The sequence below is a fragment of the Vigna unguiculata genome, chromosome 11 (assembly GCF_004118075.2).
Source record: "Vigna unguiculata cultivar IT97K-499-35 chromosome 11, ASM411807v1, whole genome shotgun sequence".
NCBI classification, from domain to species: domain Eukaryota; kingdom Viridiplantae; phylum Streptophyta; class Magnoliopsida; order Fabales; family Fabaceae; genus Vigna; species Vigna unguiculata.
The window spans coordinates 11,091,976-11,164,064 of record NC_040289.1 but is presented as its reverse complement, the minus strand read 5'-3'; the positions used below and the strand labels follow the sequence as shown (position 1 = coordinate 11,164,064).

The 72,089-nt window shown below is 32.4% G+C and overlaps 2 protein-coding genes across 2 annotated transcripts in view; one reads left to right on the top strand and one right to left on the bottom strand.

Annotated features, from left to right (window-relative positions):
- LOC114169701 (TPR repeat-containing thioredoxin TTL1-like) overlaps positions 1-2,207 on the top strand; it is a 4,128-nt gene extending 1,921 nt beyond the window's left edge. The window contains exons 2-7 of the mRNA XM_028054967.1: positions 1-149; positions 234-418; positions 508-841; positions 931-1,135; positions 1,215-1,321; positions 1,418-2,207. The exon at positions 1-149 is cut by the window's left edge and continues 47 nt beyond it. Coding sequence (XP_027910768.1) covers positions 1-149; positions 234-418; positions 508-841; positions 931-1,135; positions 1,215-1,321; positions 1,418-1,570 — 1,133 coding nt within the window. The 3' untranslated portion in view covers positions 1,571-2,207. The remainder of the gene's footprint in view (positions 150-233; positions 419-507; positions 842-930; positions 1,136-1,214; positions 1,322-1,417) is intronic.
- A 37,524-nt stretch (positions 2,208-39,731) lies between these two features.
- Positions 39,732-47,655, bottom strand: LOC114168181 (ubiquitin-conjugating enzyme E2 35-like). The gene is made up of 8 exons (XM_028052920.1): positions 47,401-47,655; positions 46,994-47,021; positions 46,621-46,707; positions 41,572-41,630; positions 41,028-41,069; positions 40,883-40,956; positions 40,189-40,286; positions 39,732-40,090 (listed from the first exon to the last, which is right to left on the bottom strand). Exons 1-8 carry the CDS (start codon positions 47,434-47,436, stop codon positions 40,053-40,055), a joined length of 462 nt encoding a protein of 153 aa, XP_027908721.1. The 5' UTR covers positions 47,437-47,655; the 3' UTR covers positions 39,732-40,052.
- Between the last annotated feature and the right edge of the window lie 24,434 nt (positions 47,656-72,089).

The following is a 72,089-nucleotide window of genomic DNA, read 5'->3' as shown; positions in this document are numbered from 1 at the left end:
TGCACCCGGATCCTGCTGAGTTGCAGAAGTTGCAAATTGTGGAAAAGCATATTAACAAATGTGGAGATGTTAGGAGGATAAGAGATTGGAACAGCGTACTGAGGGAGGTTGATGCTGCTATTGCTGCCGGGGCAGACTCTTGTGTTCAGGTACTTTTTGATTATATGTTGTTGAAGTTAACTTGTTATTGTGGTGTGAAAAATGTCTGAACTGGTTGGAAATTGAATTTACAGCTCTTTATGTGTAGAGCTGAAGCCCTTCTGAAGCTACACCAGATGGATGGTGCTGAATCGTGTTTATCAGGGATTCCCAAAAGCGAGCCGCGTCCCAGTTCCTTATCACAGGCAAGATTTTTTGGGATGTTTTCTGAGGCTTACTGCTACTTTGTTAGAGCTCAGATTGAGATGGCTTTTGGAAGGTGAGTTCAGAAACTGTAAGCTTCATCAGAAATGTAAGCTGGCAAAGCTATGTGTTGCAGAGTGAGAATGGATGATGGATGTGTTGCAGGTTTGAGAATGCAGTTACAGCTGCTGAGAAAGCTAGTCAGATAGACCCCAGAAATGTTGAAGTTGCTGTTTTGCTCAAGAATGTGAGGATGGTGGCTCGAGCTAGACTGCGTGGCAATGATCTTTTCAAATCAGAAAGGTTCACCGAGGCGTGCTCGGCATATGGAGAAGGTCTGAGGCTAGACCCTTCAAACTCTGTTCTCTATTGCAATAGAGCAGCATGTTGGTTTAAGCTTGGGCAATGGGAAAGATCAATTGAGGATTGCAATCAAGCTTTACGCATCCAACCAAATTACACAAAAGCCATTCTTCGAAGGGCTGCCTCAAATAGCAAGGTAAACCTGTCTACTATTTTGATGCACTGCATTCTCATACACTCATTCTCAAAAGGTAATATGGTCTTATCTATTTCCTCATTATGCAGTTAGAAAGATGGGAAGAAGCAGTGAAGGATTATGAACTTTTGCGGAGAGAATTGCCAGATGACAATGATGTTGCCGAAAATCTGTTTCATGCACAAGTAGCATTAAAGAAATCTCGTGGGGAAGAAGTACGTAATTTAAAGTTTGGTGGTGAAGTGGAGGACATATCAGGTCTTGAGCAGTTTAGAGCTGCAATATCTTTACCAGGTAATCAAAATGGCTAAGAAAAAGCTTCTGCAACTCATTCTATTTTTCAAATCTCCTGATGTTAACTCTAATTTCACAGGTGTTTCTGTTGTCCATTTTGAAACTGCATCAAACTTGCAATGTAAGCAGATATCTCCTTTTGTGGTTACACTGTGCAGTCGCTATCCGTCTATCAACTTTCTTAAGGTAGCTTCCTTCACTGTTTTTCACCTGCCTCTATAATATTCTGGAAATTAGATGTAAAATAAAGTCTTATTTTTTGAATTTTGTGTTTGATGAAAGGTGGATATTCAAGCAAGCCCTGCAGTTGCCACTGCTGAGAATGTGAGAGTTGTACCAACCTTCAAGATCTACAAAAATGGCAGTCGAGTGAAGGAAATTGTATGTCCTAGTCATGATATGTTGGAACACTCTATTAGGCATTACAGCTTGTAGAACTCCTGACCTTGTACTGCTTTTGATGATGATGATGATGATGATGATGTATACCGCTCGACCATGCTGCAAAACTCTCCACAGTTCATCCAGCCTTATGATCCCCTCACAAAAAGTGTCTCTTGATACCTGTGACATATTCAGAAACCACGAAATAATCTTGTTAGCAGACAGTGCCAGTGGAACCAGGACATAATCTAGTTCCTTTTGCAGTTGTTATTTATTCATTCATTCCTAATTGCTTTCTGGTTCCATGTTCCATGTTCCATGTTCCTCCCACTTTCCCTTTTTCTTCTCCTTTTCAGTTCATGTAGACCATCTGTTGTTTTATCCCCAGTTTCCTTATGGGTGAACAAAAGGGAGGTTTTATGTCTTTACAATTGATTAAATTGTGAGTTTATATTTTCCTTTACAAAAAGGGAGAGGAGGTTGGTCTGCTGCTAGAGGGGAGGATTGTGTACATGTATATATGTGTTCATTATATACCAAACACCGGAAGAAGCCTTGGAGAGGGAAATAGGATGAGTGGTGGGTTTAATGGGATTGGTGAAATGAGGATGAATATGTTGTTAGCTACTCTTATTTTTCTGTCTTAGCCATTTAATCAATAAAATTTCCCATTTTTTCTGCTGTTCCATTACCTTTGAATGAATAAGTTGATGTGTTTGTGTGACTATGTCAGATGATTTTACCTTTTGATTACCTACTCTTACAAGTATTGGTTGAGAAGTTTAAACAGAATCTCACAGAAGAATGATAAATGGTGTTGAAAATGAATTGCCATTTATTTAATTGGACAGTGGGACTTGGTCTTGAGATTGGGAAGCAGGATATGGTTGCATTTAAGTTCATAGCTGGCTTTTTGTGTTAAGTTTGACACTAAATGGCAAGGTGCATGTGTTTTAACTGTTATAGGGTGGTTGATTCATTTCAGAGTCAACCTTGAATTTATGATATACATTTAAGTTGAAGATGATCTGAGTAATTTCCATTTTTTACATTCCAAACAAGGATTGTAAGTGCTAAATGATGAAAGATAGGAAGTAATGTGTGTGTGAGAGAGAGAGAGAGAGAGAGAAGAAGTTGGGAAGAGGGGTTATGTTCACGTGGGCATTTAAGATGGTGCTCTCAAATGGAGCACTCAACACTTCCAAAAGACAGCAAAATTTCGTTTCATGTGCTGATCTGTATGTTACCTGTTGTTTATTGGAGGCAATGACAACTCATCAACCCCACCTTATTGGACCTTCACAACACAATTCATCTTCATGCATCAATGCTTCCAATTTCTTAATATAATTGCCAATATACAAAAAATTCTGTCCCTTACATATATCTTGCTTTAAGTTTCATCTCTTTCAAAACTTTTACATTGTTGGTTAATGCATTTTTAAACTTCCAATTTCATATTTCAACTAGGTGGTGTCAAACTGGACCAATTTAGTTTGTACAGCTTGACTTATTTACTTTCCAATAATTTCCTTCTTGGCATGTAAGAAAATTTGTAGCTTGTAACAATTTATCACGAGTTGATAGATTGATTTATTTAAAAATGTTATTTTGTCAAATTGTTTTATGTATTTATCCTAGATTAATCAGAGTAGATTTACTTCATTTTTTTTTATAATAGGATAATCAAAATATTTACATATTTTACCAAATATTATTATAAAAAATATTAGTTAAAAAATACAGTATCAAACTACATAATTTTGATAAACAAATAAATTAAATATTTAAAACATTTAAATATTAAAATTAAATTGTCAATATATACATGGTTAAAAATAATAAATAATTATAAGAAATTTTTTTATCAAAAACTGATAAAAAAATAATAAAGGACTGTTGGTATATTCTCGTTCAGTCCACATTCAAGAAATCTTGATAAATGAATTTATACTTATTCAATATGTTATCACATGAGAGTTTTTTGATCATGAAATTTATTGAAATAAGCTTCATCACATATGATTGAATAAGTTTTGTTCAATAAGATTTTACAACTTGAAATAAGTTCTGTAGAATGTTCTTTCAAACATTTCTTAAGATGATTTCATTTAAAGGAATTTCAAGAGAGACAAAAAATAATAATAATAATAATATAGAAAAGGCTTCGATGTTATTATGTTAGACACACTGCTGCATAACTCTTAAATGACAGAAGATATACAGTTTACATAGGAAACCACAAATATAAAAGTCAAGGTATGCACTTTCCATAGTATGAGTTATGGACCATGTTTAATGTGGAAAGAGTAGTTAGAAAAATAAAAAAAAGAGAAAATTGAAAAGATGACTTGGTTGGTCACATGAGAATTGTGTTTCAACTTACAAAATATAAAGCTCAAAAATACATATGAAACTTTGAAACACAATCACTAAGGCTTGGATTAAGAATGATCACATCACAAATCACTTATTTAAGAATTAATTAAAACATAAAGTCACCAACATGTGTCATTATCATCTCCCACGTTATGGATTTTTGATACGTTATGAATAAAAGTTGATGCATGAGATGACTTACCTTATGAAAAGTGCACCAAGTTTCAAACATAGTAAAAGTTAAAACAAAAAAGTTTTCAAATTACTTACCAAATAGTGTTCTTTATGAGAAAAGAAATTATAGATTTCAGAGATGTGTGGCTCTGAGGAAAGGAAGAAGGGTTAAGTTAAGTGGTTGAATTGATTAAAGCACAAAGTTAAGTGTTGTTGCAGCATTTGTTATCCACATAAAGATTTGAATAAAATTAATGTTTAAAAAGAGGAAAGATACCCTTTTTGATTGAAAATCGAAAATGAGGAATATTGAAGGAAGCAGATGCTAAAGCCAGAAACTTTTTGTACACATTGGTGCTTTGGTGATGCGATGGATTTGATATTTGATTGGGTCCAAATCCAACACTAAAGGCACAGTCTTCTGAATCCCATTTTTTTCTTATATAACTTATTCTTCTGTGTGGTCATAGCTACAACAATTTTTACCAGATATATATTTGTAATTCTTACAATTATGTATAAAATTGGAATTTGGTTTTTTTGTTAAATTTTTACATATTTTAATTCTTAATATTTAAAAAAATATATAGTATTCTTAATCCAAAAACATTGAAGGTATGTTTTTTAGAGAATGAATTTAGGAGAGAGTTAATGAATTTAGAAGAATTTGGAGACGAAATTTTATTGTTTTTTTAAAGGATTTTGAGATAAATATAAATAAATTTGAAAGTGAAATTTGTGAGATTTTATAAATAATTTGTTTGTGATAAATTATAAAAAAAAGTTTTAATAAATAGAAGACGAAGATTACAAAATTGTTCTTGTTATTCCTATTATTTATTTATTATTATTACTATTATTATTTATTATCATTAATTATTATTATTATTATTATTATTATTATTAATTACAATACACAAAAGGGGGCACAGTAACATCTAGAGCACAATCAATATGATTAGAGTCGGTTCTAATCAAAGCTATAACAAATACTAAGTATTGGTACAACAAAAGGTCTCCATGGAATTTGCACATGAAAAATTAAGATTTACAAGTGAAGGACAATATAGTAAATTCATTGAGAACACCTTAAAATCCCTTCTCATGTTGAAGATGAGATTTTGAGCTCATCCCACAAATCCATTGTCGCTCCTCCATGCAAATCCTTGAAGGCGAAAATGATAGTTACTAGCAAATCCTTCCTTGACTACAATATATCTACTGAAGCGAACATAAAGTTAATTTTTGTACGTGTTAAACAACATTCTAGACTTATATTTAAGTTGGAATATATCAAACAAAAACGTTAATCTGAAACGTTGTTTGACGCATAAGAAAGATTTAACGCATTTGAGGATTATATATATACATTTTTTAAATTTAATAATCAAATTATATTAAATTTTGGAAGAAAAATAAATTACAATTTTGTATCAAATAACTAAACAAACTTTTATTGATAAGTAAATGTATATGAGATTTTGGTTGATTATCTTTAACGAATTTTTTCTTAATTAGTTTTTTATCTACAAAATTTGAAAAAAGTGTTTGAGAATGTGTTTATAGTATATCTTGTTAAATTAATGATAACATTATACTAAATTTCACCTATAGACCTAATATTTTAAGAATTCGTCTTAAACGTTTCTGAGTAGATTGAGAGATAAATAAACTATAATTAACATTGTTTTTCTTGAAAATCAAACATCAATAGTATCCTAATGATTCAAGACACTAAAACATCTATCACTTTTAACTCCTTTCATATATACTACCTTATTTACAGTACTATTTATATAAAATTAAAAAAAAAACTGAACCAATACTTTTATAATTTTCTAAAAATAAAGACAATATTTATACGAGAATGACTATAAATATCAACTATTGAACTTTATTATAAATGATCAAGGTTAAATACATTAACTCAGGATTTTTTAGAAGTTAACTTAATTTTTAAGTAAGCATGTAATAAAGAACTATGCAATAATAAAGTAAAATAGTTTTATACTATCATTCAATCATGAAATTTGTTTACTTTTTATAATAATCATTTAGAAAAAAAAAACACATCATTTAAAAGGTCTTTAACATTTATGTTGTGTAGCTGGAGTTAAAATGAAAAAGGAAAAATAAACAAAAAATACAATTATAATCGGTTAATTTTAATGAGAATAGATGTTCCAAAATGGTTGGATCTTGTAGAAGTATTCATTAACCAAATGTTTTTCTCTTCTTTAACTTTTTTTTAAGGGTTGATGAATTAAAACTTACAATTGATTGTGAGAATGTAACTCTTTATATTTAAGAGTCAAATAAAACAAGATTAATTTAAGGATTATAAACAAACATTACAAAATTTGCATAAAAAAGTAATTAATAGTTTGAAAAAAAAAAAAGATCGTTAGGTTCGATTAACTGTAACAAGAAAAACACAAGAATAAGAATAAAAAAAAAAACTACATTACTAAAAGGTTTTGTGTATAGAATATGCTCTAAATTGAGCATATCTAAAATCTAAAAGAAATGATAGACGTTAGATCGTTTTTTGAGCATATCTAAAATCTAAAAGAAATGATAGACGTTAGATCGTTTAAATAATCTTAAAACTATTAGATGTTTTATAGGAGACAATCTTTTGTGATCTTCATCAGATGTCATGATTGTTTTGTAAAACGAAACAAGTAAATGTGAACTATCATAATTTATCAACCTCAAACACAGGATTCCATTATTTTATTTTGTTCAACAAAGTTGTATAATAACTAGTAGGAGACTTGTGTGTATCGTTTTTGTTTTTGTTTTTATTTTTAAAACATATTTTATTGTTATTATATAAATCAATTATCTGAATGATGATTATTATTGGCTTAATTATACATAATGATTAATTTATTATTTTAATTTATAATTAATTTAATTAATTATAAAAAAATTATTTTAGTTTAATTAATTAAAAGAAATAGTTTATTGGTTAATAATATATTGGAATGATTATATTAATAAACTTTATAATTAAATGTTGTAGTTAGAGAATCTAATTGTTTATAGTTATATAACATAATGGTTATGATTTGTTTGAATAACAAAATAATTTGTATTATTATTGCTGTTTAAGTTGGTTAATTAGAAATAAGTTTACAATTGATGTAATTAGAGTCAAGTCATATTTAATGTATCGGAATTTTTTGTTTTTTGTTTTTGTAAAATTTAGTAATTAAGTTTTTAATTCTCGATTAAAGTTGACGGTGTATACATTAAATACTATGATAAACATCAATAAAGTAAATTTAATTAAATTTAGAATAAATATTTTTATCAGAATATGAAGAGTTAGCGACAAAGGAATAGTTGTTATATTTCTTTTTAATACGTCTTCACCTTGATCTTGTGGAGAAGTTTTAGATATTTGATTACGGTGTTTCATATTCTTCTGTTTTTTAAAGTTTAAACATTTTGCAACTTTTTCTTCACAAAAGAAGAAAGGAAAGTTTCAACCTCACCAGTTATAGGTTGACAAACCAACAAATGTCTACTTCCAAGCGTTTTAATTTTACAAATTTTTACCAGAACTCAGTCATGTTCATGGACTTCTCAGAGGTTGGTGTCTATGCATCTTGCATGGTCTTTTCTTTTCTGTGTTTTATGTGAAAATGCGATTTTGTTGGGCAAAGTTTTATTTTTTCAGTCATATTCTGGTTTGAATTTTGTTTTTTGCCTATATATTGAAGATCACAAAATATTGTCTACCAAGATTGTTTTAGATTGAAGATTAACATTTATATAAAATACAGTCTACCAATTATACTTCATGATCTAATAGAAATCAAGATACAAAATTATAAAAGAAAAAACAAAGTCTAACAAAAGAAAAACAAGAAAAATGTCTATAAATCATAATGTTTAGCTCTTATATTTGTTCATCTTCGTTGAAAAATACTTCTAATTCTAGTTCATCAAGAGATAGACTAGAAATCTGAAAATTTCTGCTGTCTTCCAATGAAAAGTCATCTCCTCCAATTGTATGATCCTCTATAAAAAATTTTTGAGATATTTGTGGACACAGACGAAGTTGGGAGTATAGTTTAGTTTGGTTTGTCCGAGTTTATTAAATATTATGGTTGGAGTAGTACTTGTTTCCTACATTTAAATTATGTAGGAAACAATACATTTCTTTTCAAGACTTTATCAGTTGAAGGAATTGAAATCGTTTATAATAGAGATTCAGCCGCTACTGTCAACACCCAATTTGAAGCTGCTATTGTTGAATAGTTAAATAGTTTCAAGGATGAGTTGGTCAGAAAATTAAGTAGTAATGATGTTCAAACCTCTTCTTTGGTATGTGTTTTTATTATTGTTATATATTTATACTTTTGCTTTACGTCTTCTATTTGTTCTTCAACAGAATTCCTTTTATTGTAGTATCTGGACTTTAAGTTTGTTAAACAATATTTGGTCAACACTACAACAAAAATGACTTTAGGCATTAGTAAAAAAATGTGGCTTAAAGCTAAAAAATCGTTGCCTAAACTTTAGATAACGAATTAGCAACAACTTTGCAGTCGTTGCGTAGGTGGCCGTGGCTTATTCTATAAGCAACAATTTTTTTCTTTTAGGCCATGAGATTGTAAAATTGTTGCCTATTATGCAATAGTGAAAAAATTGTTGCCTAAGATATCATAATAGGCAACATTTTTATAGCCCCTTAATGCAACAGTCTCTTTTGTGTTGCTTATTCTATTAAGCCATATTTATAAAAGTGTGGTCATACATTTTAGACAACACATTTTTAAATGTGGAAATATGAAAATATGAAAATACAACCATTTAATTTTTTTTACAATATTATTTTCTCTTTTATTTATAAATTTAAGTGATCATATTTAAATGATAATTTTATTTTAAAGAAATATATTAATTAAATACGTGTGAAGGAATTGACATCATAATTGCACAGTATGTTGAAAGCAATAGGGTAATCGTGTATTTTTAATCTAAACGTTCAAGTTAATAAACTTCAATCCAAAACAGTAGGTCTTACAACATAATTAATAAGTGAGTGAGCAAACCCTCATCTCGCTTCCTTTCCCAAAACTCAGTGGACCCTTTTCCTTTCCCAAAACTCCCTCCAATTACGTAGTACAAACCCTTATCCCGCTTCCCATTTAAAGTTGCCACTATTTTACCTTTCTTATCCTCTACTATGTCATGAATTTGCAACAAAACTCAAATTACAAAGCATAAGTTACATAATATGTCTATGGACTATATATACTAAACAAAATATTTTTTTCCATCAATAACATTTTTCCTTGTCATGTGAACTCTGTAAAGCTGCAGAGTTTGTCTGTAGAAGATAACAGAGAGAATTGACCCTTGTCATGATTGATTTTTCATCAGAAGCCACAATAGCATGATTGTCATTAAGAAGATGTTGTGCAATTTCCTCCAACATTTCCTTAAATCCTGGTCTTCCATCACAAAAAGGACGGGTCCGCACACGTTATTTGTTTGGAAAGGCAATATTCAATCTGGCCAATAAAAGCCATAAGTTATTTGGTGCAAAAACATGCTTATAAATATTGAACCCAGAAAAAATCAAGGGAAGGAGAATGTTGTTTCCAGGTAATAGAATCAAACAATAAAATCCAAACCCAAACCAAATAACCCTAGATTATAGACACAAAAGGGAAGTAACGAAATTCAAAATCAAACCAATATTCAATTAAATTAACCAACCAAAAACGAAAACCTAAGTTACATTGTACATGGTGAGAACCAAGAACAGTGATAGGTAGAGTGATTACTTGCTTAAGCCCGACTCCGACGAGAAGGCATTAATGTCGACAAGAGGAGACCACGGTGGAAATGCCTTGAAGAAGGGACCCAATGACAATGAGAGGGCGACGCGTGACGCTGAGCTCTTTGCATTTTTAGTAGCATTTTCAATCAGCAAGCATTTTCAGATCACGATGAGACGGTGAAGGCGAGGCTTTTGAGGCGACCGTTGTGAAGGGGAGGCAACCTGGTGAAGGCAAGGGAGCAGACAATGTTGGGTTTAAGTTTTTTGCGCATAGGTTCGAAGGAGGGAAATAAAAAATGTTTTGAAATTATAGTTTTGGCGCTTAACTTAGTTTGTGTTTTTAGTTTTGGCAGTATCTTTGTGTTTTTAGATTTAATGCGGTGTTTAGTTTTCAAGCAAAACTTTAGTTTTTAGCATTTTCAGAGTTTTGGAGTTTTTAGTTAAAATTAAAAAAAAAATTTATTTTAGGCCACATTTTAATAGATTAGGCCACACTTTATAGAGGCAACATTTTGATAAATATGGTATAAATTATCAATACTTTAAAAATGGTTGCATTTGGGTTTTGACTAAGCTGCACTTCTAAAAGTGTTGCCTTTTCTATGTTTAGGCAACACTTTTCTAGCCGAAGACAAATTTAGTATTGCTTAAAGCAAAAAATGTTGTAGTGAGGGCCTCAAGAAGTACATGCTCACAAATGGAAATTCATAATATTGGCCTTGCAACATTCGTTGGACTCGTAGAAGTCCATTTGAGTGTTATCTGACATGTGGGTGGAAATAGTACCATAGGGACAATATGTTGGTCGCTGGTGATGGTATAAGATTTAAAGTAGACAGTGACTAGAAAAACCTGATCCATGTATTGAAGATTAAGAATAGTATAGGTGGAACAATTTCTTAATATGTCTTTTTGTGAAACAATTGTATCTGACCTATGAACAATGTCTTTTTCTTTGCTTTTGACGACTTTATATTTAGTCAAACCTTCCAAGATTACCAATAGTTTTGTATATCAACATTAATATATTTATATATGTTTGTATCTATCTTTATTAATTTTTGTGTTTTTTGCTGGTATATTCTACATGTGTATTAATTGTGTTCAGTCATAGTCGAATTATTTTCTTACAATAGTTTGATATATTGATTAAGTAGGTTATTTCAATGACAAAGTAAGGTGAATTAATTATAAACTCCTATGATCAAATTTCAGATTATATATTGTGAAGTGCAACGATAATTAAACTTTAGTAAACTTATTCTTATTTTAAATGCATAAATAACTTTTTACAATATTACCACTTATATATTGTAATTTTATTCAATAAACATCACATTCAATAATTAGTATATACAATCATTAGGTGTTCATGGATTCACATTACAAATATGTTATATAGTTATAAGAATAATAATTTAACTTGACTAATATTATTTATTATAGCTATTTATTTTGTATATAATTGTAGTTATTATAGAAAAATCAATTAATAAAACAAATGTATTATATTGTTATGCAAACCATAATAAGTTACAAATAATAATAATCTATACAATATTACTTATACTTATTATATAAAATACAATTCATAAAATTATTTTAAAGCAAGTTTTAATTATATGCACTTAACATAGATTCAGAAACTACTAATTATAATATGTATTTACCATATGAGGATGCCTTGAATCCTGTATCAGGATTTATATGACCTTATCAATTATGGTGGTGTCATTAGTTAACCATTCAATATTAGTTGGGTCAAACTTCATTTATAATTAAATGTTGTTGTCTTGTTAATTGTTGGTTGGTTTGGATTTTTAATGCATTATGTCAGATGAATACTTGTTAGAACAATGTAATGTCGAGTTTGAAACATGATAAAGTAAGGGCATACCATGACACTAGAAAACCATTTCATTGGATCTTCATCTTTCATTGTTCTGACACCAACATAGCATATCAATGGATAACATTGGAAGCTATAGTTTATCATTGATATTTTTGCAAGTATTTTTTTCCCAAAATTCGCAGATATGTTCACATGCATTGCACTTCTACATTGTTAAAAACTTCTTTGAAAACTAAATTTGTTGTAGCAGACAAAGGATTCTTTTCAATGTCATGGATTAAAATATTTAATCCAAACTTACTTTTAATTGTAAAAGTTGCAACACATAATTCACCATGACTAAAAACTGGAGTTGGCAAATACAACCCAATGCAATATAAAGATTATCCTTGAGATTTGTTTATGGTCATAACATAAGATAACATGATTGGGAATTGTCTTCTAATAAGCTTGAATGGCCAAGGGGACTGTGATGGTGACATGGACATACATGGAATGTAAATCTTTGTTCCTTTGGTTTTTTAAGTAATAATCTTTGCATTGATTACATGGTTTGCAAGTTTATTCACTATTAATCTGCTTCCATTATACAAACCTTGAGATCGATCCAAATTTCTCAAAAGCATAATTGGGGCACCAACCTTCAGTTTGGTACTATGCTTTGGTAATCCAAATGTTCTGAATGAATTTAGAAATTCTAGCATAATATCGTCATATACTTTAACTTCCATTATGTCAAGTGTACCAATGCAGTCAAAGCTGAGGTATTCTTTTTCTTCACCTGAAATACATGAATCATAATTAAAAAGTTGTAAATACGAACGAGGTGTATGTGTAAATGTTAATTATGAATGATGCATCACCTGAAATTGATTCCAAAAAAGATTGATTGATTTATCAACAGTTTCAATCTAACTGGCTAGAATAACTCTTGATATGAGGAAAATTTCATCTTTGTATTTTTGCATTAACGTTGGATAAGTGCTACTAACTATGGCTTGGATAGGATCGATATAGTTCAATATTAGTAATTATGATAGGATTTCTACATCAACTAATCAATCATTTGGTTCTTTCAATGAACATTCACTAATTTGTTTTTATCCAGGCAGAAAACTCTTCAAATTCAACAATAGTAGACCGATGTAATCCATCTTGTAAGAGTCTCGTGTTTTTTTGTAAAATTCATAATCTAGCAATGGTGATATCGCTGTCGTTAAGCGATCAAATTATCACTACTTTAGCAACTTCAGTATTGCCAGTTTGTAGTGAAGAAAATAGTTAGGGTTAAGATAACCCTGAGTCGTCTCACAACAAATACGGAATTGATCTCAAATATTTGATTCTCAAAAATGCAATTAAAACTAGCAACTATAAAATAGGGGGGTTTTGATATGCAAAGATAATGACACGGAAGATTGTAAACACAATAATAGTAAATAGGTTAATTCCACTGCTTTTTCTAAATAAGATTCTTCATTGGTTATCTAGAGATTATTGTTAAATTAATTATTGTTGTTGTTTTACAAATCAATCAATGTAAAGACTCAATTCATTTGTTGGCATCCTCACTTTTAATCAAAGTACACTCTCAATTAAAAATGAGAATTATTAGATTGTCCATAGTAAATTCAATCAAAGTACAGTCTATATTAATTTTACTATGCCTAATCATGTCTATTCCTTTGTTTCTTTACCAAATACAAAACTTAATTAATCAAAGTAAAGTCTTGACTAATTTTAGTTAAAGTAATTACCTCTAATCAAATTAAAGTCTCAATTATTGGCAAAAACTTATTTAATCAAATGAAAGTTTCTAAACAAAATCAAAGTAAAGTCTCAATTTTATTTAAAAACCTTTTAACTCATATGATTAGCATGCATGTAGATTTAAAATCATTATTTTCTATTCGATTAAGAAGCAAAGGACATAGATAAACAGAAAAACCACAACAATAATCAATATAACAAAACATATAAATTCATCTAACCTCAGAATCCATTTAAGAAATTACAGTGGAATCAACCCTAAAAGCTTAGCCCTCCATGGCTTTGATGGAATACATGATAATATGATGAAGGAAAGAAAATAAAAGAAGAGAATGAGAGATGTGGTGGAGACGGTATCTGCCAAAACCAGAGAGTTCTAAGTGTCTAAGTTGTAAGTTGTAAATTGTAAGTCGTTCTGCTCCCTTAAGTCTCTTTATATAGGCTTCCACTGGACTTTGGGCTTTATCTGTCAGTTGCTAAAATCTTTTATTTTTATTTAATTAATTAGCAACTTAATTGCTGTCAAATTTCCAATTCTGCCCTTCTCATTTAACCATATTTGCAGTTTTGACCAGAGTTGACTGCTGACTTTGACCAGTTGACCAGAGTTGACCAGTTTTGACCATTTCAGTGTCCATTGAGAGACTGACACGTGGCGTAGAGTGCACTTTCTCTCTCCAGACTAGGGTTTACTGCGTTTAGGGTTTCATGGAGGCTTGTAGGTGCTGCAACGGCACGGCTGACGGCGCGGCGGTCAGATTTTCGGCGTGGTGGTGTTGCTTCTGGATGTGTTCGCTGCTGCGTCGCAATGGTTGTGGTTTCCGCTACTGTTATGGCCGTTCTCGCTCACGGCTGCGCGGAGAAGATGGAGGCGGCGCTGCTCGCGAAATCTGGGTTCGCGGATGGTTGCAGGTGCGTCACAGGGAAGCTTCGTTGGCTCGAGTTTGCCGGAGTTTTAGATCTGCGATGAAGAATGGAGGTGGCGTTGCGGAGCTGCGAAGTTGTGGCAGGTCTGCGGTGGCGGCGTGACGTTGTTGCAGGTGAAGGTGGCTGCGCAATTCGTGGTGAGCGCGAGGTTCTGTGACAGCCGCGAATGGAGGAAGATGGTGGTGGCGCGGCGAGGAGATGTGTGTGCTGCAGAATCGTGGTTGATAGAGGTGCTGCGATGGCGTTCTGGTTCGCGCGTTTGCAGATGCAGTGGTGAAGATGGTGGTGGCGCGCGAAGGTTGTTGTTGTTCTGGTTGTTGCTGCCGCTGGTTTTGCTCCTGCGTTTTCTGGCGTGAAGGTGGTGACGGAACAGTGGCGGATTTGTTGCAGCGGCGTGGTGGTCGGCGGCGAGATTGGTGGCTAGGGTGGCGGCGGCGGCTGCCATGGTGATGGAAGGAGAGGAGAAAATTAGGGTTAGGGTTTTGGGAGATGAAGATGATGACGTGGCAAAATCTGATTGGTTAATTTGGTGAGGTGGGGATTATGACACGTGGCGGCTTATGGTTGGCTAATCTTAAAAGGTGGGGATTGCCACATGGCATGATCTGGTTGAGTGGAGTTTAAGTGGTAGGAGGGGTGCAACTTAGTGAAAACTGGGGGTGCAGAACAGGTTTTTTTTTGTGGTCCACTTGAGGGAGGAGTGTGCAAATAAAATCTAGGGGTGCATTTAGCTCCTGATTTATTCTTTTCCAGAATTTCTTGATTTTGGACTTATTTTGTAACTTTGAATATTTCAAAATCACACTATTAATTGACCAAAAATAAATTCCAGCTGCATTAACAAACGTTAAAATATCCAATAATATTTTATGCAACTAAAATCAATTTTTACGCCACTTTTACCAAACTTACTCAATAAATCCAATAATCACAAATCCTAATTAAATCAATCTTTAAGCACAGAAAATTCAATTAAATCCCCAAATTTAAATATTAAATGAGGGCAAAAATTTGAACTCATCACAGATAAGATGAGTTGTAAGAGTCTCGTGTTTTTTTGTAAAATTCATAATCTAGCAATGGTCACACAGATAAGATGAGTTGATAGTAGCATGAACAATATCAAATTTGCTACCACGAGAAATAATAGGAAGAATTTGTCTAAAATCCCCTCCAAATACTATTAATTTGCCACCAACAATTGAATCAAATTGTTCTTCTCTCTCATGATGTATTTTAAAGTTTGATCCAATGCTTCAAAACAATGCTTGTGTGCCATTGGTGCTCATCCCAAATTATTAGGTTTTTCAATTTTATCAAATCTGATAGTTTAGTACCCTTCGTAATGTTGCAGATAGAGTGTTCTAATGTAGGAATTGGAATGTTGAATTTATAATGAGATGTTCTACTTCCAGGCAATAACAAAGAAGTTATGCCACTTGATGCAATATTTAGCACTATTTTTCGTTTAGATCGAAGAGCAGAAGATAATGTCTTTCACATGAATCTTTTTCTTGTATCCATATAAAAATAACATACCCCTTTCTTCATGATGGACAACATTTATAATCTTTTTGGAAAATATGCCTTTGCTCATTTGCTATTGATTAATTATTATATTATATTCCAATTTGTTGTATGCCTAATATAAATACGAAAGAAGACAAAACTGTCATACAGTTAAAATTTGACTCAAATATTTGTAGCTCATAATCTTTGTTGTAATCAAGTTTTGCGTATACTAATCTAAAATTTGATTCAAATATATGTAGCTCATCATCTTTGTTGTAATCAAGTTTTGTGTATACTAATATATTTCTATAATACTTTACTACAAAAATCATTGGGATAAGGCATGGATGAAAATTCCTTTATGTTCTCCTATTGTTTTGTAACATCTTTTCAATCTCAATCAAGGTCAAATTTTGAAGGGTTTCAATATTTAGATTGAGGTATGTAAGAAACCAATTAAGTTAATTTCTTTTAAAGTTGAAACATAAATCTGATATCGTTTAATTGATTATACTTGGATTTCTAGCAATAATCCTTTCATTATATAAAATTTCATCAAACAATGGTTCCCATGTTTTCTTCCACAACTCTTTAGCTTTTTTGGCGCTATTAGACCTAAGGATAGTTACAAATAGTTTCCTTAAGAAGTTTCCTGATCCCCAATCTTTGGCTTCTTTAATAGCTTCTACATATTCGGTATCCTCTACTAAAAATCCAGAAGCTTCACAAACTTCTCTAAATGTAGGATATGTTATGTTTTCAACACTTCGTAGATCTATATAGGATAGTGGACCTTTTACAATTGTTAGCATCCTCCTTAGGTAGAAAAGTTCACTAGTTGTTGGGGGAACCCATATAAGTCTTCCAATGGTGTTACCCTTTTGTCTTGGTTTCCAACATCTCTAATTCTTATATAAACATACTTTAATACAAATTGTGCATATGTTAAATTTCTTGCATCAAAATATTTCTTGTTGCACTCCACGCTTTTAAACATCAATTCTCTAAATGTTTCTTTTGCCATGATTTCATAAATATCATCATCATCATCCTTGAAGTACATTGATTGCTTACTAGGGATATGAAAAAATAATCGTTCAACACTTGAATTTCTTCTATGAATAGGAAATGAAAATATTCTCCAACATGCTTCACATGGTCAAATATATTTGCAGTTTATATATTGTTTGATTTCATCTGTTGCAACTTGATGAAGCCCCCATCATTGTCATTGGAAACTATACCAATTGTAATTTTATCATATCACTTACTGATGTACTTAAATAAGTACTTGATTGAATTGGAACGGTTACATCATTCAACATTGACATGAGCTTGATATTTTAGTAATATTGTATGGTTGTAAGGGACAACAAAACAATTATCTAGTGTAATGTCATTCTTCACAACACTGATTGTTGTTTATTCGACAATAATGAGGAAAACCATCTTTTGTAATTGTAGTAGTATTTTAGAATTTCTTTGGATAAAATTGGGTACATGATCTATTCTTCATGCACGGAGATGGTATCTTAGCTATTTCACATGGTTTGTGAATCATATGTTCTTTTACACTTTTATACAATTGTGGCTCTTTTTTGGCACATGCTATTTCAACTAAAATTACCTTCTCAATATCCATTGTTGTCAGATATTTGCTAGAAGTATGCAAAAATATTAGCAAATGGACATGCGATAAACCATATTTCTGGAATTCAATACTATACATGTCTGCAATAGAAAAACAATTACGTAATTACAATAATAGATTCATTGAAGTCATTACATTTAACAACTATAATATGAATACTCACATCCTATGACTCTGTCCAATATATGCTTATTTGTTAAATATGATAACAGCTTCTCAAATTTTATTTTGAATACTCTTGCAGTAATATCTAGCCAGTCTGAATGACTTAATTTTAAAGTGTTCAATATTTTTCAAATCTTTGGCCATTTCAGATTGCAAGTTACAAATAGATATGGGAATCCTACATGACCTCATATTGTCATCCCATCGAAATATAATTGATCCATAAATCTTCTACCACCAACAAACGTTGATGGAAGCACAAATCATTTCCCTTTTTGTGAGGCTTCAGTCTGACTTTCATTACTTGGTTGACAAAGGTTACTATATTTATCAACCCTGAGCTTAGACTGATTGTTTCTTATGAATGATAATCTTTCAAACTCAATCATTGTATATAAATCTTCAACAAATTGTTGGAACAATGTTCTAGATCTAAGAATAGTCACCATCTCACCTTCTCGAGTTTGAATTCTAAAACAAAATCATTTCCTAATTGATAACCAATTATGTTTTAATGCCAAAGAATCACGACAATTAATATCATGCCTATAACCATCTTCACCATATGGAAACAACAGAGAATATTGATAACCTAAATAATTTGTGTAGAAGTCATATATGATTACATATGTGATTGTTAGTTCAACTTGTCATATATGATTGCAAATAATTATTCCAAAATTCATTTTTAGAAGCCTTATCTTGCATTATCGTGGATGGTTTCATACTTCATATCACATTCTTCATTAGTAATTGATGAATAAGTATTCATGGATGACATATGTTCTGATGATAAAATAATTCTATTATTTGATAAGTCATATCAATATTGATTTTGTTATAACAAAATTCTCTTACCTCGTATTAGGGAATAAAATGATTCTAACTTATTATATCTGACTCTAGTTCGTCAATATCTTCCAAATGCATTGATTGAGTTGGTATATTGGAATCATTGATTTTTATCACCATATTAACCGTGACTTCAAAAATTTGAAATATATTTTGTTGGTTTGTTCGGTTTCTAGTAATATTTGTTGATTAACGAAAAAAAATTGTTATATAAGCTAATGGTATAGAATCCTTATATATCAGTCGCTTCTGTTGTATGCATGTAGCTTTCATCCTCTTCTATTGGATTATTTATTTCCTTTTTATTCTTGCAGTTGTACTACAGTTTCTATTTTTAACGCCCATCCTAGTAGATAAAAAAATACACATACTGAAAATTAGTACAATAGTACAACATTTACAATATCCTATAAACATTATATGGAAGCATTGTAATAGCTATTAAAGTTTTATAATGAACTTGATGGAAAGCACTTCCACATGAAAATCAGAAATCATCCACCAGTACAGTTCATACTCCTCCTTCATCAACTATGAAACTATGTTTGTTATAATTCATTATTAGGTAGATGACTTTGTTTTTCAACCATCTTTGACATATTTCTTTTACAAAATTCTTATCTGTGTGGAACGCATATTTAACTACTAACTTTCATTACATAATCTTTACTGATATTTTGGTCATTGTATGTTAGTAGATGGAAGAATCCATGATTTTTTAGTGCCAAATGTAATACCTATATAAAGTAATATTACTGGGAAAGTTGAATTTTGGTTATTAATTGCAAGTCTTTTCACCTTAAGTTGTCTTATCTGTCAAATTAGCCTACATTTTAGATTTTATTATATTATATATCAGATTGAAAAATAAAATCAAATGTTATGTAAATTGTTTCCCAGTGAGGGAAACCCTTTAACACCTTCATTGCCTTATTGAAATAGTAATTTGGCTACTTCTCCGTCAATTTAAGTGTTAAACATTTTTTATGCATATTAAATGCATGTTTTCTTAATAAATGTATGGATGTCTTTTCAGCAAATCCTAAATATGTAAATATAATGCAAAAAAATTTCTTAATATGTAAGTATTGAATTATTGAAATAAATGTTGTATTATTATCTCTCATAAAGATTATCTTTATTTTCACAACATATTCCATTGTCAATATTCATGTATTACTATATCTATAAAGAACATCTTTATTTTTGACATGATAATCCGTTGAGAACGTTCATGTATGAATGGTATACCACTTTTGATTTAAATTAACATTGTTGCTTATTGAATTAGATGAAGATTATCCGCAAAGAACATTCATCAATGTTTATTAAAAAAAAGATTACGGTATTCATTCAATACAATAAATCAAATGTTAATATCTCTTTAAAACTGTTTGCACTAATTTTATCTAACATATAATAATAACAACCATATTATATCAAGATTGTTCGAAAATGTGTTATATAATTTACCACACCTAAAACTATTAATACTATTTCAGAAGGTTCACAATTCTAATTTCTCAAAACAGGCCCAAGGAATGTAATATCCATAGAAGTCCCAACATTGTTCAAAAAACATAGAAAAAGTTTTCACCAACATTACTACAATATTTTCCTTAGACACCATAATACAATTATCATTTATCGTTTTTTATTCTCTTCATTGTCTTTGTAGATAAAAGTTGGGCTAACGAAATATCCTCTAGAAGATCGAAGTCCATGATAGTTAATTGAATGTCTTCTACATATCCATGGTTAGTGGTAGTACATAGATTTTTAGTGGGCGTGACATTTGCAAGGCACATTTGCAATGATCAACATCAATCGATATTACAGATTTCAGGCATCACTAATATTAGTATACTAAGTTAAGTTAAATTATACCTACTAATGAACTAGGAGTATCAGTTGTTAAGTCACATGCACTATTATCAATACATTCAGCAAGTTTCATTGCTTACCAAGATTAACATACAAAATTTAAAACATACTATAAGTTTCTATCTAACAACCTATATGGAAAATATTTAAATACTAACTAAAGAACTTCCGGTATGAGTTGGTAAATCAGACATTACTTCACCATCCTAATACATACAAAGTAATATCAAATGAAATATTAGTAAGCTTTTTACAATATTGTTTTGTTGTTGCAAGAATGAACTTGTACTACCTTAATAATTTTTTTTCTCAAATCAACAACAGATACACCAATTAAATTGATGCAGTTTTGGTCCCAAAGCATGAAGTTCTCAACCTTTTCTCCATCAGTAACTTAAATTTCAAGCTTGTATCTACAAAAATAAATTCAATTATAATTAACATTGTAATGAAGGGTAAAACATACCTCTAACACAGTGACAATCTTTGAAATACTTTTAACAACAATTTTATACATAGACCTATTAACATGACTGGTTTGGGAAGACCCATTGTACTATGTAAATTTAGTCATTTTAACCAAATTTTGTTAAGTTTATTTGACATTTTAAACATGTTTCATGATAGTATTTGATTAGTTTATACCATTTGACACATTTTGCTTCAATATTAGCTAATAAACTATCATGAAACACATTTGAAACGTTAAATAAATTTCACAAAATTTGGTTAAAATGACTAAATTCATGCAGTTCTAAAGTTAGGGGACTAAATTAAGCCAAAGTTTCAAACAAGAACTTATTTCAAATTTCACTGAAAGCTAAGGGACCAAAAACATATTTAACCCAAAATAATATATTAAAACTGAATTGTTAAACAAAAGCAACATATATAATAAAACCAACCTCAATCCTTCAACTCAAACATAATATCTTTCACATGGGGTTTCTCTTCTACATTATCCACCACACCATTGACATCTAAGAGGTAAAAATTAAAAACTACGTTAATAAAAAAAATTAAATATAACATATGTACGAAGGTATAACAATAAACTTACCAACCAACACATCGGCACAATATTGTCCACCAATGATATCCTTTATACTTTTGAACTTCCAAAGCTTTGCTGGTACACTTGCAATGGGTTGTGCTCATATTGTAACACCCCAGATGGATATTACTAGATAAAATTTATTTTTACAAAGTATACTTTAAGAAATTCAGACATTTTAATAAGTTCCCAAGCGCAGGAAATTTAAAAACTTGTCTCGTCATAATCCGTTCATACTATCTCTTCTTTATTACAAGTTCATACTGGATAAAACCTCGTAAGGTCTATTACAAAATATAAGAAAGCATAGCATAAAGAAAATTCCCCATCGGTGGTCCCCGCTCTGTCGCTAAGCATTCGCATGATCACCTGAATTCACGTCTGCTCCCACGTAACAAGTCACGTGATCATCGCCAAACACAAACACACAAACAAGCAAGGGTGAGCTGAGAAAGAAAAATTATACAAATAATAAGATAATAAGAATTGTCCCTCACCCAATCTAACTTAGTCAATTTTAGTTTATTGACTTTTTTTTATATCATTATACCCCAATCTCATAACCTATATGAGAAAGATCCATTCACAACCTTGGTCCTTAGGGATTATCATGCTCCCACGAACCTACCCGCTCGTGGTCCAACTCTACGGACCTCCTCGCCCGTAGTCCAACTCTACGAACCTGCCCGCTCGTAGTCCAACATGCGTGAACACCTACTATAAACCTCCCCGCTCATAGTAGCCTCAAGTGTGAGCACGGAACATACGAACCTCCCCGCTCGTATCCCCACACAAGAGTACAACAGATACGGACCTCCCCGCCCGCATCAATCACGCATCTCAAATCTCCGTTACGAACCTCCCCGCTCGTAACTAATCCAGCATATCCCTGACCAAGCTATCAACCCATCCATGCAAATCCATCTGCAATGGACCCTTGCCCTTGCACTATTACCTAGCGCTGCCTAAGCGCCACCAGGCGAAATTGTACTATACACTGCCTAACGGTCTTAACATGCCGTCGGCGCCACAAGTTCCAAAATTCCAAAATTTATGATTATTCTACCGCCGAGTAAATAAAGAGAAGGATAGATTACGAAACTAAGCCACATTAAAATATGTTAAGTATTTTAATTATCGAGAATATAGTTAATTCCCTATATCTATTCCAACTTGGAAGTTTAACATACAATGCAAAGAAAACATTTCCACTACTTAAAGCTTTCCCTGAAGTTGCCAAACTTATAACGTATAAATAAAAATTTATTAAATGCCAACCATAATAAGGAATTTAACACGACACCAAGCCTCTCACTCCAATCACATAACCCTTCCTCTTTATCTCAAATTCACAATTCTTACAAAAAGAACCCCTCATTAACAAGAAAAAGAAAGAAAACCACAAACCGAACAATTATCTAAAAACGTTAAACATTTCAGTTAAAATAAAATGAAAGATACTCTGCCAATTTTCAACCTAAGTAACTTTTATATCCAACTCATTCCTATAAAATATAACTAACAATCTTTGAACGTTAAAACTTTAGATCATAAATATTACCTAAAAACCAAAACAGAATATCATCAATCAAGATATAAATAATATCCATATAAAGCTAGGTAATAATCTATGTATGTTACAATATAATAATACCCAACAGTAACTAATTTAATATACTAATATTTTATTACTTTAATTCCTTCCATGTAGACATATTTCTATATATAATATATTATCATGATATCAATTGAAAACTTCCTATAATTCATACTAAATACGTAAGTGCAAAACCAAAAAAGAAGCTTCTTTTACTTTTTATAATCATCGATCATCATAACCCTACTGCATCCAAACTTTCTCTATAAAAAAAGAAAACTACTTTGCATACTTGTATGACAACCCACACGCAGAGACTAGTTTATATATATATATATATATATATATATATATATATATATATATATATATATATATATATATATATATATAACACTATTATTATAATGGTTCACCTAAAAGATTGCCAATGAAAAACTCAACTATAAATCCCTTGCAATCCAACACCCTGCCATTTCCACCCGTTAATATACCCAATTGTCAAACTGTATCAAGTTCTACAATTGAATTTATTTATTTATTCATTTTATATAATAATAATTTCTCAGGTTTCTAAACAATTTACAAGAATTATACATGCTATCTTTTATATTATATGAATTCACATACAAAGCAAAAAAAACTACTTTTATTCGGCTCATATATAATTTAATTTGATGCCACCTAACAAAACCATAATGTCACCTGAAAGTTTAAACACATGCCAAACTAAAACAATTATACTCCCACACTTGCACGTTACTTATTCCTTTATTATTATATATGTTTATACATCATAATCCTAAAATATATATAATATATTCATCTGCATATAATTTCTTTTTCTTGAAAATTGTATGATTTATTATAAACTTTAAACTAAACAATATCCCCTTTAATTTTTATACCCTAGTTATATAAATAAATTCTAACCAAGTCACATACTGTCTTTTCATGTAACCATAATAAAAGCAAAACACATTATGCCTCATCAAAGTTGCGTTGACAGAGCAAAACCAAAACTGTAATTTTCCAAAACCATATCATCTTTATCCCATTGATAATACCGAAAACCTAATATTCGAAAGATTTACTTATGATGCATAAAAGGAACATCTGTGTACACTCATCCATCAAAATGCATCAAATCAAAAAGTAAAGCAAATCACCAATCCTACAATGCTTAATTCACTTCTGCAACTCCAAACACAACGACCCAACATCTTACCCGTTTTCTCCAGATTAATATATTATAATGCATTTGTCACGGCACATTTAGATGTATAATAAGAATACGAAATAGAGTTTAAAATTCATATATATTGTATTATTCATCGACGCACTGATGCATTCCTATTAAGATTCATATGAACTTTCCATAAACCCTTATCAACACGAGATAACACATTCATATAAAAGAAAAATATCAAGTTAGCTCCCCTTATCCGGTTTCTTAGCTTCAAACAATTTCCAATGAATTCTTCCTTGTTCCCAAAGCTCCCCTCCTTGCCTCCACTCTAATTCCCCTCTCTGGATTGCAATTCTCAGTCCTCACTTGATACTACTGCACCCCAACTGCTACCTCTCTGGTTTCTCAGGGAATTTCTACAGTCTCTAGATTTTTCCATCACTTAGCAAAAATATAAAAATATAAATAGCCTACTTACTCTAGTCCAAATTCGAACCCACAACCTCCCAATCCATCAAACACATGCACACCAACAAACTATCTCATTATTCATGTTAATTCACACATTCATATAAGGTTAAACCATGTTTCCGCATTCATAATATTTTGGTAATATAAAACACAACTAAAATCACACTAATGGCACACACTAGACTTGAACCCAAGTCCTCCCAACATAACCAAGTACTCTAAACCCTTTAAATTATCATTGTTTCTTGTCTAAGGTTTATCAAAGAACTCCCTTAAGGTATTCTCAACCCCTCATTTCTTTATTCCATTACTTATTAATTTTCATAAATTTCCTGGATCTCACACATATAGATGTTGCTCCTACGAATAATAGCTTAAATAGATGGTCACATATCTATATTGATATTTGTTTTTTAAGATTTTGAAGTTATACATTATATAATTTTCACTCTCTTTTAGCTTGTCTTCCCACAAACCAATATCTTCCTTCTTAATCATTTTAGGGATAACGTCACCCTGACCATCATAATAATGTTTATAATGTTAAATATATTTTTAATGTTCTGAAATACATAATATATAATGTATATAACCAATGATACTTTACATTACCTTTTGATCTCTAAGAACCAACTCCATATTTCGTTTGGAATCTCATGATTCAACAAACCACAAATCTATGATTCTGACAGATCAACGTTTCTTTTCTTCCATCAATATCATTGATCATATCAAATTTATTCTCCATCTAATTCATGACAATTAAATAGTTCATAAGTTTTAACACAACAAATTAACTACTTCAAAATATATATAATCATAATGTGCTTCAATAAACATAAATAGGCCAACCATAACCATAAAGATCTTCAGCAAAACTTAACTTTAAAGATGATCTCAATGAACAAACAACAACCTTTCACCATGGACAATTGCATTTAAAAAACTAAAATAAATTAAACCAAAATAAGTTCGATTATACCTAAACAGAAAGCTTTTATTCCGTAAAAAAAAATAGAACACCATTAACAAAAACATGATGTACAAAAATCAAGAGAAAACCATACACATGTTCATGCTCAGACATTCTTTTTCTTCAATAGTAAATATACCTTCTAAAAATAAAAAAAAATTAACCTTTTCTTCAACCCACATGAATAGGTTTACGAAGTAAAAAAAAAATAAAAGAAGACCATGAAGAAGACCAACCAACAATTTGATAACTGTTTTTCAACAACCATTTCCTAGCAAGTGTACTGGTATGTAGTAGTATCAACAAGTGTCGTATCCACAGTGATTTAGCAAGTATATTGGTAGCTTAATTTTTGGGGTTTTTGTTGATAGATGAGTGATTAAGTTATCATTAAGCATAAATCATACTACAAACAACTGAATGAAAACAAAGATAAATATCCAAGAAGTAGAAGTGAATAGAATTATAATTGATTACATCAAACTTGGACACGAGAGAGTTCAGCTACTTATAGAATATTACAATGCAATTCCAGCAACATTTACACATAAGATCTACACTAAGAGCACATCCCTCGTGCATCATAGACCCTCTTTTGTCCTAATACTACATTGTGGAGCCTCGACTCAATGCATAAAATGAAGACCCAAGGTCTTTATTTATAGGGATTTTTTTGGCGGTGCTCAACCCAACTTTTGGTGCTCAACCATAGGGATTACTTCACAAGTGGGTTTCCTTCTTAGCTTAGCCCCTTGTCTTGGTTCTTAACACGTGACCTTTCCTTCTTGAAAGGGTTTTCATGGTTGCTGAGCCACATGGATCTGGGCTCCAGGTTTCCTTGCAAAGAGGGTTTCCTCACGAGGCTTAGCTGCGTTTCTTGTGCTTAGCCAGAAATTCCAAATATGTTGTCCTATCTTTTTTACTTCCTTGACTCAGCTCCAGTATTGTGGCTCAACAGCATACTTAATATTTTCTTTTATTTTTACTTCAAAATAGCAAAATATCATTATAATTTATGAAACTTCAATTCTAAATACCTCATTCTGTAATTTAAGCTAAGGAGGTTCGTTTTATACATAAATAGCACCATTTGATACATGATAAGTGTGAATTTCGAATGAAAAAATTACTTATTCTAGACACTTATCAATGAACCATTTTCCTTTAAAGGTCATTGTTGTTCTAGGTGCCTACATTCCATTGAAGTCTTGAAAATGTAGCATTTACTACTATGGAGAATTATCCAACATAAAAAGACACCATGAATATGTATTTAAGAAGTTTCTATCATTTTCATTAAGAAAAAGAAAAGAAACATTAAAAAGGAAGTGATAAAGAATATCATGTAAATAATTTACATAATTAAGGTAATACATATGTACATGACAAGACACATTTTTTTATTCACATGATAAATTTAAATTATTTTTGAAGTGACTAGTCAAATGAATGAGCTTCGATGTATGAAATCACTTAATTTGGTTCAAAATACCGCTCATTTGAATACCAAAACCAAACCTTCAGCTACACATATTTAAATTCATACTTCTCAAAATAGTGCATTAAAACAAAGAACACCTTATTCGTGTTAAACAATAGCAATAAAACAGAATAATAAAATTAGAGACACCTCACTTGAAAAGGAGATTATAATTTGAGAAATATACATAGAAAAAAAAATTTTAAAAAAAATGGCTCATTTCCTTACACGAACAAATGGAGATTTGAGTTTTAATTGGGTCACTGAAACACTTCTTTCTTTTTTTAGGTTGGTTGTTCTTTCCTTTCGAAAATGTGAGTATTTATCTTATAGTAATATCCTTATTTATAGAAATATTTGTAATAATTGATTTCCCCTTCATTCAAACTCCAATTTGGCAATTCGGTTTCAAATGAATTGATTATCATATAAAAGAGATAACAAGAGGATAATTTTCCAAGTACTTTGTAAAAAAAAAAATTAGTAATTTACAGTTGGAACGCTTCTAATGGAATACAAGTAAAGAATCTAATTAAGTTTGTCTCTTACATTAAATCATCATATCATGAAGAATTACTAATGGTTAATATTTTTATTTGTTCTTCATTTGATCTTACTCAATCTCTAATGCATACTCAGCAAGTAAAATTAAAATTACTTCGATTTCATTCTCTTATTGACCATCATAGTTATAGAGGTCTCCTTGTTAATCAATTGAGGACTTTAAATCATCAACCTCTATCAATTGTGAAGCTACCTTGTGATTATTTATCTATAAATTTCTCATTCAGTCAATCAATCAACTACACCTTACTACCCATATTATGAATGGTATATGTAATGTCCCATTTAATCAATAACCCTAATTAAAGGGAACGTCACACAGGATAACATAGTAACGTGATCTTGGAACATAAGCATAACTTCTTACAACCCAAGGCACACCATGATGCCCAAAAAGAAATAGGTTATACAATTTAATGGAATCATATAGAAATATAAAAGATGGACAAGTACATGGGTCATAACCCTAAAGAAAAGTCCAAGAAGAACATGAAGTCCAGTCCAAGTAGACTATGCAGCAGAATCATCTCTCTCCTGTTGACCACGAGTACCTCTCGCATCTGCTCCCATCAATAAATTGATGATCATCGCAAAGGTAAAAGAGCAACATATAAAGCAATCAAACAAGCAAAGGGTAAGCTAGGGCCAAAAAGATTTTATCATACAATCAGATATACTTTCACAATCCGATATACATACATCATCCAAGCATGTTATGACCTTCCAATCAATACACTAAGACTCGACACGACTCATCCGGATACATATAATCTGGTCGGATTCAGCGAATGCTTGCACTTGTGGTGGATTACCCTACTCACCCCCGAGCTAAGTGTTACAAGTGTTACAATGTTTCAATCCCCCACACACAAGGTTAGCCCTTAATGAGTTTCAGCCCTCCTGCTACTCTCACCACAAGAGTCAGTCCGCTCTAAGTGAGACTAACCGACTCCTTAGAGTGTCAGGATGCAACCTTACCTTGAATCCTTACCAAGTTATATAGATGGGGCACCACCATGGACTCCCACTAACAAGGGCCATGGAATTACGTCCCGACCACTGAAGCACCACTAGGAAGTCTCACCTAGAGACTCGTGGATTTACGTACTAACAACATACCAATCACATTCCAAACAAACAAATAATATTGATCATGCATTTAACACCTTACGCCATCCTTTGTAACCCATCCTCATTCATATTCCATGTTGATTTCATACCATCCCATTCTTTCCAATTCGGGGATATAGAACTTCACCTCATACCAATACCATGCCATCAATGTAACATTATTGTTCATACCGAATTCATGACCACATATATAACCAACCATTTCATTGAAATCGCATGCCAAGATTTATCCAAGTTCATCATTCACAATCCATGAATCATATCACTCATGCAAATTCATTCATCTCATACTTTATAAATGCATACCAAGACATACATATATCACAAAATAGTATTCATCCCAAATAAATGAGTACCAACATTTAAGTACTTGCAATTTCATACAATCAAGCACAACCCACAACCATAATTCTTACACCAAAATCCTCAAGAAAATTTATTATCACAAAACCAAAATCATTGTAGTAATGCATGACATTTCTCAAGCTACAGACATCTAATCGACGATCCAACTAGTCAAACCATAAAAAAGCATGTTATGACCCAAATGTAAAAAATTTCAGCTCAATCCAACGGTTAATGAGTCAGGAAAGTCAATTTTACTAAGACTGCACATATAAGAAAAACACATAGTCGCCCAGCGACCCAGGGCACTCGCCCAGCGACTATGCGATGCATATAGGAGAAATAACGTCAAATACCACACTTTCATGAATATTTGAACCCCTAACTCAGAACTATACCAAAAACTAACGTTTTCCCCTAATCTTTTCTCATATTTCACAAAACATTAATCGCATAAAATAGAAATAACATGAAACCCTAGCTTCCCTTACCTGGAAAAGGGCTAATATTGGACTTCGACTCTTAAGCCAGCAAAACCAGTAGCTCGAAGGACAGATCTATGAACTGAAATAGTGGCACGACAAAGCAGATTGGATTCACACAGTGAGTCCCGACATAAACCACGAAAATAACTTAGAAAGGCTAGGTTCGAGAACTAACTTATGTGAACGGGAGACGGAGGTTCAGCTCACTTGAACTTGGGTAGATCTCCAAACCCTAGCAGAGGTTCTGTGGAGAGAAAATGGGTGAGTTAGGGCACTGATTTTTCAGAATGACATGCAATTGAGAGACCTTGGCTACTTTAGGGGCCTTGGCACCCTATGGGCCAGCCCTTTAGGCCCAACAGTGTGGCAGCCCTCCTTAACATTAGGGCACTCAATAAAAGTGGGCCTTACAGTATATATCTCCTCACACTCATCTCTTTTATCTACACTTATCTTCTTCATCTCCTTCATCCACACTCATCAGTTTTATCCACGCACATATCCTTCATCTACTTTTTTTTTCTTCTACTTCATCTAACATTCTTTTCCTCATCTCTATCATTTATATTCATTTTCTTCGTCCACATTTATTTCCTTCATCTATATTAATCTTCTTCATCTATACTCTTTTTCTTCATCCATTATAATCTTTTTATATATCTTTTGCTCATACTTTTTTCGCTCACTTTTTTTCATCATTATTTTATATATTTTTTCTCATATTATATATTTTTTAATTTATTGTTATTAGCGTCTTAGCATTCGCTTAGCTATATTTTCAAATTTTAATCTATATTTTAAAATTTTAAGCAGTACTTTAAAATCTGACATCATACTTTAATACATTAAATCCTCCTTTAAATTTTTAATCTCTGACTTAACATCTTAAACCCTATTTTAAAATTTCAATACTAGATTAAAACTTTAAACCCTATTTTCTAATTCTTTTACCCTTGTTTGACATTATATTAACACAAGTGGTCAAAATAAAACAAAATAATATTAACACTATGAACCTTTTATTCAAATATATATTATCAATTCAAATTAATTCATGAAATGTGTTCAACTTAAAAAATAAAAAACAAAAACATGACATAATTGATTGTGTAACATGACATAATAAATTATACTCAAAGTATTATGTAACACCTCATTTAACTTAATATTTAACTTAATATGCGAAATTAAAGGAAGTATCACATAAGGATAACATACTAATGCAGTCCTGAGGTTTAAAACTCAACCCCCTTACAACCCAAGGCACACCACGATGCCCAAAAGAAAAATGGATAAAGAGTTTGACAAAAGTATATAACTCCAAGGATGAACAAGTACATGGGTCGTAGCCCTAAAGAAAAGCCCATAAAGAAATTAAAGTCCAGCCCATGCAGACTATGCAGCGGAATCATCCCTCCTTTGTTGACCACGAGTAACTCTCTCATCTGCTCCCATCAATAAATTGATGATCATCGCAAGGATAGAAGGACAACATACAAAGCAACCAACAAGCAAAAGGGTAAGCTAGAGCCAACAAGAATTTCATTAATACAATCAGATATAATTTCACAATTCCATGTATACATATCAACCAAGCATGTTATGACATTTCAATCAATACACTAAGACTTGACTCGACTCATCCGGATTACATATAACCTGGTCGGATTCAGCGGATGCTTGCACTTGTGGTGGATACCTCTGCTCACCCCCGAGCTGCTCACCCCTAAGCTATGTGTCACAAGTGTTACAATGAATCAATTCCCTCACGCATAAGGTTAGCCCTTAAATGAGTTTCAGGCCTCCTGCTACTCTTACCACAGGAGTCAATTCGCTCTAAGTGAGACTAACTGACTCCTTAGAGTGTTAGGATACGATCCTTACCTTGAATCCTTACCAAGTTATATAGATGGGGCTCCACCATGAACACCCACTATCAGGGGCCATGAAATTACGTCACGACCACTGAAGCATGACCCTGAGAATCTCACCTAGAGATCCCAAGGAATTATGCACTGACACAGACCAAATCATGTTCACAAAACCAGGTGATATTTATCATGCATATATATATGTATCATGTCAACCCTTATAACCAATCCTCTTTTGTGTTCCAGGTCAAATTCATACCAACTCGTCATACTCCACCCATGAATATAGGGTTTCAACTCATCTAATTACCATGTCACATTCATAACCAACCAATCTCATATTCATCACATGCCAAGAATTTATCCAAGTTCACCATTCACAACTCATACACCCTCCCGTTTCATGCATACTCATTCATTTCATACTTTGACATAACAATACAACCAAACATGTATTTAATACCCAAAACAAAGATTCAAACAGTACCCACACATCCTCTCGCCCAACCCCCGCTTAGGCCAGAAGCCCTCACTCAGGCGAGAGAGGTTCCCTCGCTTAAGCGACAGGCCCTCGCTTAGGTGAGATCGCGACAGAGGTAAATGGAGTGTTTCTCGCGTACTCACTTAGACGAGTCCTCCCTCGCCTGAGCGAGCCCACTCCTCGCCCAAAAGTGAGGTCCCTCGCTTGGGCTACAACGGTAGTGACCCATCCTCGAATTCCCACGCGAGCTCGCTTAGGCGAGCGTCTCTCGCCTGAGCGAGATAGCACCTCGCTCAAAACTAAGACCCTCCGCCTGAGCGAGAGCTCGAGCGCGAGCTGGGGTTGGTTCTTTGCAACTCTCGCCTAGGCGAGACCAAGTCGCTTGGGCGAGAATAAGAGACCACGCCACTGTTCAACCTCCATCAGCTATATTTTCACACCCAATAATATTTCCAGCCATCTCATACATTCACAACAACATGCAATTTCAACCAATCACGATACAAACACACAACCACAGAAAACGCATCACACAACCAGAGGGTTCTAGCTTCCCTTACCTGGAAATAAGCTAGTAAGATATCCCGACGCGCCCTCGACACAGAACATAAGAGCGTAGCAGCTCAAGGAACGAAATAAGTGGCTGGAAGGAAACCAAGAAATAGAGCAGAATGGGTTATCGAAATGAGTCTCAAGGGAAAGCCACAATAGAGTAAGGGGAAAGCTACTACGAGTTCAAGAACAACTTACATGGAGTGGAAAAGTCGAAGTTCGCTTGGAGAGGGTGACGGCTAACCCTAGCAGAGCTCTTAAATAGAAGGGGGCAGTGTTTAGGTTCAGATTGCAAAAGTGAGGCTGAAAGGGAACCCTAGCAGCTTTAGGGCCTTAGCACCCTATGGGCCACCCTTTAGGCCCAACAGATTAAGGCCAGCCCTTAAACATTTGGGCAGAAAATTAAAATTGGACCTTACATTCTCCCCAACAACAAAATTTTCGACCTCAAAAATAAAGACTCACCAGGTAAACAGATGTGGATGTGATTTTCTCATGTCCTCTTCTAACTCCCAAGTCGAGTCACCTGTCCTCCGATCCCAGATGACTTTAACAAGACTAACAGCTTTTCCTCAGCGTTCCTCAACCTTGCTATCCTCTAAAGCGATGGGTGGTACTTCCACAGTGAGGTCTTCTCTGGTCTGTATATCCTCGGCTTCCAACACATGAGCCGGGTCAAACACATACTTCCTCAGCTATGAGACGTGGAATGCCGGGTGAAGGTTTGCCAATTGAGGAGGCAAAGCTATCTCGTAAGCCATCGGCCCAATCCTCCTCGTGATCTGATAGGGACCAAGAAACTTGGGCGAAAGCTTCCTTGAGCGGAGAGCCCTTCCCACGCCCGTGGTTCGAGTCACCCTCAAGAACACATGATCCCCAGCCGCAAACTCTAAAGGTCTCCTCCTACGGTCAGCGTAAGCCTTCTGCCTACTTTGAGAAGCCTGCATTCTGTTTCTCACCATTTAATAACTCTGGTCCAACAAGCGTTGCCTCCCCATCTTGATACCAATAGAGAGGAGTCCTACACCTCCTGCCATAAAGAGCCTCGTACGGTGCCATACCAATGCTCGCATGAAAGCTGTTATTGTAGGTAAATTCGATCAGGGGTAGTACCTCATACCAAGCAACCAAATGGTCTAGTATGCATGTTCTCAACAAATCCTCTAATGATTGAATTGTCCTCTCAGACTGGCCATCAGTCTGAGGGTGATAAGCTGAACTCATGGTGAGCTTGCTACCCATAGCACTCTGTAGCGTCTGCCAAAATCGAGACGTGAACCGCGGGTCTCTGTCGGAAACTATGCTCAAAGGCACCCCATGAAGCCTTACTATCTCCTTAATGTACAACTAGGCCAACTTGGCCATTGACATCCTCAAGTTCATCGTTAAGAAGTGAGCACTCTTGGTCAATCGATCCACTATCACCCAGATGGTGTCATGCCCTCTAAAAGTTCGTGGCAAATGGGTCACAAAGTCCATTGAGATGCTGTCCCATTTCCACACTGGTATCCCCAAGGGCTGCAAGATCTCACCGGGTCTCTGGTGCTCTACTTTTGCCTTCTGACACGTCAGATAAGCGGATACAAACTGTGCCACATCTTTCTTTATTCCTTGCCACCAGAATTTTTCCTTGAGATCTTGGTACATCTTAGTCATGCCAAGATGCAGACTAAGACGACTCTTATGTCCCTCCTCAAGGATCAACCGTTTTACCTCAGCATCATCAGGTATACATACTCTGCCCTGGAACCTCAGTATGTCATCATCACCCAAAGCAAAGTCTCTGGCCTCATCCGACCTAAGTTGTTCTCTGACCCTGTTCAGACTGGCATCCAATAACTGCCTCTCTCTGATTGAGTCCAAGAAGTCACTAGATATAGTAAGGGTACTACACCTAATGGACTCGGACCCCAACTCCACCTGCAGCCTCATGTCTCTGAACTTCTCCAATAGTTCCACCTCCTTAATCATAAGGTGTGCAGTATGCACTGTCTTCCTACTCAAGGCATCTGCCACTACATTCGCCTTCCTGGGATGATATAGAAGTTCAAAATCATAGTCCTTCAGGAACTCCATCCATCTTCTCTGTCTCATGTTCAGCTCCTTCTGATCAAACAGATACTTGAAACTCTTATGATCACTGAACACACGAAACTGGGCACCATAGAGGTAATGCCTCCAGATCTTCAAAGCAAACATTATGGCTGCCAACTCCAAGTCATGAGTGGGTTAGTTTCTCTCGTGAACCTTAAGTTTCCTTGAAGCATACGTCACTGCCTTCTTCTCTTGCATTAGCACACAGCCAAGCCCAAGGTGAGAGACATCATAATAAACCTCAAAGGTTTTTCCAACATCAGGAATTACCAATATAGGAGCACTGGTCAACCTTCTCTTTAGCTCCTGAAAGCTCTCATCACACTTGTCCGTCTAAGTGAAAGGTTGGTCCTTCCGAGTAAGCAGTGTTAGAGGCGCCACTATCTTGGAGAATCCCTCTATAAATCTCCTATAGTAGCCTACTAAACCCACAAAGCTTCTGATTTCTATGGCTGACTTGGGACTCTCCCACTGTACCACCGCTTCGACCTTGGTTGGGTCCACTGCAATCCCCTGAGCGGATATCACATGGCCTAGAAATTGTACCTCGTCCATCCAAAATACACACTTGGACAACTTGGCATACAACTGCTTCTCCCTTAGAACACCAAGCACCAACCTCAAGTGTTCTGCATGCTCCTCCTGAGTCATGGAATAGATGAGGATATCGTCTATGAAGACTACGACGAACTTATCCAAGAATGGCCGGAAGATTCTGTTCATGTAGTCCATAAACACCGTCGGAGCGTTGGTCACACCAAAAGGCATAACCACATACTCGTAGTGGCCATATCTGGACTTGAAGGCCGTCTTTTGTACATCATCAGCCTTCACCAAGATCTGGTGGTATCCCGACTACAAATCTATCTTCGAGAATGCTGATGACCCATGCAGTTGGTCCATCAAGTCATCAATCCTCAGAAGGGGGTACTTATTCTTAATCGTCATCTTATTCAGCTGTCTATAATCCACACATAAGCGTGAGCTCCCATCTTTCTTCTTCACCAACAGCACTGGTGCTCCCCAAGGCGAAGTACTGGGTCGGATGAACTGTTTTCCCAGTAGCTCCTCAATCTGACTCTTGAGTTCTACCAATTCCGCCGGAGTCATGCGATACGGGGCCATCGACATCGGACCAGTTACGGGTACTAAGTCAATAGAGAACTCCACCTCTCTATTAGGAGGCAACCCTGGCACTTCATCTGGAAACACGTCTTCAAATTCATGTACTACTGGTATGACAGACTTCATCTCCTCTCTCTCCACCTCTAGATGGGTGAAGATCATAAAGCACTGGGCACCCTCCTGTAGCTCCCTCATGACCCCATGAGATGACAAAAACTTAGGTTCCTCTGAGTTGGGAAACAACAACCTTTTCTCCCAACAGTCTATAAGGATGCGATTGGCAGAGAGCCAATCCATTCCTATGATCACTTCCAATTCTTGTAGAGGCAAACATATCAGATTCACCTTATATTTGCGTTCTTCTACCTCCACTGGACACCTAGCACACAAGGACGACGTCCTGACCAAACTTGATGCCGAAGTAGATACCACAAGTTCACACTGCAGCTCACACACCGGCAGACCCAACTTTTTCACATAAGTGTTTGACACAAAGGAGTGTGTCGCTCCAGAATCATATAACACACAACATTTCATCCCAGCTATCAAACAAGATAAAAAGTATACTTGAAGATCTAAGAAAAACTTTTTAGATATCAAACTAATCAAACTGTTAAGGATGATGAAAGTTTTTTTAACAAAACAAATAAAGTTCTTCAAATGAAATAAAAATTAAGGATAAAAGAGAATAAAAATGATAAGTTTAGGCGATTGAACACTTAATATTGAGAGTCAATTATTTTATGTAAAAAAAATAATAAATAAAAATATTAAAAAGGAGTAGAAATATTCAAATGTAAAACATAAAAGCTATTTAATTTACTGTAATTGATAATGCACAATTTAAATATTACTGTACAAATTTAGAGAAAAGGTATATGAGATATTTGAATGAATTTTATGGATATAAAACAATCCAAACAATTAAAAGAGAGAGTAAAAAGTGTGTAACAAAAAGAAAATATGAATTATAAAACTAAAAACTAAGAGAATAATATATATATATATATATATATATATATATATATATATATATATATATATATATATATATATATAAACTAGGTTACCTAATGAATTGTGGATACTTTAATCACTTAAAACGAACAAGATTAATGTTAGAGTGTGGGTATATAAATGGATACATAAGAGGTATATACATATTCATTCTCTTCTTCATACTCAATTGAAAAAATTATATATTATCCATACTTTTATTTATTTATATATGTAGTCAATATTGGAATCTCATCTTAAAAATGTAGATAATATCCACAAAATAAGCTTATTTACCATTTATAACAAAACAATCAAAATAATTTAGTTTTACATCATGGTTCTTCAATAAAATTAAATTTTACATAATTTCTCTTTTATTTATTTCCTTGTAGTAAAGATGTAAGGAAATTACATGGTTGGATGAGGTTGGTGGTTAGTTATTGAGAAATGTAAGAAAGGATGAGAAAAGTGTGGACAGTTGTGAGTGAGATAATTGGCATGGATGAGAGTGTATAACCGTCAAAACCACCTTCATTTATTGGGAAATGGCCCACACTATGCATTGTAAACCCTAAATTCTGAACGAGAAAAACCTGTTTTAGCCTCTTACTTTATACTCTTTGCTATTTCTTCTGGATTCTACAACATCACCAAATGGTATCACCAAGGTTACATCACAAATGATTTAAAAATCATAACAAATTTCTTCATTTAATGTTCATTTCAGTAATTTTATTGTATTTGAGTTTTGAATAAGGTTTCACTTTTTTTAGAAAAACTAAATTTCATTTCAAAAGTTAAACTTAAAATAATAAATTTTAGAAGTTGATGCATTATTGTATATTATACGCAATCAACAACAAATTAGGTTAAGAAGACTTTCAATTAGTTGTTATAAAAATAAATAGAATTATGACTTCGCCATTTTTTATTGCCCGAGACAACGAAATTTTTATATGTTTATAGCATATTATTTCTCATTCTATAATGGTGTTTTCTATATGTATTATATTGTTTGTTATCAAGATATTGACTAATAATTAACTTTTTTCAAAAATCTAATTGACAATCTTTATTAAGATTTCTTTTATCAATTGCCAATGTATTTGAGCAAACTTCTCTTTAGACACTTTAAGAGAGAGAAAAAATATTTCTAAACTAAATCAGCTTATGTATAGATTAAAAATAAAATAAAATCACAAACCATTTAAGTAAGTTTCTTCCCACAATGCAATCATCATAGTAGGAAGAAATTTTTATTTGCTTATAATTAATCTTTTGTAAGAAAATTTGATTAGTTATATTTATGTTTCTCCTTTCGATTAATTTTTTACATATAAAACTCGAATTTAAAAAAAAAATAATAATGGTATTCTGAACTCAATCAGAACATCAACAAGTTGGTTGATGGTGTTAATTCTTAAAAAATTACATGTAATTAGGAAACAAAAAATCAACCTAATTAACTAAAAGCTGATGTAGTAAACACAATGAACAACTGCAAAAAATATTTTTTGTTTTCTAAATTCAATCAAACCATCCAAAAATATAATAAAACAGATCATGATTTTATTAGAAATTCAAGCTTGAGACTCGCACACTAAGTGAAAATAACAAAGTTGAGTTATTAACATATAAAATAAAGAAGAGCTAAATTAATAACTTGGTTACAAATTCTTGTTCTTCTACCTAACATTATGTGGTTGTTCTTTGGCAATCATCACATTATAGTTTAGATTGTACAATAATTTTTTTACCCTTTTCTCTTCCCATTGTTGACGAAGGAAGTGAGAGAGCATTCGATAAGAGTGAATAACTTTAGCATAACTATTAGAGGTTATTGCTTACTGTACCCCTAAAATTACTAATTGCACTTTCTAGTAATCAGAAAAGACTCAAACACCCTTCACTATCATTATCGCTGCTTCCATCAACAAAAGGGACAGAAACACTGCAATGAAAGAAAAGAAAAATGCAACTTTCAGAAAGCCCTTTCTAGAACACATTTTATGTAAAAAAACTAATTTTGAAAGACATTATATACATTCTGGAAATTTTATTGTGAATGTGCGTTGTTTTGTAGAAAAATGTAGCCTAATTAAAAATTAATGTGAATGATTATTGTCTTGTCTTACATCATCTATTTCTTTGGACCACACCAATTATTGTCTTCCAAAGCTTGCATGTTGCTTTTTATGTTGCCATTCATGAGACTGAGAGATGCAGATAAAGGTGTCAGTAAAAGTACATGCTTAGTCCATGGTAAGTGAAAAGACCTAACAAAACAAGTACACACCCATTATAACCCATGTTTGGAAGATCTTATTCGCACAATGCTTATTTGTGAAAGTGTTATCTACTAAGCCTATTCCCAATCCACTTTCTGCTTTCGGAAATCTATAAACCTGTTCATATAAATTTCTTTATAATTAAGAAATGTATAAAAAAATTATTCTCAAACTCACGTATAAAATTTCGTATAAATTATCCCAATTTTTAACTCTAAATCCATATCTAAACTACGTTTATGTGTAGAAATTTATCCTAATATACCCTTCCACTTGCGAGACTCATTTCTTATGAAGCAAGAGATCACAAATGAATTGTAATTGTATCTCTTGATTTCTCCTGAAAAGTCATTTTTTCTATTTAGAAAATCAAGCACCCTCCCTAACAATATACTTAAACTCAAGTATCTAACAATTATGTGCTTTAGGTGTAACAATGATATCAATTCAAATCTTTCTTATTGTTTTTGTAAAGAATGATAGAATGATACCAATTCACACTACGGACACAAACTCAACTATCAGAACCACTGCTATTGGTTACTAACTCAACAAATCATGCATGGTTCATTAAGATAAAGAGAACATAAAATAATTCGCAAATTTTGGCCTTTGACGTTGAGTTGAGAACAACAAATAACTTCACAGCCGATGATTGAAGCATGTTCTAAATTGTTAGATATGTAAAAGACAAAAACACGTCTATTCATACATGTTTCAAGGTATGGCAGCTCCCAGGAGAAGAAATTAACAGGTAACTGGAAGCTGCCAGGGATATTAACTCCGATATCATAGATCTGCTAGAATTCCAGTATAAAATGATGGTTACAATTGTTATTATGGAGCCATACTTTGAACCTTATCATCAGGCGTCACTAGCATATAATCGGGTCCATTCCTTCGCTGCAGATTTCAATGCCACATTTTAATGAGAACATGAAAGTAGTAAGAATTGATGCCATCATTATCAGCAAATTCTTTTATAAATCACAAAAATATACCTGTTTCAACAGCCTCAGCCTCATTAGATTTCCAATGCTTGGCAATGTTTTCAGAAAGTGGATCATCTGGGTTTGGTGCACTCAATAGAGCTTGAATACTAAAAAATGCCAACAACCTCATTATTTTATTACTCTTTCCAACTGATAGCAGATTAATAAAATAGTTTCCAATGACTTGCCCCACAACATTCCGCTTGCTGTGTGGCATTCTAGTTTGCCATGACAAGAGCTAACCACCCACAACATTTACTAATTCTACTGTTTCCTGTCTCCTAAATATTTTTCATACGGGAAAAATTAAAAAATAAAAGTTCATTTTTATTGTTCTTATACAAACTTTTGAAAACAGAATAAAATAAAAATAGAAAACATTCCTTCAGATTCAAAAAAAATGAGTCATAGTATGAGTGATTTAATATAAACGAAAAGTCTTACCAAAATAAATAAAAATAGAAAACATTCCTTCACAACAAAAGTCTTACGAAAATAAAAACGAAAAATTATTCTTCCATACCAGCAGAGTGATTTATTATAAGTTTTCCAGGTTTGCAAATTAGTATGCATCAGTATTCTTCTGTATATGCATGATCACATGTTTTAGGAGAAAAAATTAAAGTTTTTTAAAACCAACAAGTATTAGGCCTATACCACTTCAGAATAAACTACCATCTAATAGCCTAAAAGATAATAATACCTTAATAGAACAGTACGAATCTGAAGAGCAGGACTCCACTTGTCTTTCAGAATGTCAAGACATATTCTGCCAAGCTAAGTTAACAAGAATATGTGAGAAAATAACTACAGTAAAAAAATGAGAATTTAGGGAGAGTAAAATGCACCTTATCAATGTTCGGATGATATATTTTTGTTAAAAACCGAACCTGTGAAAAGCAATGCACATTTAAAACCATAATGGTATCAAAAGCAATAAAATAAGAGGACACTGGACAACCACACATGCCTTTCAGATTCTTGCTCAAGAGAATCACCATGAAACAAATAAACAAAAGAGTTGTAGGTGTACCTCTTCCTATTGTGAAACTTAGAATACAACAGTACCTCAGACCACAAAAGAAAGCTCCAAAAATATGACACCAAAACTTAAAAAGGAAAGATTTCAAAAGGAAAGAAAAAGGACATTGTTATTAATTAATGTGTGGATATTCGGGCTCTACAACTACTATGGTTATCTTTTATGGTCTGGTTCTCCCATTCTCATTATGAATCTTATCACAATAAACCAAACATCTTAAATTATAATCAACTGGCAGCTAACACTTCATAATTTAGTTTCGTTCATTTTGGTGTACAGGAATTCAGCAGAAACATAACAGCAAAGGAATATGAAGATACAATTGAAAAGAATAATATTTAAATAAATACCTTCGGTGCAGCCATTGGATATTCTTCTGGCAAAAATAGTTCTAGCTTAAATACTCCTCCTAGTAATACAAACAATAATACATGTTAGTCAGTATGAGCATGAAGAACATATTTAAGAAAACAATGGAATTATAAATACCATAGCCATCAGAGAGGTATTACAAAAAAAATAAGGTAATAATCATCCATCATTCCCAAACGCAGGATCGAGAAAGAAGAAACTAGCATCTGATCCACCAAAAAGAAAACTACTGCTTTACTAAACATTGTGGTCCGAATTGACATCCTACTTGGGATTGGCAGAGGAGGGCAAAATACAGTGAATATAACATAGAAATCAAAGAATACAATAAAAGAAAGCAGAAAAGATATCTCAAAGGAAAGAAAGAGGATAGAGAGAGGCCTTGGCTAAACAGAACATAACAAAGATGCCGTGGTTTGTTAAAAACAGAATAGAGGTAAAATCACCCTTGATCCCAAAACAGATGTGCAAAATAATAGAAAGGGTTTTGGGCAAACTGCAATGAAAGAAGAGGAGGAAGGTAGAGCCCCAAGTTGAAGTTGGAAACTGCAGGGCTGTGATAAAGGTTTTTGATTGAAGCAATAAAAGAGGTTGGAGAGGGCAGAGAGATTGTGAGACTACTAGAAGACCCGAATCACATGATTCCACAATCCTGATTTGATCACACTTCAGTCCTACTATAATCCCACCCAGGAGTAATCTTAAGGGCGACTCAGCTAGGGGCTGTGATAAAGGTTTTTGATTGAAGCAATAAAAGAGGTTGGAGAGGGCAGAGAGATTGTGAGACTACTAGAAGACCCGAATCACATGATTCCACAATCCTGATTTGATCACACTTCAGTCCTACTATAATCCCACCCAGGAGTAATCTTAAGGGCGACTCAGCTAGGTCAAGGGTAGCAAGATTGTAAGATTGTGCAAGGTCACGATTTAGATTGCAATCTTGACAGCATTGGTTGCAAATATAACCATAATCAGAATATACACAATTCAAAGAAAACCACCCATCCTCACAGAGTCACAGGTATACTACAATTCCTACTTTCCTATTTACATTATACTATTTTGGCAGGGAACGCTTCAAAATTCAAGATCCTGTGAATACAATCAAGCATAATAACATGGAACAAACAAGAATAAATATGAATAAGTGATTATACCCTTAAAAGTCAAAGGTTCTAAAAGTTGTTGCTAGATAACCACAGAAAGAAATTCAATTAATAAAGAGATACAACTTGCAAGTATACAGAAACAATTCCTCAACTGGTATTCTATTGTGTTTAAATCTCTACTAACAAATTTAACAGGAATGCAAGTACATATTCCAAATTGAAAACAAATCACAATAGTACATAGGAGTAGAGACCCTTTCCTAAAACCCAGCTTGTAAAGTTGCATGAGTTTATGATCTCAGCACCTCATTTCAAGTTAACTCAGCGACGGACTTGTTCTTTTAGCATACTCAGTGGAATCATGGTGGACTCATGTAACTCAGCCAAACTTGTAACTTCACAATAGAGTTTGAGTTTGTTTATTCTTTGTTTTTAAGTTACACAATACATTGCGGAGAAAGAATGAAAAGTTATTAGGGTTCTTCTGTTTGGAAAGTTTCTCTTTTCTTTTCTCTTTCTATGTTCACAATGGCACTTCAAAGGTTTGAACAAGAGTCTGCAAGGCAGAAGGTTGCCATCAAGACTCTCAGCTATCTATTCTTTTCCACTGTGCAGAAGTTGAGCAATTGCACAAGCATGATCTTCTCCTCCTTGTACTTTTGGCCATTCTCACTATTCATTCTTCTATTTTCTTTGCACCATTTGAATCACCACCAACTTTCAGTTTACAGTAGGCATTCTGGCCTAAACTTTCTGGCCTTTGAACTGAAATTTGCACTATTGCAGAAATTTAGGGGTGTCAAAGTGAGCCAACCTGGCTCACATAGGTTGGCTCACCATGGGTTGAACTAAAAATGAGTCAAGTTCAACCAAGCTTACTTTTTGGTGAACCGGAAATTTTGTAACCCGGCTCAACCCACCACAAGTTGATGGGTTAGTGGATTGACTAATTTAAGGATGTTTTGTTCTTTCAATTTACTTTATATATTTATTGCAGTACAATCAAAGTGAAATGACTTGATTCATTATTTTATAATACTACAATCAAAGTGTTCACCTATTTCACCAAACATTATTATAAAGATAGTAGTTGAAAACTAGTGTCAACCTAGGCAACTTGACAAACAAATAAATCAAACATCTAAGCTATTCAAACATTATTGAACAATATTATTTAAAAAAATTATATTGTCAACCTACACAATTAGAAGTAGTAAATAATTATAATAAAAAACTTACGAAAAAATTGTAAAAAAACTAATAGAGGACTGTCGTTGGTGGATACAAGTCAACCCACCTTCAACCCGCTCAAACCAATTTAACCCACAGGTTAAGTGAGTTGGGTTAAATTTGACCCACATTTAAAAACCTAAATTTTTTCCAGTCCACCCCAGCTCTAGCCTATGGTGAGTTGGGTCAGCTCACGAGTTGAAACCCATTTTGATATCTCTACTCAAATGGTACTTTCTCCTGGCACGGTTGAACATAGATTAAAATTTATATTCTATATATTTACTTTTTATACGTCCTATTTCTTAATTCTGCAATTCCTACATAGTCAGTACCATCTTATAGTCTAATATGTCTGAAAGTTAATCAAATTCAGCTAAGGGCAAAACAAGCAGTGTTGTTAAACTTGAGGATCCTGAGGGGATCAGAAAGACAAAAAGATCGTAACTCAACTCAAAAAGTTATGAATTAGAAAAACTTATATTCATAAACAAAAATTATATTTATAAACAGATGTATTATTAAAAATAATATATAAATGATAAAAATAATAATTATAATAATAATATTAATAATAATAAGTAATAATAATAATAAGTTAAGTATTAAAATATAATACATAAGTCCTCCATGAAAAGAACCAATAAGCAGGGATGATATATTTTTCTTTCAAAACTTGAGCCAGAAAAACCAAGCACCTTCCACTTCAAAATAAACTGGGCCAAAAACTACCTCATAATAGGATAGCTAAAAGGCAAGCAATCAAAAGAGTAGAATTAATAATTCCAAAACCATGTCTTTCAGGTATGAGTGCATAATCAAAACCTCTCCCAACTCTCCATAGTGGGAATCAAAATATGTATTCAATGAGGAACAAAAGATAAGTAAAGAGTATGCCTATCAAATATTTTGTACATCTTTTTTATTCCCTTCTGATCAAGTATTATAAATATTTCAACCATCAATGGCAAGCATTGCGTTCAAAAAGAACAAATTATCTAGAAAAAATTATGGAGAAAGAAGTTCATCGAATTGTTTAATATTTAGTTAAAACTGTTCAGCAGAATTGATAGCAGGCGCTGCATTTTGTAGGCATGAACAGCATTGATAAAGTTTGGTTATCAAAACATGTTCTAGTAAAGAAAAACTTGGCTTTTCTATTTAATGTACTGCTTATAAACCTACACTAAAGATGAACTAAATAGCAGCTTCTTTATGCATGAGAAAAACACCATACTAAATTTATCAATATGTTGGGTAGAAAAATAACATCAACATTCAAAAAAGTTAATGTGGATCTAGCAAGAAAAACCAATAATGTTGCCCTAAGGCATTAAATTTCATTTAAACCAGTCAGACTCGTATGTTTGTTGAAGGCTGCGGAGAGAGAAGGGGTGGGATATTAAATAAAATGTAATAAGCTATGATACACAGATACAATGTGTATCTTCGACAATAAGCTTCTAAAATAAGCGGATACAATGTGTGACCAATGTAATAGCTCTTAAAGCATAATAAATACATAAATGTAATTTGTGCGAATCCAAATTAAAATCACATTTCTTAAACATTGCCAAAGTAAAAAATAATAAATTATTGTCATCATACAAGTATTTGTGCTCCATAGGTTTGGATACTTCATCACAATGAAGTATCTTGGAGTATCAGTATCATATAAATAAGGGATACGTGAAACCAATTCAAGGTGCATTAAAGGTAATAAGAAAGAGAGTTTGGATTCTCTACTGGTTTTTCTCTGTTGTTCCTCTGTTGTGCTTTCAAAATACACTGATGGTCATTAATTTTAAAATTTTCAAATATATTAAAATTATCTTTAAAGTACCAAAACAGTGTCAGCAGAGAAAGCGGACTCTAAGAAAGATGCTGTTCAGAGACCTTGTAATTTCATGCTTCGTAACATATCACAAACAGTACACACAAAAGACCTAAAAGTAGCCCATAAATGGAGTAATAGTTTGTTTGGTTTTGCAAGAACACCACGGGTAGAATAATAGTTTGTTTTGATAGGCAAACAGGTCAAAACCACAGGAATAGTTTGGTAGGTTGGTTTGGCAAGTAGGCCACAAGTTGATTAACAGTAAACTGTCTGACTTGGCAAATAGGCCATAACTAGAGTAATAGTTTGCTATGCTTTAGCTAGTTAAATTTTGCATTTTCCAAACCAAAACCCATCTCTGTACATGATTGAATGTTTCAAACCATAATTGGATAACTTTTAATCTGAGACAAGTTAGGTCATGAATGTTGAAGAGAATCAACAAGAACATTGGGGATTTCGAGTAATATAGAGAACAACATCAATTCTATATATTATATTCACTTTTTTCAGATCACTTCGCTTCATATTCTTTTCAACCAAATCATTTTTATAAAATCATCTAAAAAAAACCTTGCAAACACTCACCCAAACGCATACTAAGGCAAAGACCGTGAACTGAAAAATTAAAAGTAAAAGGACGAAATTTCCATGGCAAAATGTCATTCCCAGAAACTGTAGAACACAATTGCTTACATGAATTTTCCAGATACTTTTAATTCCAAAAAAAACACTTGCCCTAATCTAGAGGAATTTTATTCCCACATTGCTTGCAAGTATATTTTAAAACAACAAGATATATTTAAACTATTAGAACGTAGAAAATAATGCTGTCAGACCAAAACTACCTTCGTAAGGTGACTGGGTCGGTCCCAGGATCATCACATTGAAATATCTCATATTGTCTTCAGATGGGGACGCACTAATTCCAGGTGCTGCATCAGAAGATCATCATACTATCAGAAACTGATAAAAACAAGTAATCAGCAGAATGAAAACAAAAAGCATGAAACATCGCGACCCTTGACTTGAATCTTTATCTAGATCATTAAATTACCAGGGTAATATTATTCCATATATCTAAGACGACACTAAATTAAGCTAAATATATACATAAGTGCTACTAATTCAACTAAGGATGAGCTTCTATAGCACTACAATAAACTGAGAACAAAACTTTAATATAAATAAACAAAGGTAAAGTTTGGAATGATCAGTTACCTGGCTCACTGAGCAAACGCTGCGTTTCCTGTTGAAATAAAGAAGAAAAAAATACGTTTAAAACATTTACAAAGATCGAAATTCAAATATAAAAATTCAAAAACCCAGAAATACGGTTCATTTCCAACGAATATTAAAAGCAAAAGGGTAGTTGAATCCCTAATGTTTAGCTCCTCAGACGTTTCAAATTTCATGCGTTTTTCATTTTTTTTTTCATTCTCGTCGCCACTGAATTTAAGCAAGAGGGCAATATTCAGAAATTCACACGCGATAACACAGGGCAGGGAAGAAGCAAAAAATCCAAGATGGAAATTCGACTTTCTTCCGTTTTATCAGCAACCGAGCCAATCGATTAGAAATGAAACTGAAATTAAAATTGGGATATGAATGAGGAAATGGATGCGAACCTTGATGATTCTTCGAGGGAGATTGCTGTTGGCCATTGTGGAGCTGGATTGAAAAGCGTGCAATAGGGTTTCTAAAGAGAGGAAGAGAGAGTTTCTCTCACTGGCATAGATGTACAAAGAACGCTGAGAACCGTTTTAACTTCATTTTCAAGTCAGAAAACCCTTAATTAAGATAGAAGAAAGTATTAAAATGAAAAAGCAAGGTTTAATGGTCTTTTTCATAATTATTTATTTAAATTTAATTTGCTGCACTAACTAAAAATAAAATAGAGAATCCAATTCTTTTAATATTTGAAAACATATCGATATGATTATTCTTACAGCGTCTTTTGCGATCACTCTTTGACGCACCAAGAGTTTAAAAATATACTAAAATATAATGATATATGTGTAATGTACGGGATTTTAAGAAAATTAAATATATTTGGCTCATCCCGATTCTTATACCCAAACTCAACGGATATATATATTTCTTACTTTTAATATTGATTAATTAATTTTTATAAAATAAAAAGAATTATGGTAAATAACATAATATTATCAAATATTTAATATTAAGTGGATGATTATTTTTTGATATCAAATATTTAGAAAGAAATTATAATTAAATATTTCACATTAGAATACCAAATAAAATTTCATGAGAATTAAAATATTTATTAAATTTACAAACATTAATGAAAGCTAGTTGATAAAATTTAAAAATATTTTAAAAAAATACAAAAGGAAAACAAATATTCAAATTAAAATATATTTTAAAAGTTTGTTTAATTCAATTTTTTAAATGTTAACAAATCTCTTATTTACACATTAGTAAAAGTTATAATACATCACTTAATCCAAATCATGCAAATAACAAAGATTAAACTAATAATAATAAAATGTTAACATAAATATTGTATCTTTTGAACATCAATATACATTGCATGGTGATAAAAGATATTCATGACAATTACATTAAATTTTTATATTATAGTAAATAAAATTTATTAATACAATTATAGTGACAAAATCACAATATCATAATGAGTTAAAATATAAAAAAATTATATAAAATATATAAAAATAGTATTATACATATAAACAACAAATAAAAATATTAAAAAATTATCAAATGTATGTCTCAAAAACAATTTAAGAGTCTATTGAATGAAGTCGCACAAAAGAATAAATGTATAATTAAATGTATGATAAAATGAAAAATACTTTAGAGATCTAAGAAAATTTTTCAAATATCAACAGAGTCAATGGTTGAAAAACAACGAAAATTATTTTAGCGAAATAAAATAGTTCCTCAAATGAAACAAAAATTAATAATAATAAAGTAAAGAAGATAATTTTTTTTATATTACCTAGTAAATAAAAGGTTTATGTTATTGAACACTTAAATTGAGAATGTTAAACATTCTCATGTGAAAGAAAAATATTAATTGACTATGAATATTTTAATAATTTAAACAAAGACGGGATATGGCAGAAACGGGTATTATGGCAGGTATGGGAACGGGATGAGGCAAATATGTACATCTTGATACTCATCCTCATCCCCAATTGAAAAAGTCGGAGATTTCCCATTACCAGTCAATATGGGGATTCTCCATCAAAACGGGAACATGTTCGGGCAATTCCCACAAGGATAGGTTTATTTGTCATCCCTAGGTTCCACACACAAAGCTAGCACTTTGGAATCAGATCCAAGAAACCCATAATCGGTTCCATTTCCTCCTTGAAGCACAAATTTGTTCCCACACCATGTGCATGGCAGCCTGCATCATCCCATTCGTCAAGTTGCATGAAGACTGAACCATAACCCAACTCTGTTATGGATTCTTCACCATCAACCATCTATATGGTGGCACACTCATCACTTTGCCTTAAAGCGAGGTTATTTAAGTAAAATTATTGTAATCACTCTCAAATCTCCTCATTCAAGCGAGATTCAAAAACAACCCTAATCTTGCAATTCTTCTCTTTCCATCAACTCACAATTACTACAAAGGAACACAAAGAATCTTGCAAAGCGGCGCTTGCTATTCTCTTTGAATAGTAAATTCATGCAAAGGAATACAACCTAAGTGAAGAACACATTTATATTATTTATTATTAATGTATTCTTATTTACATTATTTACTTATTTATTTTTTATATTTATATTATTTATATTTATTATAATTTATTGAATTTTATTATAAAGTATTATTTTATCATTTATCTTTATTGTAGTTTCATACATTTTTTAAGTTTTACTTGAAATATTTATTGAGTTTTATGACACTAAAAAATGATTTTACTAAATTCAAATATTTATTAAATATTTCAAATCTTTTAATTTTTTAAATTTTCAATACATTAATATTTGCATATATATCATGTTAGTGCTTTATTTTATAACTTAATATTGTTTATTTAATAATTAATTATTTGTATTGTTTATTATTTATTATTTATTATTTATATTATTAATTATGAGTTATTTATTATATATTGTTGTTTATGTTTATTAAGATTTATGTAAAACCCTCTTATTTCAGCCCAATCTTTAAGGGCTACCCCAAGGTCTAATGGGCCTAAGGGTTGGCCCATAGGGAGCTAAATGACCCAAGACCTGCCCTAACCCACTCATTCGTATCATTTCAGAAAAATAGTTCTCCCTTACTTCCCCTTTGAGCAGCTGTGAAGTTCTGCTAGGATTCAGCCATTGTTTCTCATCAAGTGAACTCATATCAGTTCTCTACTCTTCGTAAGTCAGCTTCCAACTCATGCTCTTGCTCCATTCTGTTCATTCTTCGTAGTTCCAACTAGGGTTGTCTTAATGAACTCGTTTTAAGCTCATTCCACTATTTTCCAGCCCTCAAGGCTATTGCTTGAGCTACTATTCGTCACGGTTCGGGTGTCGAAGTCCTCTGCTAACTCCTTTCCAGGTAAGGGAAGCTAGGGTTTATGTTTTTAAATTTATTTTGCCCATTTTTGGTCTGTTGTATGGTTGTGATGCTTGAATGAGGTTGTTGGTCGGATAAAAATGTATTGTGTGCAAGTATGTTTGATTGATGTGGCGCTACTCTTTTTCTACACTGCACACTTTTCGTAAAATGAAGATTTCTAATACGTTAACCGTTGGATCGAGCTGAAATTTTAACAGCTGATCCTTAACACATAATTCTTGACTTTGACCGGTCCGGTCTCGAATCAGAGCTCTATAGTGAGAGCAGTTTTTATCGCAAGATCGTTGTAGTTTGGTTGTTTCTCTAATCTTGAATGGTTATTACTGGCTTGAATCTAATTGTTATATTAAAAGCATGTGATAAATGATTATGCATGAGTGATGTGATTCATGGATTGTGGATGATGGGTTTGGTATGAACTTGGCATGTGATTTAAATGAGATGGTTGGTATCAAGGAGACATGGTATTGATATGAAATACAAATATATATTCACTATTTGGGAATGATGAGTTGGTATGGATTCAACATTTGGTTATGAATGAGAATGGGTTGTAAAGGTTGGCATGAGATATTGTGTATGGTAAACATTACTTGATTGATTGAACATGATTGGTCTGTGGTCAGTGCGTAATTCTTTGAAATCTCTAGGTGGGATTTCAGGGTCGTGCTTCAGTGGTCGAGACGTAATTCCATGGCCCCTGTTAGTGGGTGTCCATGGTGGTGCCCCATCTATATAATTTGGTAAGGATTCAAGGTAAGGATTACATCCTGACACTCTAAGGAGTCAGTTAGTCTCACTTAGAGCATACTGACTCCTGTGGTGAGAGTAGCAGGAGACCTAATATTCATTAAGGGTTAACCTTGTGTGTGAGGGAATTGATTCATTGTAACACTTGTAACACATAGCTCGGGGGTGAACAGCTCGGGGGTGAGCAGCTCGGGGGTGAGCAGAGGTATCCACCACAAGTGCGAGCATCCGCTAAATTCGACCAGATTATATGTATCCGGATGAGTCGAGTCGAGTCCCAATGTATTGATTGGGAGGTCATAACATGCTTGGATGACGTATGTATATTGGACTGTGAAAGTATATATGATTGCATGATAAAATCTTTTTGGCTCTAGCTTACCCTTCTGCTTGTTTGATTGCCTTGTATGTTGTTCTTCTACCGTTGCGATGATCATCAATTTATTTATGGGAGCAGATGCGAGAGGTACTCGAGGTCAACAGAGAAAGGATGGTTCCGCTGCACAGCCTACCCGTGCTGGATTTCATGTCTCTTTGGGCTTTTCTTTAGGGTGAAAGCCCGTGTATTGTATTGCCCCTAAGGCTTTATTTCAAATATTGGTTATCTTTTACTCCTTTTGGGTTATAGGCATGGTAGTGAGCTTTAGTATTTCCTTTTAAGTACCTTGAATAAGTGTAAGGAGTGACTTTATACTCTGCAACTTGGCTCTTTATATTATCTGGTATAAGATTTCATTTAATTATATTATTATTTAAATGGGATGTTACAATTTACATCCATTGTTATTTATTATGATTTATTATTATTGATTATTGTTTATTAAAAAATATTTTATTGTAATTTACTATCTATTGTAGATTATAAAAAAGCACATTTTTTTAAACTTGGTGGAGTATTACTTATTCGGACTTCTCAATCACAATTATATAATGAAATATCTATTGTGCTTTTATGACATTAAAAAAATATGATATTTAAATCCAAAAATTTATTAACATATTTCAAATCTTTTATTTTTTTAAAATTTGGAATACATTAAATATTTTCAAATATTAATATAGTATGAGTGCTTTATTTCTAGCATTTGCACCGTGATTTTAAAAATAAAATAAAATAAAATTATTATTTTAATAATATAAGTATTTTATTTTGTAAAAAATTAATAATATTTTATTATTTATATATGTTTTCAAATAAAATGTATTTTATTTTAAAATTGTTTTAAATATATGATAGAACCGTCTAATGAACATGCTTGTTGACCTAATTTGTTGAATTTGTGTGCCTAACTTGTCTTATAGACTCTTCTAGTAAACTCGTCTAGTGATCTCTTCTAATGGATTTATCCAGTAGACTTTCTTGATTAGACTTGTGAAGTCGTTTAAAAAACTCGTTGATATTATTTACTATTTGTATTCTTATTTATATTACTTATTTATTATTTATATTTATTATTATCAATTGTTAATTGTTAATTGTTAACTATTATTTAATGTGATTTATTATTTTTTATTACAAACTATTTTTTATTATTTATTATTTATTATAGATTCATATGAAAATCTAAATTTTTTAAGTCTTAAACATTATTTTTTTTCAGATCTAACAATTATGGCTATGCAAAATGAAATATTTATTGGTTTTTTATGATATCAACAAATTATGATTTTATTAAATTCAAATATTTATTCACGTGTTTTAATTTTTTTTACTTTTTACATTTTGAACACATTAAATATTTGCATATATCAATATCTTGTTAGTGTTTTATTTTAGGTTTAAATGCTACTTTGCTCTTGATTTTCATTCAGTTTTTTAATGTGGTATTTTTTTTTCAATATAGTCCCAATTTTCGTTAATTATGTTCAATTTCATCCTTTTTTTTCATAATTTCATTTAAATCGTTAACGGATTAGTGTTTAAGGTGTCACTATTTGACTTACATATAAAATATTTAATTATATGGACCCATTTGCTTTGTATTCATTTTAATTTTGAATTAATTAGGGTAAAATCAACATATGGTGAAACCAAAATAGGGTAAAAGGAAAATATGGTGAAATATGATATAAAAGTGAATTAAAAGAGTATTTTTGTGGTAGTTTGGCATATCAACTACATCAATTATCAATTATATAACTAATAAAATAAAGTACTATGGAAAATACCGACATGCCCATGCTTAATATTTTGACTGTTGTCCATTTTCCTGGCATTTTTGTCATTTTCAATATCAAATTTATGGTTTTACCCATTCATCTTCATTTGACATGGGTCTCGTTATTTGGTAATTTTTTCATTTTCGAACTCCCTTTCTGGTTGGACCTTTAGACAACTTAAAATATCCAGTTTACCCATTGTAGAGCTTATAAATTGTGTGCCATGCAGTAGTTTATGCGTCATTCCTAGGCCCTTATCTGTATTGTATAGAAGCTTCTCCAAGATTTTGAATCCATTATGTTTGTCTTTGTGGCGCAAACACTATACATGATTGAGATTGATGGGAAGGGTTGATCACATTGTAGTATTGTTTAGTTCTAATATCAATATGAATGCAATGTTGGCTTTCTCATCGAGTCTCCATTGGCTTTTTTTTTTTTTTAAAAAAGAGAGAGGAAGAAGAAATGGGTTAATGATTTTACCTTCAATTTTTGAATTTCCAAGTTGTTAAGGCAGTAATTAGGTGTTATTGCCAAGAAGAAAACTTGAGTTTGGAAGCGATGTTCTTTCATACAATTGTTGGGGCAAAGGTACAAGCTTGGCAGCTATAATTAGATTCAAAGGGTGTAGAGAAATTGATGGACCATATGAAAAATATATTAAAATTGTGTATGAAAAGCCTAGTTTGCTTTTAAGGCCTATTTTACCTAAGCACCAAACTCTACATCGGAGGAAAAATGGATTGTCTAGGGGTTTCAATCATGGTTTTGTTGTTTTATAAGCATATGGAAGTGAAAGCTTGTTATCAAAAAAACAGTTTCAGAAATTGTTGATTGGTTTTGAACTAATAAGTTTTCCATTTCTTGCAACTTTTAAGCTTCCTAATATATATAAGTCTAAGTCTATTGAAGAAGCTATATGTAGAGCTGGGCAAAAATAATTGTAATGTACTGAACTACCAAAAACTGCACTGAACTAAAAAACAGTTCGTATGAACTGCACTGAGCTAAAAAACAGTTCAGACGAACTGAACTGTTTTTCTGAAAAATAAACTGCACTGAATTGCACTGCACTATAATATGAATTGTACTGAACTGTTATAAACTAAACTGTTTTATGAACTGCACTATTTTTTAACTGAACTGCATGATTTTTTACTGAACTGCACTATTCTTGAATTGAACTGCACTAATTATTAACTTAACTACACTATCTTTGAACCGTTTTTGAATCGAATTGCACTGATTTTGAATAAATTTCACTATTTTTTGAACCGAATTGTACTATTTTTGAACCGAATTGCATTAATTTTAAACTGAATTGCATTATTTTTGAACTGAATTGCACTGTTTTTGAACTGAATTACATTATTTTGAACCAAATTGCACTAATTACATATGATTGTAATACGCAATAATAATATAAAGTTTATAATTTGAAAGTGCTTAGGAAATAATACTTGAAATAAGCCTCATACTTCAATACACCAAAATCAAAATATTTATACATCTTAATACATAGGTTCTCCAGTAGGTTCTTCCATAAACAACATCAAAATGTTAATACATCTTAATACATCTTCAATCATCTAAATTAATTGCACTTGAAGGTCCCACTTCGTCTTGATAAGTTATATCTACAAAAAAAAATATATATTTTAGGCTTTCATATAAAGTATCAATTAAAAAGTATATAAAGTTTTCATATAAACTCACCTTGCTCAAATTCATTAAGCTCTTTAGGATCCTCATTAAAAAGTATAGAGAAAGGTGTTCCTCTTAACCAATCTTGTATGCAAACAAGTACTTCCACTATTTTAGGCGTTAGGCAACTACGATAAGGATTAACCACCCTTCCTCATGTACTGAATGCACACTCTGATGCTACGGTAGAGATGGGAATGGCTAACACCTCTCGAGCCATGTTTGCAAGGATATGAAATCTAGTTGAGTTGACCTTCCACCAATGTAAAACATCAAGCTCAACTGACTTTGTATAAGGTTCATGATCCTCTCTCAAATATTTATCAAGCTCTGATATATAATCAAATCTACGTCCTGTAGCTCTTAGGTAGAAGCTCATGCCATGAGGATCATCATCTTCATCATCTAGTTGGGATTCTTGTTGGCTACTTTGAGAACCCTCCTCAACCCCTTGATATTGATCATAAAGTGTTTTTAAAGATGACAATAATTTTGATTTCAATCCACTGGCCATGCTAGGTTCAAATATATAGTCAATGAAGTAATTAACAAAATCCAACTTACTCCTTGGGTAAAGCACAACAGCAATCAATAATAAGATATTAATTCCATTGGGATTTCCCCAATATTTGTCATACTTACCCTTCATCCTCATTGCCATCAATTTTATGCTCACATGACTACTCTCAGAATATTGTCGAATCTTTTTACCAATTCCAAACATTTCCTTCATATACATATGACTAGTGACGTAAGAAGAACTAGAAATCCGCATGGTAGAGTCATAAAACATCTTTAAGAATGGTAGAACAGACCTCGCATATTCTTAATCCTTTTCTAGTGGCACACCACTACTTTTGGCCATTTCAGCACCAAATTTCTTATCTTGCATATCTAGCAAGACAAAAGCATCTTTGTACTTCAAGCTTGCCTCTAACATTAGATAAGTTGAATTCCATCTGGTTTCAACATCAAGGCAAACAAGACCTCTATAAGAAATTCCCTCTTGTTCAACACAGGCCTTGAATCTAGGAAATCGAGCTGGAGAAGATTTGACATATTTAACTGCACTCCGAATTTTTGAACTTGAATCTTTTATCTCTTTTAATCCATCCTTCACAATCAAACTTAATATATGTGCGCAACAACACATATGAACATATTCTCCCTTTAAGACAAGACAATTCCATGATAAGATCCTTCTTTTGAGGTATTGGACCCCAACATCATTTGCCGTAGCATTATCCATAGTGACACTAAAGACTCGCTTCAACTCCCAGTTATTCAAACAAACCTCAACATGTTTAGCAATAAGCTCCCTTGAATGACCTGTTGTTTGAGAAAAATTCAAAATTTTCTTATGAAGCTTCCAATCTTCATCAATAAAGTGAGCTGTTAAACTCATGTAGTTTAGGTTTTGGATTGAAGTCCATGTGTCTGTAGTTAAGCAAACCCTCCCACACTGCTTTGATAGAAAAAAATTTAACTTTGCTTTTTCCTCTTCATAGAGTTCCCACATTTCACGCCTCAATGTAGTGCGGGATGAGACCTCAAACCGTGGCTGCAAGGATCGTACAAAGTCACGGAAGTCTTCATCTTTCACAAATCGAAAAGGAAGCTCGGACTTCACAAACATCTTCACCAACTTCATTCGAGATGCATTTTGGTCAAACTTAGAAATTATTGGTGAAGGGCCAACACTAGCCCCTTCTGTAGTTGATGATGACAATTTTTTCCTTTTGAATGCTTCTCTATTAGGATTTTCCTTGCATCTTATCAAATGATTCCTCATTCCACTTGTTCCAGCCAAATATTTAATCAAATCACCACAGTAATTGCATTTAGCCTTCTTCTCAGAATAAGGATCTTGTTTGATAAAATGCCCTCACACATCTGACCGACCTTTACTATGCTCAGTTGATGATGTAGCCATACAAGGAGGTAAAGGATCAATCTCAGAAGTAGTTGGTGTGAGAGTTTCGACAGTTTCTGGCAATGTAAAATCCATCTGATCCAAGATTGCAGCTTATAAACTTGACAGTTTTGTTCTCCAACCTGAATTCATCTTCTCCAACCTGATTACATATTTATATCAGTAAAAAAAAGAAATGTTCCAAGAGACCATTGGCTACTTTTCATGTTAAATTATAAATATGTACAACTAAAGAGAATCATTAATCAAATTATTCAGAGCCAATATCTGGCTTTAAAACAACAACGCCACGAAAATATTGCTACCTATAACTAAAGAGATTAATTACAATCAATCAAAATAGTACATAAATAACAACAGCACAATAACTAAAAATGCACAATCACATTAAATAAAGTTATAGTATTCATAAAAGAAGAAATTAAGAAGGTAACCAATCAAACAATGGTTGATGATAATTTGTTTTGTTCAATTCTTATAATTAGTACTGTCTTCCTCATATCTTTTAATCTCTAAACACATAAGTTTTGTTCCTTATGATACAACAAGATAAGACTTTCTGATAATATAATACTGCTATACAAACTCTTTGGACAGTGATAAACTGCAAAGAAAGGTTGTGCAGAAATTAAAATTACAATCTTAAAATAGAGATAACTATATAAAGATGAAAAGAATAGTTTAATAATGAATTTGATCATATGAAGTTCTTTATTATTATACTATTGAGCTTGTGACATTTTTTTTTCTTTTCTGAAATGAACAACCTATTTAGTTAAATATCTACAATATAGTAGTTTATGTATATGATGAGTTTCCAATATCATTATTAACCGTTCTTTCTTTCCCGGTTTTAACTATATAGGGTAATGGAAAAGCTTTTTGTGCTAGTGGTGATGTGGTATCAGTGATTACGTCTTCAGTTGCAGGTACAACTTGTCCAAAACTAGCAAAATTTATACAAAAAATTCCCTAATCCAACATGTTTCAAGAACTCATCTTGTTGTGTATTTCACTTAAAAGCATTCTCCAGTAGGCTTCAGGCCACAAATCTGCGTCAAGTGTTGTGCTAGAGAATCCGGTTCTTTAGCCTTTATGCTTTTTCCACTCTATATACTTTTTGCCTATGGCCAAAGTTGGGTATTGTGCTTTGCTACATAGGTAAGGGAATGGGTTTTGTTATATAACCGTTTTCCTTTTTTTTTGTTTTTTACACTTTACCAACAGAATGTTTCTTTTTCTCCAAATAACTTTGTTACTTGTCCTTTCTCTAGCTTAAGAAAAGTCTCAGATTCTATCTTATGAAATGCCACAGGATTTAAGATGAGAGTTAAATATATTCTTCTCACCATAAACAAGAAAGCATATACCATTTTCCATTTACTAACAAATAAGTGAAGTAGGATTTTCCATCAGTGATGGATACATGGTGACCGACACAACACAAGTAACAAACACTTAGCTTCAAATATTAAGGACATTTATACAATGCTGGACTTCTTAATTCGGCATATACATATTACACATATAATGCCAAAAATATTTACTAAGATAAGATCACTTGGACTTAAAATAATTTACACATTTTATTTTTCCTCAAGCTTGCTTTGCCTGGCACATCCACTTTAATGCTTCATTGGCGAAACTAGAGTTTCAACATAGACCTCTGCATCAAACCAGCCCTTCTCACTCTCAATCCTAGGGTACTTAAAAGAGTTATCTCTTGGATCATAGAGGATCAAGTCAAACTCAAACATCAACAACACTTCACCATTCTCTGAAACGTAATAAGGCCCTGAGTATGAAAAATCTTTAGGATTTGGCAGATAAGAAATGCTTACCAGCTTAAACCAAGACTCTTTCATCCCATAATCCTTCATCATCCACACAACAAAATGAGTTTTCTTGTAATCATAATTCATGCACAAATCTAATCCAAAGGATACAATTAATCAACCACCCAACCTATAAACACAATGTGTAAAGAAACCAAAACTTACCCTTTTGAAGTGACTTCACAGGCCAATGATCATGACACAAGAAAGGGTTCTTCCCTACAATCCTAATTAATTACCTCGTGGTCATCAAAAGAGCCCTTGCCATGCTCCTTCAGTTGTGACAAATCTTTCTCCAGTGTCCACCTCCTGCCACTTCCCTGACCTGAAACTAGAAGCAAAAAATCGAATTTGTTCACTGATGGGTCAAATAAATTAATTATACAGAATGATTGAAGGGAAAAGTCGAATTGGAGAAAAAAGAGAAGTGAAATGAAAACCTAAAGCTATAAAGAGATGAAAAGCAACAAGAGATACCTCAAGAAAGACGACGCAACCTTCGACGGCGACCTTCGACGGCGACCTTCGACGACGGCGAGACAACAGAGACAAGAAACTTTGGTGGTGGTTGAATCTCGGTGGTGATTGAATATCGATGGAGCTTGCGGAGCGAACGTGATTTAAGAGACTGAATTGGATTCAAGATAAATGAAAACAGTTCAGTGTACTGCTCTAAACAGTTAACTGTTTGCAGTACATATTTTTAAACTTTAACTTAAACAATAGTACAATTTAATTTTACTATTAATAATTTAGTTTTTTTAGTTTAAAATAGTATAGTTAACGTAAGTTTAGTACAATACAGTTATTTTTGCCCAACCCTAGCTATATGAGAATGGTTTAGAGAAACGGTTGAAGGAAGAATGATTGTATATGGAGGTTGGGTGCCATGACAATTGATATTAGGACACCCTTTTGTTGGATAGTTTACTTTTGAATTGTATGAGTGAACTTTGATATGGTCATTGTCATTATCATTGTTGTTTTAAGTTGTTTGTGGAAAACATCTTCATTGTTATTTTTAGTTATTTTGTCAAAAATGTACTCATTGTTGTTTTGAGTTATTTGAATTGCTTACTGCGATTATCGTATAGTTTGATTACAACATCATGTTTTTAAAAGCTTTTACAAAGTGAGGCTAGACTTCCACAATTATTAGTATTATTATTAGTATTACTATTATTAGTATTATTATTAATATTATAATAAGTATTATTATTATTAATATTATAACTATTATTATTATTAGTAATAGTGTTATTATTATTATTATTATTAATAGTATTAGTATTAATACTATTTTTATAATAATAATTATTATTATTGATTATTATTATTAGTAATAATAGTAGTATAATTATTATTTTTATTATTACTACCAACATTACATTAGCGTTATTATTATTATTATAATAGTATTTTTTAAAATTATTATTATTTTTATTATTTATAATATTATAATAATAATAATAATTATTGCTAATATTATTATTATTATTACAAATTGTTGTTATTATTATTAGTATTATTATTACTATTATTATTGTTAATGATAATAAACTGTTATTCTTGTTATTATTATAATTATAAAATTAAATAGAAATAAATTTTATAATTTTATTGTAAATACTTTTTTAAAATTTTTGGTAATTTTTAATTAAAAAATAGTTAAGTTTAAAAAGTGGTCAAATACAAAAAAAATGGTTAAAATATAAATAAATGATCATTAAATATATTAAAATTGGTAAAATAATTATTTTAATTTAAAAATATTTTATTTAAAGGATAAAATTAGAAAATAAACATAGAAAGAATCTCATATATATATATATATATATATATATATATATATATATATATTATTAAAATTAACATTATATTAACATTGCCATCAATATTATTGACATAACCATCTATAATGACGATTATTGTCATCTAAAGAGTTGTTGTTCATTAGATAAACAAAATCAAGATTTCACCAAGACTTAAACTTCAAGTTATAACCTTTATTCACAGTGAATTCTGATGTGGACACAAATTGAAGTTTGTCAATACTTAAATTAAATTATTGCTTTTTTGTGTGTGATCCTTTCTTGTTTTCCTTACTTTATCTTCTACCATTTACATTGGTGGGTTCTTTGTTTTCATATTATCATTTACGTCGTAGATGCTTCTATAGTGAGTTTGATTAAGCTTTTCCACAACATGAATTATGTTTGTTTTCTTCTTTTTCTTCGTGTACCAGAAAAAAGTATTTCAAAGAATTATTTTAATACCATCTTAAGTACAAAACCATCAAGGGAGAAAAAGCATCCAGTGGACTTCAATACCTAACACAAAGAAGAAATTTTTGGAGATGAAGAATAACTAAATTCAAGGACATGTTTCTTTCAATAAAGGGGAAATGATCTAAACCTAAAAGAGGATTTTTCAAATAAAGAAAAGTTTGAAGAATACTTCTTAGAGGACAAGTTAAAGAGTACAACAATATAAAAAGTATTGAAGAAATCCTCCCTTATGATAAAAATAGCTTCATAAGTGGTATATGTTAGAACAATTGCTTGTATAGTAGAATAAGGCTAAGCCAGAGATTTTATCAGAATTGAATATGAATGTAATGAAGAAGGAGAAAATGAACTATAAGAAGAATTAAAAATACAAATAATAAGCATGACAATAAAAGAACAAGATGAAGAAATAAAGAAGAATTCCAAAGAAAGATTACAAGAGAGAAACTTAAAGAAAGAAAAATATCAAATGACTACATATTTTGACCACTTCTCTTACCACCTTAGTTGTCCCCACACATTTTATTTTATTTTTTTCTAATTTAATTAAAAGATGAACTCATTATGTGCAAGCTGAAGTTTTTCACTCGTGCGTTAGTGAACCCAGCCCCATTTGCTTTGCACCCACTATGAAACAAAACCCTTTCCCTAAACCCTTTTTTCTCCTTTCAATTTTCAAAATTTGTCAAACCTAAACCCTAAACCCTAAACCCTGAACCCTGAACCTTGAATTTAGGAACCCCACATTCCTATTTGTTGTGCACTCACAAAACATAACCCTTTCCCTTCCACTGTGAAAAATCCAAAAACCCCTTTCTCCTTTCAATTTTGAGAATTTGAGAAACCTTGAACCTTGAATTTAGGAACCCGAACTCCATTTGCGAAGCACCCACGAAATAGATCATTTTCCCCTCCACTATGAGAAATCCATAAACCCCTTTCTCCTTTGCCCTCCACTTCATTCTCTCGACGAACCCCACATCAATCGCGAATACCAAAGAATCGCACTTGTAAGAATTGCAAAAGCCACTGAAGAACCATCCTATAAAGAAGCAAACGCAAAAGGGTAACTTTTTCTCCATTTTCACTTAGGGTTTATTTATTCACCCATTGTAATGTTGTCCTTCTTGGGTTGATTTAATGGTTTTAAGAAATTGGTGATTGTGTTGATTTAATGGTTTTAATAAGTTCGATTGGTTGTGATTTTTGTGGTTTTATGCATTTTGATTGCTTGTGGTTCTATTGGTGTTTGTTCATTTTGTGATTTTTGTGACGTGATGGTTGTTGTTGAACATACAATCTACCAAGGAATTGAGCTACCATATGGTGTTTTTTTTCTTGGTTTTCCATGTTTATTTGTCTTGATCTGTTTCAACATTCGCGCTACTAATATGTTCATCACTTTATGAAGCTAAACCATGATCCTTGGGTCAATTAAGCTGTTTCCTAGACCATTTCTACAAATTGTATATTTGTGGTTAATCGCGAAGATATAGTTGGGTGTGGTCTTTCTTATTCTATTTTTTCAATACCAGTGTTGTATTAATTGTTTACCTCAATTATCTATTTTGGTGATTGAAGCTTTATATTTGAATACCTATGTGCGTTTATGTGTCTTGGAGAAGTTGTACCATTCCATGAGTAATATATCCCCTGTGTGTAAGCATGTGATATTTGATTTAGATTATATCCCCCTATGTGTAAGCATTTGATATTTGATTTAGATTATATCCCCTGTGTTTAAACATGTGATATTTGATTTGGAATATATCCCCTGTGTGTAACCATGATATATTTGATTTATATTATTTTTGGTGAAGTGAAGATTTGATTTGGGAATGATGAGTCATGTTAGTGAAGACGATGTTGTACAACAAAGAGGAAGGTACGATTTTGGAAATGGTTTTATAAGCTTCTTCAATATATTGACTAAAGAATGACTTTATGTGGTTTTGTATGGTGGATGCAAATTTATTTCAGACATTCATGTCAGACGCAATATGTTGGTTCTTTGAATAAGAACTTAACACTAGAACAAGTTATTTGTCTAGAAAGAACATTGTTTGCCCAAATGCCCAAGTTGAAAGAGTCTATAAAGATAAGTAGAAATCTTCTAAATGAGTGAGTTAATGTGTGTGTTGAAAGGAGAGGTGGTTTTCGCCTTAGTAAAGAAATTGTTAGATTTTCTTTATTAGATGTCTGGTTAGGTTTAGGGTTGAGGGTGGTTGGACCTAAAATTGATTTGAATGAGGGTGTTGTTCATAGTAAGTGTAGGAAACACTTTGATGACGAAAATGTAGATGTGAAAATTATTTATAAATTCTTATTGCAACATCATGAAAATTTAAGTGTATTAGATATTTGTAGATTGTATGTATTGATATGCATATGTGAGTTTCTATTGTCAAGTTACAGTGGTAGAATTTTTCCAATATTGTTCAACATTGTGGATGACATTGGAAGTCTTGGAAAATATAATTGGGGTAGTCTTGTGTATAGACATGTCAAAGTGAGCCAACCCGGCTCACACGGGTTGGCTCACCACGAGCCGGGTTGAAAATGAGTGAACCCAACCCGGCTCACTTTATGGTGAGCCAGAAATTTTGTAACCCGGCTCAACCCACCACGGGTTGGTGGGTTAAGTGGATTGGCTCACCAACCCACCTAAAAAAATTATTTATTTATTTATATTTTAGTATTCAAATATTTAAATAAATTTTTAAGTAACCCATGAGATAACAATCATAGCAAAATCAAGAACCAATATTTTGATCATGCTCACCACCAATATATGAAGAATTATTTTCAAGAAAGTATCCATATAGTTTAAGAAAGAATGGCTAATATTACAAATTTTCTGTCATGCTATTCAACAAAATATAAATTAAAAAAATATACAATTTTTTTCATGCTAATTTAGAAAAAAATGTTTATAAGACCGTTACTTGAGTAATTTAGTATAAAGATTATAATTAAAGATTAAAGTATCAACATATATAACTCGACAATCAAATTAATTAAACATTCAAACTATTCAAATATAATTAAGCAACATTCTAGCATTTAAAAATATGAAATTGTGAAAAAATATAATAGGAGTAGTAAATAATTATTAAAAAAATTAAAAAAAAATTAAAAAAAATTTTAAAATTTTAAAAAAATTGTAAAAAAATGTTGGTGGGTTAAGTGAGCCAACCCACCTTCAACCCGGCTCGAACCCGTTTAACCCGTGGGTTAAGTGAGCCGGGTTGAGTTCAACCCACTTTTGAAAAAGTTAAATTTTTCTCAACCCAACCCGGCTCGAACCCGTGGTGAGTCGGGTTGGCTCACGGGTTGAAACCCATTTTGACATCTCTACTTGTGTATAAGTACTTGGTTGGGAGTCTATGTACTGCTTCATTGTTGTTGAGAGACGAAAGAAATGCGAAATATTTTCATGTTGATGGTTATGTTTATTTATTACATGTATAATAAATTAATCCTAAATTTGTTGTTTTATAAAATATGATCCTAAATTATTAATTAAGTCTGTTAAAAAAATTGCAGTTATGAGCTTTTGAGCATTTGTTGATTTGGAAGAGAAAGGGAGGAACTCCGACCACTCGATTCCCACGAATATTGCATTGGATGGATGTTAAAGTAGGGGATTCTGTAGTTAGTAGTAGTTTGAAGAAGAAAACGGTTAGTTATGTCTTTGTTTACAATTTATAATTTTATGGTGTTTATTAGTGCATGAATTTGTTCAATGCATTAATTGAAGTTGTTGGTTGATGTTGGTAATAATGGCAGGTTTTGCATAAACATGTTGTTGTTCAAGAAGTTTTTCTTGAATATAGGTGTGGGTTTTGGAAAGTTCAAAGGATGGATAAAGGAGGGGATTTTTTAGAAGAGAAGGAAAAGCTTATGCATGAAATTTTACAACAAGAAGCGGTTATTAAGGAACTTAAACAACAAATTCAGAATCTAAAAGTAAAGATGAAGGAGAGGAGGAAACAACTGCCTAAGGGATATTTTCCATCTTATGAAGAAAATGGTTCTCCTGCTTACACACATCGTAATAGTTTTGATTTGGGTGCCAATTCTATTGATGAAGATCATCAAGGTCATAAAAGTAATGAAAACGATGTCCAATTGAAGGAAAGCAATATGTATGCACAAATGAAGCATCAACCACACAAACTTTACAAAAGTCGTTCTATTCGAACTTAATTTTCGTGTTATGGGATGAGGAGGTTGATGAAATAGTTGGAAAGTGTCATGACGTGTGGAATAATTTGAATTGTTTTCATTTTTCATGGAAGTTTAAACGTTCTATTATTCCCCTAAGTTATGACCTTCTTATTTATGAAATTGTTCTTTCAGAACTACTTTTGAATTTGAAGTCAATGTTATAGTATTTGATGTTATGTTTTGTAATTGCTAATGACAGGTTCTACTTTTTGACAGTTAAATTTCTGTGTACATAGGTCTTGTAATTGCATTCATGAATTTTGTCGACATCTTTTAAATAATCCTACTATAGGTTGGATATATTTTGCACCATTCAACAACTTCTTCCAAATCTTCCTTTTTAAGCCTTTTCAACATTTTTAATTCATAAAATATAATTAGGATGGTCAAATGAAAAAAAAAAAAATATATATATATATATATATATATATATAACTCATACAATATTACTCCAATCCAATACATAGAGTATGTGGTTTACACTCAAATGTTGTAAGGATAATTCAAATATGTTGGATCAATCATGAAGAAAATTAAATTTTGTTATTGTGGAATAAAAAGAAAAAGTGGTGGCATACTTATACTTAACAAAATCAAAATGTATAGTGCAAAAAATTGAAACAGATGAAGTTATTTGAAAACTAGCCATGGACCATACGGTAAGTGTATGACACTATTAAATGTGGAGTGAAAACTATTGTACTGTATGATAGACACTATTATTGGTATCAAAACAACGAACACCAGAACTAGAAACAATGAAAATACTTAAGACTACAAAAATCAAACTCAAGAACTTCTAAAATCCCCACAATCACCAACTTCTTTGCAATCACTAAATGGAGGGGTCAAATTGGAATGTCCTTTCCAAAACCAATAAACAATTGCACAATATAATGGGACACAAATAAAAACTGATTGCGTGGAGAAAAACTTATCGAACAAGGAGAAACATTGAACATTTTTCATCGATGAGAGAAAAACCAGGGCGACCAAGCACTACTAAACATCCATGCACATCATGAAATGAAGTGACGATAGGAAGAACATTAAAAGGAACGATTGAGAACGAAGGAAGAAAAATGCAGGGTTCCAAAATGGCACACTTGAAAGGGATTGTTGGGTGGCATTCGCGTTTGCTTCTTGATTGTAGTGGGGTTCTTTAGTGCCTTTCACCCTTCTTGTTGGTGGGGGTTCCCCCTGGATGCGAGGGCTTAACGATTGTTGTGGGATTCAAAGAGATAACAGAGTGGAGGGGAAATGAGAAAGGGGTTTGTGGATTTTTCACAATGGGGGAGAGGGTTATGTTTCGTGGGTGCACATCAAATGGGGGTGGGGTTCCTAAGTTCAAGGTTCAGGGTTTGACAAATTTTGAAAATTGAAAGGAGAAAAGGGGTTTGGAGAAAGGGTTCTGTTTCACAATGGGTGCAAAGCAAATATGGGTGGGTTCACTCACGTGCGAATGACAAACTGCAGCTTGCACATAATGAGTTCAACTTTTAATTAAAAATATAAAAAATAGAATGTGTCAGAACAACTAAGGTGGTAAGAGAAGTGGTCAAAAAATGTAGTCATTTGATCATTTTTGTTAAAGAAATTGAGGAAGAAATATAGAGAAAAAAATGTAAGTCTTTTAGAGTTTTATTATATTTTAAAGGAATAAAAGAATATTCTATACATCCTAAAAGGCAAGCTTGGACTTCAAAGGTAGATAAATAAGCACATGAAGTGTTCAACATGCCACTCATATATACGTTAAGTTGCAAGTGCATGTGAAGTAACTATTGATATTTGTCTCCCCCACATGTAAGGATGATCCATGTGTTAAATCTAAATTAGGAAGTTAATTTTTAGTTAATTATAGAATTAATTATACATGAAGTATAATAATTAATTTAAGTATCATCATTAGGATTGTGTTCACAATGCACTACAAGAAAATTATATAGACCAAAATAACTAGTCACCACATTGACAAGTTAAATGCCATTTTTCAAACTAAAAATTAATGGTATCAAAAGTAGTTTATATTATGAACAAAAAATTATAATTGGTTTGTGAATTAAAGTTTAAATTGGTTTTTAATATTAACTATCAAAATTTTAACTACTTATTATTATTGATTTTAAATTGGTCTCTAATATAAAATTAGAGAATAATTTAGACATTAATTTCTTGGTGATGTCAGAAATTGATTAAAATTTTCTTAATATTAAAAAAAAATAGAAGGTGAAATCTACAATTAAATTTTTATAAAGATTAGAATTTGCTATAGTGACTAAAAAGTAGATTTAAGGTTTTATTATTAAATACTAAAGTGTAGTTGGATTGCATTAACTTCCATGGCACGAAAATGAATTTGATTTGGTTTGGAATTTGGATATGCTATGCTTTGTGGAAAGCAGAATAATGGGACACTCCAATACCCTTCTTTATTATCTTTTTCTCTTTTTTTCTTTGGCTTATAACAATAATTGTGATGATGTGAGGAACCAAAGTGGAAGTTACTTTGGGAGTGTGGAAAAGACCAAATTTGTAATAATAAAGAAAAAAGTTATAGTGCATGCTGAAAATGAAATGGGATACAAAGAATAAAAAAAAAAAGGAAAGAAATCATTTACTTTTTGTAACTTTGCCACATTCTAATGTTTGATTCACGACAATGGAGTGAAGTAATTTGAAAATCTTAACTAATTTGAAGAAGTTTGGATTTTCATATTATGAAACTTTGTTTTGGTGTTTTTTATTGGGAAAACAATGGTATCAAATAAAAAGTGAAATATATTCTTTCAAGTCACTTCTTTCTAAATAAAAAAGATAGAAAAAATTAATATTCCTCTTGTTTTAAAAAGAAGACAATATTGTTTTGGGTGAACATATATTCTTTTATTCTTGAAAGGCATAAAAATTTGTATTTTCTCTATTTTGGTATTTCTAAAGTTCCAAATCTCTTGTGAACTATGAAGTCGGGGAAAACTAATAAATGAAACAACTTTGCGAATAAAAAAATATCTTATCGAATAATTGTTACGTAACGTGTAAAGTTTTTTGTTTAAGCATAGTCGAGAAAAGTTAAAGAATCATAAAGCAAATCTTTAAAAATAAATGACGTTAATTGAATCGTTAATATATATATATATATATATATATATATATATATATATATATATATATATATTAATTTTTTTACATTAAATTGTGATCCACAACGTATTTTGCATCCTTATCAGCAGTCACGGAGCTTCTGAGTGTTATAAAGGGACTTTGGCCACCCAATTTTTTTTAATATAAGTTAACTAATATATAAAAGATAATAATTGATTTTAATTTAAGTTAGTCTCTCTTCACAATAAAAAAACAATGATGAGAAGAATTATAAATTTCTTAATAAACTTCGTACCATTAAAAAAATCTGACTTGTACCACTAAAAGAATTTGACTTCAAATGAATTATGTTAGCTAATAAATTCATTTGATATTCAAGACAATAGATTTATAAATTATTTTATATATTTAAGATAGATAAATTGTAAACAAATTCAAATAAAAGTTCAGAATATCATTTTTAATCCAAACTTTTAAGATTTATGAGTCATTATATATATTATTCATTTTACCTTTTTTCTAAACTTATATAAGACTTTTTTTAACTCACTTAAAATTTCTAACAAACTTCTCCTCTATCGTGAGCCTTCTCCACAATAACCTTTATCCAACTTTCATTCGATACTAGAATTTTGGTTTTAACTTGAGTTATTTTACCAAAGTGATCAAGTCTTGTATTATGTTTTCATAGATAATTTTAATAGGGTAAAAATTTTTGAAATTTTGAAATGTTTGTGGAAAATATATTGTTTTGTTAAGAAATTTTGAAAAAAAAATTAGAATTTTATTAAAGTAATTGGATTTGTAAGGCCCAATTTTTCCTGCCCTAGCATTTTATGGGCTGCCTTGCGTCTGTTGGGCCTGAGGGTTGGCTCAAAGGTTAAAAACCATTCCTAGTTGCCCTAATCTGCACTTTCACTCTTGCAGAAGTATCAGCCGTCACCTTGCGCCTCTCGTACAGAACGCTCCGCTAGGGTTCACTCTGAACCTTCTTCGAGCCAACTCAAACCCAACTCTTGCTCCTCGTAAGTATTTCTCAACTCATGTTTCCCTTGTTATGGGCCTAGGACCACTGTTTGTCGTTAGGGTTTGATAATAATCTGTCCTTATTCCTACTTTTACCGTTCATTTCAGCTCCTTGGCCATCCTTAGGACCACTGTGTGCACTATATTCGTGTCGGAGTGTCCTGCTAGCTTGTTTTCCAAGTAAGGGAAGCTAGGACCCTCGATTGTTGGTGTTTTTCTGATGTTTTGTCGATTATTTCATGATTGTATTGGTTGGTGGTCGTTGTGCCCGATTGGGATTGATTTAAGCATGTCTTGGGTTGTGATTTTGGCTGTTGTACGCAAAAACAGTGGCGGGTGCTGGTGTTCTCGCCCAAGCGAGCTAGTCTCGCCCAAGCGAGCTAGTCTCACCTAAGCGAGACTATCAGAGGCTCGCCCAGGACTTTTCCTCTTGAATTGTTGCCTAGGCGACTTGTGTTCTTTTTGAGCGAGGGGTGCTCTCGCCTAGGTGAGAAGGGACTCGCTTGAGCGAGACCTCGCAGAGCCCTCTGGCCCCTTGTCGCGCCCTCGCCTAGGCGAGATGGGGTTCGCCTGAGCGAGAGGGTTCCACTCGCCTAAGTGAGCCCTGTTAGCTTGAGCGAGACAGAGGGCAGTGTTTGATGTTATTATTGAGTGGTTCACCGATGTGTGACTTGGTTATCTGCCCCAAATACTTTACTAGAAGGATTGCGTGATGATAGCATGATTAATATGTTACTCTTGAAATGGAATTGCATGATATTTGATTGAGTGTGAATTGAAAAGCATGACTGGTATGAATTGTGGGTTACACATGATATTTATGTTATGGGAAATTATTGATTTGTGGGAGGAACATGTACAAAGTATGGGTAGAGCATAATTCCATGTCTCTTGTAGTGAGAGATCTTGGTGGCGCCTCATCGGTTGGATGTAATTCCATGGGCCCTCTTAAGGGGAGTTCCTGGTGGTGCCTTGACAGAAGGACGTAATTCCACGGGAGGTCGTGGTGGTGCCTCAAGGCCAGGGCGTAATTCCATGAAGGCCATGTGGTGGTGCCTCCCATAAGGGTATAATTCCGCGAAGGCCTCGCGGTGACGCCTCGTTTCCAGGACATAATTCCACTACCACGTGGTGGTGCCTCATTCTGAGTATCCGGATAGTCAAGTCTTGGGGGGATCTTAGATGGTTTCGGTGATCTGTGTGTGAATGTCGGTTATTCATGTTTGACTCTGAGATTGTATGTTGACTCGCATGATATAGGATTTCTTTGCACTAACTTACCCTGTTTACTTGTTTGGTTGTCTTGTATGTGGCTCGTCTCTTAATTGCGATGATCATCAATTTTGTTGATGTGAGCAGATAATAGAGCATCTGGCAGTGGTAATGATGCTAGGAGTGATACAGCTTGATGGACCGGACGAGCATCGGGCCCAATTTAGGGCCATCACTGAAGACCTTATTTGCTATATTTTCTTATCTGTACTAGACTCGTACTGTTAGCTCACTAGCGTACTTTACTCTAGGCTGTGTGGGGTATCCTTTATGTTTTATGGTTATGTTGGTTATGTTGGGGTATGGTGTGCTTCATATTCCAAATCTTCGTACCCTCAAGATATTATGTATGTGACGTTTTATTTAATTGGCTTTATCTTTTATTTGGGACAGGATTGCTTAAAATTATATCATTTGAAATTTCACCTAAAAAGTTAGAATTTGAAATTTTTTATATTATCTTTTATTTTTGTATTTTTCTCTCAACTCGATTTTAATTTTGGATATCATCAACTTCGTTAAGATCATGACACTGACTGTCATATGATCATGCCAAGTTGTAACTTGTATCATTGATATTAATAAATATTATTTTGTGATTTAAGATGTTAAAATAACTTTTTGTATATCACAATTGTTTCTTACTCATTATTAATTAGTTTTCAAAGTCAATGATAGGGAGATTATCCTTTTGTCAACATTTGCAGTGATTTTTTTTTTCATCAGATATATCGTGTTTTATCAATAATTTTGTTAACTTTTTCCCATTGTTAACTCGAAAACTTCAACCAACATTAATTACGATATTTTTTTACCGATGTTAATTGAAAAGAAATTTGGGTCGACATTGATAACAAAAAAATCGACAAAAAACCTTCAAACTATCAACATCGTAAAAATAGTCTGGATAAAAATCAGCCTAAATAATTGTGCTTGGCATAAGCGGAAAACAATATCAGTTACATAAATAAATAAAAAGTTTTACAAATATCAATTGAAAAATATGGACTGAAAAATAACATAATTTAATATCAACTAGATAATCAATTTTGATATTTTTTAAACTTTAACCATATTTGATATTTAAATAACTTGTATTTTGTGGTAATTCAAAAACTTTATAAAAATAATAATATTCATTAAATTTGAATTGACTTATCCAAATAAAACATTTAAAAAATGAAATCGTTTGAAATTAGATAAATTCAAATTGAATGTATTTGAATATCTTGAAAATCGTGAAATTTGTTGCACAAATCAAAGGTTAAGAAATAAATGAATGATGTTTTAAAATCCTTATTAATTAATGATATAACTTTAAGTTTTCTTAATCTTTTAAAATTATATTATTAATTTTGATTCCCAAAATTTTTATGTTTCCTCTTTTCACTGTCTTATAACGGGATAGGTATGGTCAAGCACAAGTAATGCCTATCCATAAATC

What these genes read in the sequence shown, in the direction of transcription:
- LOC114168181 (XM_028052920.1), bottom strand. Translation starts at nt 47,436, where the DNA reads ATGGCCAACAGCAATCTCCCTCGAAGAATCATCAAG. An exon ending in TCCCTCGAAGAATCATCAAG is followed by an intron (nt 47,022 to 47,400) that starts GTTCGCATCCAT and finishes TTATTTCAACAG; the next exon opens with GAAACGCAGCGTTTGCTCAG. An exon ending in GACCCAGTCACCTTACGAAG is followed by an intron (nt 41,631 to 46,620) that starts GTAGTTTTGGTC and finishes TTGTATTACTAG; the next exon opens with GAGGAGTATTTAAGCTAGAA.